The sequence below is a fragment of the Mustelus asterias genome, chromosome 21 (assembly GCF_964213995.1).
Source record: "Mustelus asterias chromosome 21, sMusAst1.hap1.1, whole genome shotgun sequence".
Taxonomy (NCBI): Eukaryota; Metazoa; Chordata; class Chondrichthyes; order Carcharhiniformes; family Triakidae; genus Mustelus; species Mustelus asterias.
In genome coordinates this window covers 79,273,224-79,345,312 of record NC_135821.1, presented here as the reverse complement: position 1 = coordinate 79,345,312, position 72,089 = coordinate 79,273,224, and the positions used below count along the sequence as shown (strand labels likewise).

Below are 72,089 nucleotides of genomic sequence, written 5' to 3'. Positions count from 1 at the left end.
AGGTGCTTCAAATATAACACGGCACGGTGGCACAATGGCTAGTACAGCTCCAGGGACCCGGGTTCAATTCCGGCCTCAGGTCACTGTCTGTGTGGAGTTTGCACGTTCTCCTCATCTCTGTGTGGGTTTCCTCCAGGTGCTCTGGTTTCCTCCCACAGTCCAAAGATGTGGAGATTAAGTGGATTGGCCAAGCTAAATTGCCCCTTAGTGTCACAAGATATGAAGGTTAGGTGGATTAGCCATGGTAAATATGTGGAGGCACGGAAATAGGGCAGGGGAGAGTGCCTGGGTAAGATACTCTGTCAGAGAGTCAATACAGACTCAATGGGCTGAATGGCCTCTTTTGCACTGTTGGGATTCGATGAACATTATAAAAATAAAAATGGATTCGAGCTGCGGAAGGCAATATTTAGGCCATTTGGCCAAAGGCTTGGGCAAAGAGATTGGTTTTAAATACTGCCAGGAAGGAGGGAAATAAGGCAGAAAGGCAGTGTGAGGGAATTCCAGAGCTCAGAGCCTTGACAACTGAAGGTGCGGCCACCAATGGTAGAGCAATTGAAATTGGGAATGCACAAGAGCCAGAACTGGAGGAGCACAGATACCTTGGAGGGTGTGGGGCTGGAGAAGATTACAGAGATAGGAAGGTGTGAGGCCATGGAGGAATTTGAAAGAAGGATTAGAATGTTATAACCCAGACACTGTTTTACTGGGAGCCAGTGTAGCTCAGCGAACGCAGGAGTGATAGAGGAACAGAACCTCCTGCGAGTTAAGACACAGTCAGTAAAGGTTTGGATGATCGCAAGGTGATGTCGGGTAGAATGTGGGTGACCAACAAGAAATGTGTCAGAGTAGTCAAGTCTAGACATAAGAAAGACATGAATGAGGGTTTCAGTGTTGTACACACCACTGCTTTTGTAAAACTCATCAAAACCAGGCCAGCCTTTTAAAAGGGAGAAAGATGACCACTCCCAACTCACGGACGCTGACCACACACACTGACCGGAACATGGACACTAACCACAAACAATGACCATGGACATTGACCACGGAGACTAAATCATATTTTCTCTACCACACTGTCAGAGCGCAAAGTACTATCTCACACCCTGCAACATTGCAATAACATGCACAAGCAATTAAAAACAGCAAAGCACCATGGAAACACAGTGACATCACAGGATTTAGATATCACCCAGACAAAGTTAAAATAGAAATGAAGTTTGATCTAAATTTACACTATTCTTCTTCAAGCACCATGTTTTGCAATGCCACCTATCATAGCTCGAACCAACTTTCACGGTTCTCAATAACTGCCAACATTTTGATGTTGTTCTCAAATCTTTTACCAGTTCTACTTCTTAAACTGTCAGTGTATTTCCTCCTTTGGCTCCCTCTCGCTCTAATGACCTCAGTTTTCCCAGTCACCACCAGATATTTTCGTTTCTCTCCCCTAAGTACATGCGCAAACAAGTGTCTGCTGCTGATCATGGGCAAAAAATCTTCTATTTTTCTCAAGACTTCCTCATTTATTGTTTGCTTTCCAACTGATTCCCATCATAAGTCTCAGAAACTATGGACTAAATTCTCCGACCTTGTCCGTGACTGGGATTCTCCAGGTCCGCTGATGTGAATGGAGATTTGGCAGAGTGCCAAATTCTCCATTCTCGTTGGCAGTGGGGTGTGAATGGCCGGAGAATTCTAGCCTACATCTCTGTTGCCTTTAGCTTATCTTCCATTTATTTGCTTAAACTCCAACTTTTGCATCCATTTAGGAATGTTGTCCAGATGTACCAATTTAATCATCACACTCTGTTTTATATCAAGATGTTCTTATTTCTAAAGAGGGCTGACATTTTTACAAATATTACACTATAATTTCATCAAATTGATGGAAAGTGTTGCTGCTGTTAATGCTTTCCTTTATCTGTAAATAATGGAAACAGGGTAGGTCATTCCCCTGTAACATGCACTGAAATAAAGCAAACACCCCCACTGTTCAAATCACAAGATCTGGTAAGTGTAACAAGCAGTCGCTCAATGTCTGGAAGGAAATCCACTGCTGCAAAAACAAAGATCTTGCTGAAACAGAACAAATCAAAGCCTGTGAATTGTACATGTTCATGTCTAAAGCACTTAAATGTATTAATATTTGAGAATTTTGGACACTAGTTGTGGTATGTACAGCACTTTGCTTTATCGCAGAATGCAGAATGTTAATTTTTCTTGCCACTTTTATATGCCTCCATAATGCCATAAATCACGAGCAAAATACTGCAGATGCTGGAAAGCTGAAATAAAGACAGAAAATGCTAGAAATATTCAGCATGTGAAGCAGCGTCGATGAAGAGAGTAAACTTTGCTTTATGTGTCTGGATTATGTTGCTTTCTTCACAGATACTGTCTGACCTGCTGATTATTTCATAAGAACATCAGAACTAGGAGTAGGAGTAGGCCATTCAGCCCCTTGAGCCTGCTCTGCCATTCAATACGATCATGGCTGATCTTGTCTTGGCCTCAACTCCACTTTCCTGCACATTCTCCATAACCTTTCAACCCCATTACTAAATAAAAATCTATCTATCTCTTCCTTAAATTTACTCAAGTCCTGGCATCCACCACGCTCCGGGGTAGCGAATTCCACAGATTCACGACCCTTTGAGGGAAGCCATTTCTCCATATCTCCGTTTTAAATCTGCTACCCCTTATCTTAAAACTATGGTCTCTTGTTCTAGATTGCCCCACAAGAGGAAACATGATCTCCACATTTACTTTGTCAATACCATTTATCATCTTGTATACCTCAATTATATTTCCCCTCATTCTTCTAAATTCCAGAGAGTATGGGCCATAAGACAAACCCCTCATCTCTGGAATCAATCTGGTGAACCTCTTCTGAACTGCGTCCACTGCCACTACATCCGTCCTCAAATAAGGGGACCAAAACTGTACGCAGTGCTCCAGGTGTGGCCTCACCAATGCCTTGTATAGTTGCAGCAGCACTTATGTAATGACTCAGGAAGCCTGACTGGAAAGGAACATAGTTTATTTACAGAATGCAAAGTAAAACACATAGTGGTCCCTGCCTCGGACTATAATTCAGCAGGCCCAGGCCTGGCCCTTCCTTATAAGAGGTCCAGGTAATGAGTTCCAGTTGGGCAGGCCACTGCCTGTTACTCAACGAGCCCCATAGGGAGATCAATAAATGATTCCCATGGGCCTCGTGAGGGTTATCACAACTTCCTTTAGTTATAAATGCCAAACTTCCATTTGCTTTTCTTATCACGTGCTGTGGCTGCATACTAGTTTTCTGAGACTCATGCACAAGGGCACCCAGATCCCTCTGCACCAGAGCACCCCAAAGTCGCTCTCCATTTAGATAATAAATTGCCTTTCCATTTTTCCAATGAAAATGGATAACTTCATTCTTATCCACGTTAAACTCCATCTGCCACATTTTGGCCCATTCATCTAACCCAGCTATATCCATTTATAAATTTCTTATTTCCTCATTGCAACTTATCATCCCACCTATTTTAGTGTCATCTGCAAATTTGGCTACAGTACCTTCTATCTCTGTGTCCAAGTCATTCATTCAGATTGTAAATAGCTGGGGCCCCAAGAACCGAATCCTGTGGCACGCCACTAATTATATCTTGCTAATCAGAAAAAGACCCATTTATCCCGACTCTCTGCCTTCTGTCAGTTAGCCAGTCATCTATCCAAGCTAATAAATTCCCCCTAACCCCATGTGTATTAACCATTCTGTGTGGCACCTTATCAAACCCCTTCCTGAAGTCCATCTATATTACATCTACAGGATCCCCATTATCTACTTGGCTTGTTACATCTTCAAAGAACTCGAGTAAATTAGTCAAATGTACTTTACCTTTCATAAACCATGCTGACTCTGATGGATTGTGTTTTGACTTTTCAAATGTCCTGGCATTACTTTTTTAATAATGGATTTTAACAATTTACCAAAAACAAATGTTAAACTAACTAATCAGTAGTTTCCTACATTTTGCCTCCCTCCCTTTTTGAATAATGGCATTACATTTGCATTTTTCCAATCCACTGGAACCTTTCCCACATCCAGGGAATTTTGGAATATTAAAACAAATGGATCCACTATCTGCACTGCCGCTTCCTTTAATACCCTAGGATGTCGTCCATCATGCCCTGGGGATTGTCTGCCCTCAATCCCAATAGTTTGTTGAGTACGATTTCCCTATTCATGATGATTACCATAGAAAATTACAGCTCAGAAACAGGCCTTTTGGCCCTTCTTGTCTGCGCCGAACCATTTTTTACCTCGTCCCACTGACCTGCACTTGGACCATATCCCTCCACACCCCTCTCATCCATGAACCTGTCCAAGTTTTTCTTAAATGCTAAAAGTGATCCCGCATTTACCACTTTATCCGGCAGCTCATTCCACACTCCCACCACTCTCTGCATGAAGAAGCCCCCCACCCCCCCTAATATTCCCTTTAAACTTTTCTCCTTTCACCCTTAACCCATGCCCTCGGGTTTTTTTCTCCCCTAGCCTCAGTGGAAAAAGCCTGCTTACATTCACTCTATCAATACCCATCAAAATCTTATACATCTCTATCAAATCTCCCTTCGTTCTTCTAAGCTCCAGGGAATAAAGTCCCAACCTATTCAATCTTTCTCTGTAACTCAGCTTCTCAAGTCCCGGCAATATCCTTGTGAATCTTCTCTGCACTCTTTCAACCTTATTTACATCCTTCCTGTAACTAGGTGACCAAAACTGTACACAAAACTCTAAATTCAAAACTCCTTATATAACCTTACCATAACACTCCAACTTTTATACTCGATACTCCGATTTATAAAGGCCAGTGTACCAAAGCCACTCTTTACGACCCTATCCACCTGTGACGTCACTTTTAGGGAATTCTGTACCTGTATTCCCAGATCCCTCTGTTCAACTGCACTCTTCAGAGTCCTACCATTTACCCTGTACGTTCTACTTTGGTTTGTCCTTCCAATGTGCAGTATCTCACACTTGTCTGCGTTAAATTCCATTTGCCATTTTTCAGCCCATTTTTCTAGTTGGTCCAAATCCCTCTGCAAGCTTTGAAAACCTTCCTCACTGTCCACTACACCTCCAATCTTTGTATCATCAGCAAATTTGCTGATCCAATTTACCACATTATCATCCAGATCATTGATATATTTGACAAACACCGATCCCTGCGGCACAACACTAGTCACAGGCCTCCACTCAGAGAAGCAATCCTCCACAACCACTCTCTGGCTTCTTCCATTGAGCCAGTGTCTAATCCAATTTACTACCTCTCCATGTATACCCAGCGACTGAACCTTCCTAACTAACCTCCCATGAGGGACCTTGTCAAAGGAAACAGTCAACAATTGTTTGATGATTTCCAGTATTTTCAATTTCTATCCAATAAATCGTTCCTTGGTTGAGAAGCTAGACAATGTCCAGAAGTCCACATCCTGTCCACCGATGCTGCCAACTATGTGATGCCTGAATTGGCACGCTAGTGGAGATCAACTCATTTATAAGAATTTGCTTGTGATTATTGAACCCATTCCTAAACACCTCCACCTGATGCCTCTAGTGGATACTTTTGGAATTATAGACATCTATCCGCCCATAACATATTACTTTAGCAATACATTCTGCCACGCTCAAATGTTTAAATGATTTCATGGGGCCATTAAGGAACCACAAATCATTTGTTATTTCAAAATATTGTGTGATTCATCTCCAAGAATGGCGTACAGTAGTATCGTGGTTATGTTACAGAGTTAGTATCCATAACTGGACTGATGAACTCCAGATATTGTTGAAAGGCCACCATAGCAGCTGAAGTATTTAAATCCAGTTATTTGAATAAATTTTGGAATAAAAAATAGTCTCAGTAATGGTGATCATGAAATTACTGGATTGTCATAATAATCCATTTCCTTTAAGGGCATGGAGCTAGCAATGATTGTTGTAAAAATCCATCTGGTTCACTAATGTCCTTTAGGGAAGGATATCTGCCGTCCTTACCTGGTCTGGCCCACATGTGACTCCAGAGCCACAGCAATGTGGTAACTCCTAACTGAACTCTGAAATTCAGCAAGCCATTTAGTTGTACCTCAAGAGCAATAGGGATGGGCAGTAAATACTGACTTATCAATGACACTCATATCCTGTGAATAATCTAGTTATATTTTAATTCTAATACAGAAATGCTATTGGGGACATCAAAATATTGCATCAGATTCGAAATAAATTTGAAAAATGTAATTTTTGCAATTTAAATTTAATTGATAAGAAGTCTGAGTGACCTCCTTGAACAGTGAACATTCTAATAGACTCAGATATAAAATTGTAACAATCATATGCAGTGCTGGTCTAAGAAGATTGTTTATGGCCAGAATTCTCCAGCCGCTCACGCCTCACTGACACTGCCAGCAAGAATGGAGAATTTGGCACTCAGCCAAATCTCCATTCACTGCAGCAGGACCAGAGAATCCCAGCTGCAGGAGAGGTCAGAGAATCCGGCCCAATATCGTAGTACAGAAGGAGGCCATTCAACCCATTGAGAGTCTGCACTAAATCTCCAACAGAGCATCTTACTCAGACCCACCCCCTGCTCTATCCCCATAGCCCCACACACCTATCCCGCTAATCCACCTGTACATCTTTGGAATGTGGGAGGAAACCGGAGCTCCCGGAGGAAACACACACAGTCACGGGGAGAACTTGTAAACTCCACACAAACAGTCACCCAAGGCTGGAATTGAACCCGGGTCCCTGGCACTATCAGACAACAGTGCTATAATGCCTCGCTATCAAAGTTTGTCTCACAAGAGAGTCTTATTAGGCTGATTGCTTCACTTATAGGTAACACTTACAAGTGAAGCTTATAAGTGTGCTCAGAAGGTTCTGCTGATAGGGGTGAGATAAAATGGAGTGGGAAGAGGCCAAGTGGAGCATAAACAACAGCGTTGACCAATGAGTCTCGATGGACCGTTTCTGAGCTGTAAATTCTATGTAATTCAGAGGAATTAGGAATTGCAAATCCACAAGTTTAAAAGAACATTGTGTTCACGAGAAGGTATTTGGCAAATCTGATATCATGAGGATGTGCAGAATCAGAGGATCGAGCGAGGAATTTATAACATCATATTACACGTCTGTAATCAATTTGTCAAAATCTTGGAATGTGGACAGTGCTTTAATAAGAACACAATAAATAGAAGCAGGAATAGGCACTCAACTCCTCCAGTCTGCTCTCCCATTCAATAAGATTATGGCTGATCTTCTACCATAACTTCACTTCCCCAGTCTACCTTTAATTCCTTGATTCCCTTTTTTGCCCCAAAACCTATTGATCTCAGCATTGACATTATTCAACAGCTGAGTATCTTTGAGGTAGAGAATTCCAACAAATCACAACTCTATAGCTGAAGAAATTTCTTCTCACCTCCACCCATAAATGTCCAGCTCTTTATCCTCAAAAAAATGACTCTGAGTTCTGGACTCTCCAGCCAGTGGTAAACACCTCTCAGCATCTACCTTGTCAATACCTCATGAATCGCTAACCTCTAAGAAGAAAAGGGAAAATATTAGAAGCTATTATTAAAGATGTTGCAGCAGGCACTTGGAAAATTTCAGGGTAATCAGGCAGAGTCAACATGGCTTTGTGAAAGGGAAATCATGTTTCACCAATATATTGGAGTTCTTTTAGAGAAGTAATACCTACTGTGGATAAAGGGGAACCAGTGGATGTACTGGACTTAGACTTCCAGAAGACATTTGATAATGTGCCACATCAAAGGTTATTGTGGGAAATAAAAGCACATGGTGTGATAACACAAAGATAGAACATAGAACAGTACAGCACAGTACAGGCCCTTCGGCCCTCGATGTTGTGCCGAGCTTAGTCTGAAACCAAGATCAAGCTATCTCACTCCCTATCATCCTGGTGTGCTCCATGTGCCTATCCAATAACCGGTTGAAAGTTCCTAAAGTGTCCGACTCCACTAAGACAGCAGGCAGTCCATTCCACATCCCACCCACTCTCTGAGTAAAGAACCTACGTCGGACATCCCTCCTATATCTCCCACCATGAACTTTATAGCTATGCCCCCGAGTAACAGCTACATCCACCCGAGGAAATAGTCTCTGAAAGTCCACTCTATCTATCCCCCTCATCATCTTATAAACCTCTATTAAGTTGCCTCTCATCCTCCTCCGCTCTAAAGAGAAAAGCCCTAGCTCCCTCAACCTTTCCTCATAAGACTTGCCCTCCAAACCAGGCAGCATCCTGGTAAATCTCCTCTGCACTCTTTCCAGCGCTTCCACATCCTTCTTATAGTGAGGTGACCAGAACTGCACACAATATTCCAAATGTGGTCTCACCAAGGTCCTGTACAGCTGCAGCATAACCCCACGGCTCTTAAACTCAAACCTCCTGTTAATAAACGCTAACACACTACAGGCCTTCTTCATGGCTCTATCCACTTGAGTGGCAACCTTCAGAGATCTGTGGATATGAACCCCAAGATCTCTCTGTTCCTCCACATTCCTCAGAACCCTGCCGTTGACCCTGTAATCCGCATTCAAATTTGTCCTACCAAAATGAATCACCTCGCACTTATCAGGGTTAAACTCCATCTGCCATTTTTCAGCCCAGCCCTGCATCCTATCTATGTCTCTTTGCAGCCTACACCAGCCCTCCACCTCATCCACTACTCCACCAATCTTGGTGTCATCAGCAAATTTACTGACCCACCCTTCAGCCACCACCTCGAAGTCATTTATAAAAATCACAAATAGCAGAGGACCCAGCACTGATCCCTGTGGTACACCGCTGATAACTGGTCTCCAGTCTGAAAATTTTCCATCACCACCACCCTCTGTCTTCTATGAGATAGCCAGTTACTTATCCAATTGGCCAAATTTCCCTCAATCCCACACCTCCTTACTTTCTTCATGAGCCAACCATGGGGAACCTTATCAAATGCCTTACTAAAATCCATGTATACGACATCAACTGCTCTACCTACATCTACACACTTAGTTACCTCCTCAAAGAATTCAATCAAATTTGTGAGGCAAGACTTACCCTTCACGAATCCGTTTTGACTATCCCAGATGAAGCTGCATCTTTCCAAATGGTCATAAATCCTATCCCTCAGGACCTTTTCCATTAATTTACCGACCACCGAAGTAAGACTAACCGGCCTATAATTACCAGGGTCATTCCTATTTCCTTTCTTGAACAGAGGAACAACATTCGCCACTCTCCAGTCCTCAGGCATATCCCCGTGGATAGTGAGGACCCAAAGATCAAAGCCAAAGGCTCTGCAATCTCATCCCTTGCCTCCCAAAGAATCCTAGGATATATCCCATCTGACCCAGGGGACTTATCGACCCTCAGGTTTTTCAAAATTGCTAATACATCTTCCCTCAGAACATCTACCTCCTCCAGCCTATCAGCCTGTATCACACTCTCATCCTCGAAAACATGGCCCCTCTCCTTGGTGAACACTGAAGAAAAGTATTCATTCATCGCCTCTCCTATCTCTTCTGACTCCATGCACAAGTTCCTTGACTGTCCCTCACCTCACCCTGGTCATTATTTTATTTCTCACATAAGAGTAAAAAGCCTTGGGGTTTTCCTTGATCCGACCCGCCAAGGACTTCTCATGCCCCCTCCTAGCTCTCCTAAGCCCTTTTTTTAGCTCTTTCCTTGCTACCTTGTAACCCTCAAGCGACCCAGCTGAACCTTGTTTTCTCATCCTTATATATTCTTCCTTTTTCCTCTTGACAAGACATTCAACCTCTTTTGTGAACCATGGTTCCCTCACTCGGCCATTTCCTCCCTGCCTGACAGGGACATACCTATCAAGGACACGCAGTATTTGTTCCTTGAACAAGCTCCACTTTTCATTTGTGCCTTTCCCTGACAGTTTCTGTTCCCATCTTATGCTCCCTAATTCTGCCTAATCGCATCATAATTACCCCTCCCCTAATTATAAACCTTGCCCTCCCACATGGCCCTATCCCTCTCCATTGCAATAATGAAAGACACCGAATTGTGGTCACTATCTCCAAAGTGCTCTCCCACAAACAAATCTAACACTTGGCCCGGTTCATTACCCAGTACCAAGTCCAATGTGGCCTCACCTCTTGTCGGCCTATCTACATATTGTGTCAGGAAACCCTCCTGCACACACTGTACAAAAACTGCCCCATCCAAACTATTCGAACGATAAAGTTTCCAATCAATATTTGGAAAGTTAAAGTCACCCATGACAACTACCCTGTGCCCTCCATACCTATCCATAATCAGCTTTGCAATTTCTTCCTCCACATCTCTATTACTATTTGGGGGCCTATAGAAAACTCCTAACAACGTGACCGCTCCTTTCCTATTTCTAACTTCAGCCCATATTACCTCAGTAGGCAGATCCCCTCGAACTGCCTTTCTGCAGCCATTAAACTATCCTTGATTAACAATGCTACTCCTCCACCTCTTTTACCACCTTCCCTACTCTTAATGAAACATCTATACCCTGGAACTTCCAACAACCATTCCTGTCCCTGTTCTAACCATGTCTCCATAATGGCCACAACATCGTAGTCCCAAGTTCACCTACCTTGTTCCGGATGCTCCTTGCATTGAAGTAGACACATTTCAACCCACCTTCCTGTCTACTGGTACCCACCCTTGACCTTGATACCTTCCCCAATACCTCACTACCCTCAACACTGACTTCCGGACTACAACTCCTTTTCCCACCCCCCTGACAAATTAGTTTAAACCCCCCTGAAGAGCCGTAGCCAATTTCCCTCCCAGGATATTGGTGCCCCTCTTGTTCAGGTGCAAACCATCCTGTTTGTACAGGTCCCACCTTCCCCAGAATGTGCTCCAATTATCTATCTAACTGAAACCCTCCCTCCTACACCATCCCTGAAGCCACGTGTTTATCTGCACTCTCTCCCTGTTCCTCAACTCGCTAGCACGTGGCACCAACAACAAACCAGAGGTGACAACATGGTTTGTCCTGGCTCTCAGCTTCCACCCTTGCTCCCTAAGTTCCTGTTTTAAATCCCCGTCCCTTCTCTTACCTATGTCGTTGGTACCGATGTGTACCACAACTTGTGACTGTTCCCCCTCCCCCTTAAGGATCCTAAAAACACGGTCTGAGACGTCACGGACCCTGGCACCCGGGAGGCAACATACCATCTGTGAGTCTCTTTCGCTGCCCCAGAACCTCCTATCTGTCCCTCTAACTATCGAGTCCCCAATAACTATTGCTCTCCTGCTCTTCCCCCTTCCCTTCTGAGCCACAGGGATGGACTCAGTGCTGGAGATCTGGTCACCGTGGCTTACCACTGGTAGGTCGTCCCACTCAACAGTATCCAAAGCGGTATACTTGTCGCCGAGGGGAACGACCACAGGGGATCCCTATACTGACTGCTTCCTCCCAGCCCCTCTCACCGTCACCCATCTATCTTCATTCTTCAGAGTAACTACATCCCTGAAACTTCTATCTATGACCACCTCTGCCTCCCGAATGATCCGAAGTTCATCCAGCTCCAGCTCCAGTTCCCTAACGCGGTTTTTGAGGAGCTGTAGATGGGTGCACTTCCCACAAGTGAAATCAGCAGGGACACTGACGGCGTCCCTCACCTCAAACATTCTGCAGGAGGAACATTGCACTGCCTTCCCTGCCATCTCCGCCCAACTTATATACAGGTAAAAATAAAACACTTAACCAGCAACCACTGCGACCCGCACTATAAAAGCAAACTACAAACCTTCCCAGAACTCCCCACGGCCGACTTCCGGTTTCCCGCTGCTCTGAAAAAAAAGTAAGTTAGTTTTATACTCACAGTTACGCTCAGCTCCGTCCTGGAAAATAGCTAGGAAAATAAGATGAGAAGAGGACACAAGGGACTATGAAGGGATATGGATAGGTTTTGTGAATGGGCAAATTACCTTCCTTCCATCATAAGGTCAGAAGTGGAGATATTCGCTGATGATTGCACAACTCCTCAGATACTGAAGCAGTTCAAGTCCAAATGCAGCAAAACCTGTCAGGCTTGGGCTTTTAAAAAATTTATTCATAGGACATGGACATTGCTGGTTGGCCAGCAGTTATTGCCATCCCTTGTTGCCCTTGAGAAGGTGGTGGTGAGCTGCCTTCTTGAATCGCTGCAGTCCATGTGCTGTGGGTTGACCCACAAACCCGTTAGGGAGGGAATTCCAGGATTTTGACCCAACAACTGCGTAGGAACGGTGATATATTTCCAACTCAACAAGTGACTTGGAGGGAACTTGCAGGTGGTCGTGTTCCCAAGTATCTGCTGCCCTTGTCCTTCTGACAAGTGGCAAGTAGCATTTGTGTCACACACATGGCAGGCAATGATGATCTCCAACGTCAAGAGAGGATTTACCTATCATTCCTTGACATTGAATGGTCATTACCATCACTGAACCCGCTACTGTCAACATCCTGGGGGTTACTATTGACCAGAAACTGAACTGGCCCAGCCAAATAAATATGCTGACTACAAGAGCAGGTCAGTGGCTAGGAATCCTGCAGCGAGTAACTCAACTCTTGACTCCCCAAAGCCTGTCCACCATCTACAAGGCACAAGTCAGGGACCCGGGTTCAATTCAGGTCTCGGGTCACTGTCTGTGTGGAGTTTGCACATTTTTCCTGTGTTTGTATGGGTTTCCTCCATATGCTCTGGTTTCCTTCCACACTCCAAAGATGTGCGGGTTAGGTTGATTGGCCTTGCTCAATTGCCCCTTAGTATCGGGGGATTAGCATTGTAAATATGTGGGGATACAGGTTCGTGCCTGGGTGGGATTGTTGTTGGTATAGACCCAATGGGCAGAATGGCCTCCTTCTATACTGTCAGGATTCTATGAAGTTAGGAGTTTGATGGAATACTGCCCACTTGCTTGGATGAGTGCAGCTCCAACAACATTCACAAAGCTCAATATCATCCAGGACAAAACAGCTCACTTGATTGCTACCCCTTCCAGAAGTATTCAATCCCTCCACCACTGATGAACAGGGGGAACAGTGTGTACCATCTACAACCTGCACTGCAGGAACTCATCAAGGCTCCTTAGGCAGCACCTTCCAAACTCCTACTCCTAATTTATATCCTTGGATGTAATGTTGCATGTTTCAATGAGATCACATCTTATTCTTCTCAACTTCAGAGAATATGATCCAATTCTACTCAATCATTTCTCACGGGTGCCAAAACGCCCATCCCAGAAATAGTGTTGCCCTTGGCTGTGAGCTATTATCTTTGTCTCTGAGTCAGAAGGCTGTGAGTTTAGTCTTCAGTGCATAGCATTATCTAGGTTGAGAAGTTAGAGCTTCAGTGCAGTACTGAGGGAGGGCTGCATTGTTGGAGATGCTATAGTTTGGATGAAATGTTACACTGAAAATTTGACAAGTAGTAGTTTAGGGACATCCTGTGGTTGTTGAGGATTTTTTAATGTAATGCTATTCTAAAGCACAGTGTCAGAGTGTTGTTGATTACAATGTTAAGCTTCATTCATTTAAAGTTTATTTATTAGTCACAAGTAAGGCTTTCATTAACACTGCAATGAAGTTAATGTGAAATTCCTCTAGTCGCCACATTCCAGCACCTGTCAATGCACCCTAACCAGCACATCTTTCAGACTGTGGGAGGAAACCAGAGCACCCGGGGAAACCCATGCAGACACAAGGAGAACATAAAAACTTTGCACAGACAGTGACCCAAGCCAGGAATCGAACCCGGGTCCCTGGTGCTGTGAGGCTAACCACTGTGCCACCCCACAATTATATTAAGGTAAACTGGTGATGGGTATTTCAACACATATACATAGACGAGAGTGACATTTTCATTTAATTAGATAAATTTTCTTTTTTTTGCCACAGTACCCCTTTAAGGGGCTATCACTTTGTGAATTTGTTAATGTTATAAATGTATTGTTTATTTTAAAGAGCATCTAAATGGGGGATAGCTGGGACACTGAGTGTGCATGAGGAGTACGGACACTGAACAAAATCAATAAACTCTCTCAGTAAGGAAATATTCCGTGTCTGAGTTTTGACTTCACCAACCCGCACAGGTCCAGTTAACACGGAGCAGGCTCGGAGGGCTGAACTTGCCGGCTTCTGCTATAATTCTTATGTGATAACAAGCATGTAAAACACATATGTTTTGGTTTGTTATTTTTGACAGTTTTATTAGAAAATGTTATTATGTTCCTCAAGATATAGCACACAGTGTTCAACACTATCAGCTGTGTGCATCTCCGTGATATATGACGGCAGGGTATGATTACAATCGATATTTATATGAGGATACATCAGAATTAGTAGCAGAGTGTGGGCCATTCAACCTCTCAAACTGACTGTGATCTCAACTCCACATTCCGTCCTACTCCCAATAACCCTTTATTCCCCTGGGTTAGTCAAGAATCTATCTGCCTCTGCTGAAAAATATTCAATGACCCTGCCTCCATTGCTCTCAGGGAAAAGAGTTCCAAAGCCTCATGGCCCTCTGAGATATTCTCCTTATCTCCATCATAAATTGGGGATCTCTTGTTTAAAAATAAAGGCTCTCTCGTATAAGTCGGAGATGATGAGAATATTTTTCTTAATTTTAAATCATGTCCCATTGTTCTAGTTTCTCCCACAAAAGGGGCACATCCGTACAGTGTCCAGCCTGTCAATTCCCCTCTGGACCTTAAGATCATTACTTATTCTTCTAAACGCCAATGGATACAGATCCAGCCTATCCAATCTTTCCTCATAAATAAGCACCCCCCAACCCCGACCCAGGTACCAGTCAAGTTAACCTTTCTCTGAGCTTCTTCTAATGAATTTATATCCTTTCTTAAATAAGGAGACCAACACTGTACAAAGTACTCCAGATGTAGTCTCACCCTGTACAACTGTAGCAAAACATCCCTTAATTTATATTCTCCTCTTGCAATAAACAACAACATTTCATTTGCCTCACTAATCACTTGCGGTTGCATATTAACCTTTTGTGATTCATATACCATCCAGATCCCTCTGTACCCCAGTATTCTGCAATCTCTCTCCATCCCTCTGTACCCCAGCGTCCTGCAATCTCTCCCTCTGCACCCCAGCATTCTGCAATCTCTCTCCATCCCTCTGTACCCCAGCGTCCTGCAATCTCTCCCTCTGTACCCCAGCATTCTGCAATCTCTCTCCCTTTAACCAATATACTGTTTTTTCTATTCCTCCTGTGGACAACTTCAGATTATACCCCTTCTGCCAATTTTCTGCCTACTCACTTCACCTATCTATATCGCTTTACAGATTCCTGACATGCTCTTCACAACTTACTTTTCCAACTATCTTTGTATCATCAGCAACTTTTGCAAGCATATATTTGGTCCCTTCATCCAAGTAATTGGTATAAATTGTCAATAGTTGAGAACCCAACACTGAATTCTGTGGCATTCCACTTTCAAATCTTGCCAACCCAACAATTACCTATTCGTGGTGACTCTCTACTCCCTGTTAGCTAGCTCACCCTCCGTCCATACTAATATTTTATTCCTACACCACAGGACTATAATACATAGGACTACCATAGGACTACCAAGTTCATAAAGTGTAGCAGAAATTAATATCCAACTATACATGAAATCAAATGCCCCACTTGGCCAATTGTGTATATCATCGATTCATTGAATCATAGAATCCCTACAGTGCAGAAGGAGGCCTCATATGGTAAAGCTACTTCTGCACAACTTAATACATTATGCGCAGCATGATGGTTATGGGTGGCACAGTGGCATACTGGTTAGCACTGCTACCTCACAGCGCCAGGGATCCAGGTACGATTCTGGCCTCAGGTCTGTGTGGAGTCTGTACGTTCTCCCTGTGTCTGCGTGGGTTTCCTCTGGATGCTCCAGTTTCCTCCCACAAGATGTGCATTGGCCATGCTAAATTCTCCCTCAGTGCACCCGAACAGGTGCCAGAGTGTGTGGTGAATAGGGGATTTTCACAGTAACTTCATTGCAGTGTTGAGAACATAAGAACATAAGAAATAGGAGCAGGAGTAGGCCATCTAGCCCCTCGAGCCTGCCCCGCCATTCAATAAGATCATGGCTGATCTGAAGTGGATCAGTTCCACTTATCCGCCTGATCCCTATAACCCCTAATTCCCTTACCGATCAGGAATCCATATATCCGTGATTTAAACATATTCAATGAGGTAGCCTCCACCACTTCAGTGGGCAGAGAATTCCAGAGATTCACCACCCTCTGAGAGAAGAAGTTCCTCCTCAACTCTGACCCCCCTTTATTTTGAGGCTGTGCCCTCTAGTTCTAGTTTCCTTTCTAAGTGGAAAGAATCTCTCCACCTCTACCCTATCCAGCCCCTTCATTATCTTATAGGTCTCTATTAGATCCCCCCTCAGCCTTCTAAATTCCAACGAGTACAAACCCAATCTGCTCAGTCTCTCCTCATAATCAACACCCCTCATCTCTGGTATCAACCTGGTGAACCTTCTCTGCACTCCCTCCAAGGCCAATATATCCTTCCGCAAATAAGGGGACCAATACTGCACACAGTATTCCAGCTGTGGCCTCACCAATGCCCTGTACAGATGCAGCAAGACATCTCTGCTTTTATATTCTATCGTAAGAAGTCTCACAACACCAGGTTAAAGTCCAACAGGTTTATTTGGTAGCAAATACCATAAGCTTTCGGAGCACAGCTCCTTCATCAGATGGGGTGGATATCTGTTCTCCAACAGTGCACAGACACAGAAATCAAGTTACAGAATACTAATTAGAATGCAAATCTCTACAGCCAGCCAGGTCTTAAAGGTACAGATAATGTGGGTGGAGGGAGCATTCAACACAGGTTAAAGAGATGTGTATTGTCTCCAGACAGAACAGCTAGTGAGATTCTACAAGCCCAGGAGGCAAGCTGTGGGGGTTACTGATAATGTGACATAAGTCCAACATCCCGGTTTAGGCCGTCCTCATGTGTGCGGAACTTGGCTATCAGTTTCTGCTCAGCGACTCTGTGCTGTCGTGTTCTATCCCCCTTGCGATATAAGTAAGCCTACTTGTGAAACTAATAAAGAAACGTTTTTTTGTACTTTTCCAATTCAATCAAATCAAATCCAATTCAGAGTCTCAACAAGTTGAGACATTTCCGATCCAGGCTGACAAGACAGGGCGAGCGACCAAATCACCCTGTCCTGGGCCTGAGCTACATGGGCCAAGCTGATTGGAGAAGGGAAAGCAATACCTGCTTTTAAAAATTGCTTCATATGAAACATATGAAGCTTCAGTGTAACCTAATGACCTCAACCAAGTGCAGCATCCAATCCATACTACACTTGATCTTAGCCAAAAGGCCGAGAAGCGATAAGTAACTGGAGGAGTTTGTTTTCTGCCTCACTTTCCTTCTTTCTGACACTTCTTAAAACCTAGCTTTTTGACCAACCTTTTGGTCATCTGACCTTAAATCATCTCCGTCTAAGTTTCGGTTTAAAACGCTGCAGTGAAACTCGCTTTACTTTCATTAAAAGTGCATTATCTGACTCAGTGAGCGCCATCAAACCCGAGCAACATGGTTCCGAATTTCTACACGTGCTATATCACAAACTGCTGTTCCACACCAGTCACTCCCATAGCTGCTGTGAGCACATTTCACACAGAGAAACCCAGCGCCTCTCTCTGCTGGATAAGAGTATTGCCACATTGAGTTCATTAGAATTCCCCCTCGCACACATTAAAATACAGAGGACATGAATTTTTAAAAATCAACATTTCAAGCAAAACAATCGCTCCAAATGCCAGCAGTGGAACTTAAATACTTTCTTATTCTGAAGGCCGATCAAAGTTGCCAATCACAAAGCACGAGGGAATGAGATTTTAAAATAAAAATAATCTAAAATAAGCACAGGCAAGATGTTGTTCCGCCTGACCTGCCCTGAGCAGCAATGTTGAGGTTGATTCTCCCCTGGGTACCTGCAGCTTTGTGTTTAGTGTCAGTGGGGCGAGTGGGGCTGCAGTTCCTGGGTTTAAAGGGATCTGGAAATCTCAATTTGGAAAGGGGAGGTGGGGGTGATAATCCCAAACTCAGATCCCACCTCCCCTTTCCAAATTGAGAATTCCAGATCCCTTTAAACCCAGAAACTGCAGCCCCACTCGCCCCACTGACACTAAACACAAATCGTGGGCGGCACGGTGGCACAGTGAACATAGAACATAGAACATAGAACATTACAGCGCAGAACAGGCCCTTCGGCCCACGATGTTGCACCGACCAGTTAAAAAAAAAACTGTGACCCTCCAACCTAAACCAATTTCTTTTCGTCCATGAACCTATCTACGGATCTCTTAAACGCCCCCAAACTAGGCGCATTTACTACTGATGCTGGCAGGGCATTCCAATCCCTCACCACCCTCTGGGTAAAGAACCTACCCCTGACATCGGTTCTATAACTACCCCCCCTCAATTTAAAGCCATGCCCCCTCGTGCTGGATTTCTCCATCAGAGGAAAAAGGCTATCACTATCCACCCTATCTAAACCTCTAATCATCTTATATGTTTCAATAAGATCCCCTCTTAGCCGCCGCCTTTCCAGCGAAAACAATCCCAAATCCCTCAGCCTCTCCTCATAGGATCTCCCCTCCATACCAGGCAACATCCTGGTAAACCTCCTCTGCACCCTCTCCAAAGCCTCCACATCCTTCCTGTAATGTGGGGACCAGAACTGCACACAGTACTCCAAGTGCGGCCGCACCAGAGTTGTGTACAGTTGCAACATAACGCTACGACTCCTAAATTCAATCCCCCTACCAATAAACGCCAAGACACCATATGCCTTCTTAACAACCTTATCTACTTGATTCCCAACTTTCAGGGATCTATGCACACATACACCTAGATCCCTCTGCTCCTCCACACTATTCAAAGTCCTCCCGTTAGCCCTATACTCAACACATCTGTTATTCCTACCAAAGTGAATTACCTCACACTTCTCCGCATTAAACTCCATCCGCCACCTCTCGGCCCAACTTTGCAACCTGTCTAAGTCTTCCTGCAAACTACGACACCCTTCCTCACTGTCTACCACACCACCGACTTTGGTGTCATCAGCAAATTTGCTAATCCACCCAACTATACCCTCATCCAGATCATTAATAAATATTACAAACAGCAGTGGCCCCAAAACAGATCCCTGAGGTACACCACTTGTAACCGCACTCCATGATGAATATTTACTATCAACCACCACCCTCTGTTTCCTATCCGCTAGCCAATTCCTGATCCAATTTCCTAGATCACCCCCAATCCCATACATCTGCATTTTCTGCAGAAGCCTACCATGGTGAACCTTATCAAACGCCTTACTAAAATCCATATATACCACGTCCACTGCCTTGCCCCCATCCACCTCCTTGGTCACTTTCTCAAAAAACTCAATAAGGTTAGTAAGGCACGACCTACCTGCCACAAAACCATGCTGACTATCACCTATCAATTCATTACTCTCCAAATAACTATAAATCCTATCCCTTATAATTTTTTCCAACATCTTGCCGACAACAGAAGTGAGACTCACCGGTCTATAATTCCCGGGGAAGTCTCTGTTCCCCTTCTTAAACAATGGGACAACATTCGCTAACCTCCAATCTTCTGGTACTATACCAGAGGCCAACGACGACCTGAAGATCAGAGCCAGAGGCTCTGCAATCACTTCTCTTGCCTCCCAGAGAATCCTTGGATAAATCCCATCCGGACCAGGGGATTTATCTATTTTCAGACCCTCCAGAATATCCTGCACATCCTCCTTATCAACTGTAATACTGTCTATTCTACTCCCTTGCAACCCAGTGTCCTCCTCAGCTATATTCATGTCCCCTTGCGTGAACACCGAAGAGAAATATTGGTTCAATGCTTCACCAATCTCCTCCGGTTCCACACATAACTTCCCTCTGCCATCTATAACTGGCCCTAAACTTGCCCTAACCAACCTTCTGTTCTTGACATACCTATAGAACTTCACACCTCCAGGGACCTGGGTTCGATTCCCGGCTTGGGTCACTGTCTGTGTGGAGTTTGCACATTCTCCTCGTGCCTGCGTGGGTTTCCTCCCAGGTGCTCCGGTTTCCTCCCACATTCCAAAGATGTGCGGGTTAGGTTGATTGGCCATGCTTAAATTGCCCCTTAGTGTCCTGAGATGTGTAGGTTAGAGGGGTTAGTGGGTAAAATATGTAGGGATTTGGGGGTAGGGCCTGGGTGGGATTGTGGTCGGTGCAGACTCGATGGGCCGAATGGCCTCTTCCTGCACTGTAGGGTTTCTATGAAATTCCAGCTCCTAAAACAAACTGATTCCTCTCGCATGTAAGAGACACTTTTTGGGGTGGGGGGGGGGGAATTGTGCACATCTGCTCTTAAAATGTTTGAGATTGCATCTTAAAAATATCTCGAGGGACAAAAAAAACAGAATTGAATGATATAAAACGCCCAAAGTTGCACTTTTCCTTCTCAAACTCTGCTGTAGCCCAGAATGTGGATTAAAAACAGACGCTTACTGAGCTGGAGTGTGTGTGTGAGGACAAGACTGATAAAGAAATACTGTGTAATTGATTGATGCGGCCAGCAAATCACTTTAAATATCCCTCTGGATCCGCCCATTCTTTATCAAGAGGGAGAGGTTCCTGTAAACCGTTAATTCTATCAGTAAAGCTAAAAGAAGCACATAACACGCAGACCACTTCCGTGCCATTAATACAGACATTTCACATTTCTGCACGTTATTTACAGAGCAAGCTGCCAAATTAGGTAATTATTCAATAGTTCTTTGTTACGTTATATTTAAATGAGGTGTAATATACAGTGCATTCCTTTTCCGACCCCTCAGATGCTGCTGCTGCTTTTTGTTGCGGAGATGGGGAGTGCTCGCTAGCTGTGAATGTGCTTGCTCCCTGGAGCAATGGAGCTCTCCGAGTTAATCGAAACTTCCAAAGTTGACCATGTCCTGCTCTCTCGCCCTTTCGTGCAGCCGGTGAAAGGGACCCTGTGTGTTAGCAGCCATCACCTCCTGCTCTCCTCCCGAGCTGGAGACAAAGAGGAACTCTGGCTGCTGATCAGGAACATCGATGCCATCGAAAAGAGGTCAGTTTGTTCCAACTGCTGAAGAGTCCGCCTGGAGTTAAATCTGTAATGTCAGACTCAAATAATCCGGGGAGATATTGAACTGTCTAAAAACAAACCCCTTCCTCTTGTGACTTCGGCTCATTTCTAAAAATGTCAATAAGGGCGAAAGTCAAACGCAAAAGTTTAAAGTCTTCCCGGATACGAATACGGAACCTGTCAGAAAAGATGCCTGGTTTTATCTCACAACTTTATTTTAGCTGACTAGGAAATGCATCATTCTGACTTCCTGCAGCATACGCTGTTATTCTGAAGACATTTCTGTTGCCTGTTTTTATAGGATTTGCAAATATCTCCAGGGGTTTTTGCATTTTAGAAATCTGCATTTAGAGTTTAATAGAATTGGAACTTGGCCCCAAGTTATAAACTATCTTCAAAGGTCCAGATGTTGACATAAACCACTGGGATAGTTTATAAATGTGATCTAAACCGCACAGCTATATACTAGCGAACATGCTGTCAGAACTTTTCATTAAACTGTGTACTTTCTGCCTGTTTGTTCCTATGGGCTGGTTTACTCCAGTTGGTGGCTTCCCCCATTAGAATTCCTATTTCCATTTAGTTGCTTCCTATTTTTGTTTTGATTTCCAACCAGCGATATCACCTTGCAGTCAATCCACTGCTTTATTGTACAACTTCGCATCATCTAACATGTGAAAGAGTAGTTATATCAAGATTCTTTTTTCACAAAACACAGCCATACGCATTGTCCTTCTCACAGGAGGGTAAAGTGTTCTATAGAAGAATAACACGCTGTAGTTAACTTGGTTGATGTGTATACAAAGGGATTATAAAACATTTAGGAAAATTCACAAGTTGTAGAAATTAAAAATGAAGGGAACCTGTTGAAAATGTTTAAAACTAATTACAGTTAAAAAAAATTCAGTAAAATGTGCAGAGATCAAAATCTAAAACCTAGCCTGATTCACAGGAAGTACAGTATAGACTTTCTGATATTTGATATACCATCTGGTGTTGCTCCTGCTGCTTGTGCTGTTTTGCACTAACTGATTCTGTCCCTTGGTATTCAAAAGGTGACATGAAATCTCAGCACCGTGCTTTGTGTCACTCTCAACTCTGATGTAGATAAGTCCAGACAAGATTACAGCTCAAATGGAAAGCAGACCAGCCAATGATAACCCAGCATTGTGCATTTCATACAGTCCTTGGACAAGCCAGCCAGTGGATTGGTGCTTGGTAACTTAAACATCATTTAAACTGATGATGTAAGCCACTTCCCCAACACGGGGAGACAGTGTCAGAGTACAGTCTGTACATTGCTGTATATCTGACAGCAATGTTAGAAAATAAAATATCAGGGCCAAACTATATCGATTCTATATTTCTGATTGTCCTCTCTCCACCTGGATGATATTTTAGGATAATTCAGATGGCAGTTTTAGGAATTTTGGAGTTTAGTGATTCCTATCCCGACCAGGATTCTCAACTCTGTCCCGTGTTATAGAAATTCCATAGATCCCTGTAACATAACACAATTATAACACAATTACTTTGCAAAATATTATTATACAATTAAACACATTTATTATTTTTATTCTATTTAATGTGCAACTAGTGAGTGAGTGTACAGTGTTCATGATTGGTGGGGCTTTGTCTGCAATCCCATACCAACACCCACAGCAATTTTCCACTTGAACTGGAGGGTGTCTGTTTACCTCCACTCTGAAGATGATTGCCTTTGTAAACAGCCCATGGTTAGACCCAGTGCATCCTTGCCATTGACTGGCTGAAGGTTGACACTATTTTTGCCAAGATAGAGTTTAGTTAGCACAGGCCTGACAACTTCAGTAATCAGTTTAATTTCATATGTGCTGTATGGAGGGAGGGGGTGTAGAGCTTCACAGCCTGGTGCCTTTGGCTGCTGCTATCACTCGCTGCTCCACCCCCCCCCCCCCCCCCCAAGCTGTTGAGCTGTTGCTCAAATCAAATTGGCCTAATTCCCATGTGTCTGACTTTATCTTTGTGTCGAATGTATTTCCTCTGTGTGTTGTATTTGTCAGTTCACATTTTGCAGAGAACTGTTTAATGTGAAAAGAAGAAGTCATCGACACAATCATCTATATTTAGATATTCAGTGAGATCAGAGTGATCAGGAATTGTGTAGCCTGAAATGAAGTAGGAAACAACCAAATCACAAGTAAGTTAAGGCTAATATTTTGTAGTGAATACTAAAAACATACAAAATGTTCTATTTACGGTTATGATGTCATCTTGCTTTAAAACAAATCTGGTTTGCAATGCTAAGGTAAAACCAAATTACTGTGGATGCTGGAACCTGAAACAAAACAGCAAATGCTGGAAAATCTCAGCGGGTCTGGCAGCATCTTTGGAGGGAGAAATGGAGTTAAGGTTTCGAGTTGGTGTGACTCTTCTTCAGAAGTCGAAATGCTCTCCACCGATGCTGCCAGGCTGCTGCATTTTTCCAGCATTTTCTGTTTTTGTTCCTAGTTTGTACTGGTTGTTATAAGTTTCAGTTATGTAAACTATACGTTAATGATGGATAGTTTACAACCATTATTAATGACTTAGAGGAGGGGGCTGAAGGGTGGATCAGTAAATTTGCCGATGACACCAAGATTGGTGGAGTAGTGGATGAGGTGGAGGGCTGTTGTAGGCTGCAAAGAGACATAGATAGGATGCAAAGCTGGGTTGAAAAATGGCAAATGGAGTTTAACCCTGATAAATGTGAGGTGATTCATTTTGGTAGGACTAATTTAAATGTGGATTACAGGGTCAAAGGTAGGGTTCTGAAGACTGTGGAGGAACAGAGAGATCTTGGGGTCCATATCCACAGATCTCTAAAGGTTGCCACTCATGTGGATAGAGCTGTGAAGAAGGCCTATCGTGTATTAGCTTTTATCAACAGGGGGTTGGAGTTTAAGAGTCGTGGGGTTATGCTGCAACTGTACAGGACCTTGGTGAGACCACATTTGGAATATTGTGTGCAGTTCTGGTCACCTCACTATAAGAAGGATGTGGAAGCGCTGGAAAGAGTGCAGAGGAGATTTACCAGGATGCTGCCTCGTTTGGAGGGTAGGTCTTATGAGGAAAGGTTGAGGGAGCTAGGGCTGTTCTCTCTGGAGCGGAGGAGGCTGAGGGGAGACTTAATAGAGGTTTATAAAATGATGAAGGGGATAGATAGAGTGAACGTTCAAAGACTATTTCCTCGGGTGGATGGAGCTATTACAAAGGGGCATAACTATAGGGTTCATGGTGGGAGATATAGGAAGGATATCAGAGGTAGGTTCTTTATGCAGGGAGTGGTTGGGGTGTGGAATGGACTGCCTGCAGTGATAGTGGAGTCAGACACTTTAGGAACATTTAAGCGGTTATTGGATAGGCACATGGAGCACACCAAGATGATAGGGAGTGGGATAGCTTGATCTTGGTTTCAGATAAAGCTCGGCACAACATCGAGGGCCGAAGGACCTGTTCTGTGCTGTACTGTTCTATGTTCTATTATTGTGGAGGTGCAGGTGCAGAAATACGATTTTAATTACTGTAGTTGTGAGTCAGCGCAACATTCTAACAAGGAGGGATAGTTTTCAAACTTTACAGTGAGAGTGTTTTTTATTCATTGTTTTTCTCTGGATTTTGCTCGGCTGTTGTTTTCTGAGGGAATATATCACAGACACAAGAATGGTCAACAAACATCTCACTGATGTTGAAAGAGTAAATTATTCTTTTTGACTCAGAGTGGCTGACACCCTCTCCACCACCTTTCATCAACCTTAGCTCATCCGAAACCCCGTTCCTCATTTTCTAATGCACATGAGGGCCCACGTGGCCTGAGTACTTACCCAGGTCCATCAATGCTGGCCCTTTCATCCTCATGTTTAATTCTCTTCATGGCCTCACCATTGGCTGCTTTGGTAATCTCCAGATCTACACCTTCCCCTAGAACTTTGCTTTCCTTCATCTCTTGCTGCAGGTGATAGGGTGGACAGTTGTCCGGTCTTGTACCAGGCAGTCTCAGTTTCAGCCAGCTGGTCACTGTCCGATATTAGATAGATTCACATCGGCACTTTGACCTTTAGTCGGTTTACGTCAGGCCCTGAAAAGTGCCCAGTCTACCTCGGATTACCCTGGATGAGTAAGGTCTCTCAAACGTTTGAGCAACAAGTGAAGCTAGCTGTTTCACACTGTTACAGTGCAGCAGCAACATGACTGATATTAGTCACTAACAGAATGCTGCCGTCAAGCCAACAATACATTTTGCCGAGCACATAAATGAGTAACGTGGTAAATGAATTTCCGAGCCGGTGTGATGCTGGGTAAGCCGTATGTCCCAAACATTGGCGGATTGTATCAAACAGTCACGGTTACAACAGGCAAAGTATAGACCTCCCCTCCCCAACCAGCCCTTGTTTGCAAAATGCAAAATACAATGTCCAAAATTAGATGTGATTCCTTAACTGGACAACATTTGCTAAATAATCTTCATTGTGTTTAAAAATTACATGACAGCCAATTTAATTTTGTCAGTTGTGCTCATAGTTTGTCACATTTGCATGTACTGAAGGCTACATATATTAATGCACAGGGTCCTGTTCATTGCAGTCAGAAAGAACATGTACATACATTGCTCCTGTTTAAGCTAAACAAAAAATGTGATAGCCGTTCGCTGGTTCATAACACAAGGCAATGCCTTGACCAATCAGAGTCAAGCTGCCTGGCTTATATTTTAAACAACACATGGCAGTTAACTGTCAGTCATGATCAACTGGTGCATTCTTCATGCCAACCCCTCTACTAATCTGGGTCCACCTGCCAACCAATCAGTATCCTCTTCTCATACAGTATAACATTGTTGTTTCCCCTGACATTGGGATCTTTGTGATTGCCCTAATAAGTGCAAGACAAAAAACTTTGACACAATGGCTTTTTTCAGCTATCCTCTGCTCTTCTTTGAGACATGGCATGAAATCATTTACATCCACCTGCAACGGCAGAAAGGCTTTGGATAAAGTCTTGTCAAGCCATTTTAGAATACTGTAAAATTGGAGGTAATAAAAAATCTTTGATTTTTTTGCCTCTAATTGTTTATGGATTTAGTGATTAAGAAACACAAGAAAAATGGCCACTGAAAGAACAATCAATATTTACATGAGCTGTTTTTCAGTAATAGTTCCAACCCGTTGATGACTGAGGCTTTTCTGCAGACTGTTTGTGGAAGAGCTGCCTGTCTATTGTGTTGTGACTCGGAATGATCACTCTCCCATGGATAGGTCATTAATAGCGGACATTATCTGCAGTCTCTCTGCCATTGCAGGTGAATGTAAATCACCTCATGCCATATCTCTAAGAAGAGCAGGGGATAGCTGGAAAAAGACATTCACCAGAATCTTGCTGCTGTTCACGCTGGCAGGATCTTACGGCCCTGCTGATAGCGCACCCCCGCTGCGGGTTTCCCGATGGCAAGAGGTGCGTTCAGTGGGAAACCCCGTTGACAACGGTGGGACCATAAGATCCTGCGGGCAGCGAGTGATGCACGGCCTCCCACCTCTGCGAAACATACTGCAAAGAGGGAGAGAAATCCGTCCAGGAAGACTGTAAACTATTGTCTTTTGGAAGTGACCTTGAATATATAACGGTCAAAGCTAAAATTCTGCTCCCCATCAATTCTTGAACGAGAGTAATTCACTGCTCCAGTTTGACCTGCCTTTACCTGCTGTTAATATTTATAGAATGTGCACCTCAGGAACAGCTCTGAACAGCTTTGGATTCACAACAAATGTTCACATCTAAACCTTGCCCTCGGTGACACCATTGTGTTGTCGGGTGAGCGAAGATTTTCTTCATTCATTTATGGGATGTGGGCGTCGCTGGTTAGAGCAGCATTTATTGCCCATCCCTAGTTGCCCTTGTATTAGAATACTTGTCCAATCAAATAGCTTCAATTGATTTGCAGCAAATTGAGGACAGTCCAGGGTGAGAAAGTTTTTAAAAAGTTAAGAGAAAAAGCAAGAAGAAAACAAAAATAATTGGTATTGACAAAAGGAAGTTATAGAACCATACAATCCTACAGTGCAAAAGGAGGCCATTCAGACTATTGAGTCTGTACCGACCACAATCCCACCCGGCCCTATCTCCATAATCCCATGCATTTACCCTACCTAGTCCCCCTTGACACTGAGGGGCAATTTAGCATGGCCAATCCACCTAACCCACACATCTTTGGTCTGTGGGAGGAAATTCACATAGACACGGGGAGAACGTGCAAACTCCACACAGACAGTGACCCAAGCTGGGAATCGAACCCGGGTCCCTGGCGCTGTGAGGCAGCCGTGCTAACCACTGTGCCACTGTATTGCCCATGTTATATAGGTTTACAAGCTAAAGGTATATTTCATGTTCAATTTTTATGCAATTTGTTAATCTCTATTTCACATATTCCTCAGTAACAAGTGCTTGAGTAACAACTGATAACATTTCCAAAGGCCCATTCAGGAGGATAAGGCAAGTGCTTTTTAAAAAAATGAAGATCAAATTTCTGCTCCATTTCCACTCCAAACAGATGTCTTTGAACAGGAAATGCTTTATGTTCTGTGAAAGTTGAATTAACTGTTAACCAGTTCAGAAAAAGTTGTTGGCCTCATTGACAATGAACTGGAAGGAGATGAAAGAGAACCACTGTTATCTGCAAAGGCAGGTCAGACATTTACTGTGAGGTGTACAGTTTATAGAAAAGCGAGGCAATAATGAAACCAAAGATCATCTTAAAACAATCCTGGCTTTCCTTAGTCTTGTAGGTTTGCAAAAGCCACATATGTAACATCTGTTGTGGGTGGTCTGTTGCTTCAAAACCATTTCACAATTTGCAGAATTGTCCTGTGAGAGTGTGGCATTCTTGATGTCTGCATTTTTCTCTTCTGCAGCTGACAATGCAACCCCAGCAACACATTCTGATAATCATTTATGATTGTAGCTAAAAGCACTGGGAAGAAGAGAGCGAAACCAGTTCAGCTTTATATATTAGTGTGCTGAGTAAATTGGGCCTCTGAGATCTGGAGTTTAAATCAGAGGCAAACTCATTGAATCCTACAAAGCTCTGAAGGGGTTTGATTGGTGGACACTGTGAGATGTTTCTGCTGGTTGAGGAATCTAAAACACGGGGGCACAGCCTCGGGAAAGGGGCCGATTATTTCGGACTGAGATGAGGAGAAATTTCTTCACTCAAAGGGTTGTGAATCTATGTGATTCTCTCCCCCAGAATGGTGTGGATGCTCGATTGTTGAATATATTTAAGGCTGCGAGAGACGGAATTTTGGTCTCTCTCAGGGAGTAAGGGATATGGAGAGCAGGCGGGAATGTGGAGTTGAAGCCCAAGATCAGCCATGATCGTATTGAATGGCGGAACAGGCTCAATGGGCCGAATGGTCTACTCCTACTTTTTTTTCTTCCGCTCTTGTTTGTTAAAAAGAAAAATCAGAATTATATCGAAAGCAGATTGGTCAGATGTCAGTGCCTTATCATTTAAAGAAACAGTGCAACAAACACAGAGAGAACACAGGAAATAAAGCAGGAGTAAGGCACTCAGGTTCTCACAGCTGCTCCACCATTCAATAAGATTACAGATGGTTTTCCATCACAATGCCACCTTTCTGCACTATCCTCATTATCCTTAATTCATTGAGTACCCAGAAATCAGTCAACTTCATGTTTCGAATATATTCAATAACTGAACATCCACAGCTTTCTGGGATAGAGAATTCTAAAACTTCACAACCTTCTGAGTGAAGAAACAATTGTTCCTGTTTGTGCCCCCATCCTCAACATTTTGGTTTGGATTTTCGCAGAGTCATGGAGATTCCATGAAGCTTTCAAAATGATGGGTGGCACCCAAATGTGGAAGTCTCGCGGTGAAGCATGATTCACCTGTGAGGAAAACTGTGCAAAATGCAGACTCCATTTTGGCTGATGCAGTGTGGGAGTCACAAATTCATGGAGGAGACATAAAGTGTCTTGAAGGGCAGCTACGTTCTATTTTACTGTCATGATGTGATGTTATTTAAAACCACAGCCCATTAAAAATGAAATGCAAAAATAGGCTGCACATAGAAACATAGAAAAACTACAGCACAAACAAGCCCTTCGGCCCACAAGTTGTGCCGAACACATCCCTACCTTCTAGACCTACCTATAACCCTCCACCCTATTAAGCTCCATGTACTCATCCAGGAATCTCTTAAAAGACCCTATTGAGTTCGCCTCCACCACCCCTGATGGCAGCCGATTCCACTCGCCCACCACCCTCTGTGTGAAAAATTTACCCCTAACATTTCCCCTGTACCTACCCCCCAGCACCTTAAACCTGTGTCCTCTCGTAGCAGCCATTTCCACCCTGGGAAAAAGCCTCTGAGAGTCCACCCGATCTATGCCTCTCAACATCTTATACACCTCTATTAGGTCTCCTCTCATCCTTCGTCTCTCCAAGGAGAAAAGCCCGAGCTCCCTCAGCCTATCCTCATAAGGCATGCCACTCAATCCAGGCAACATCCTTGGAAATCTCCTCTGCACCCTTTCAATCTTTTCCACATCCTTCCTGTAATGAGGCGACCAGAACTGAGCACAGTACTCCAAGTGGGGTCTGACGAGGGTCTTATATAGCTGCATCATTATCCCCGGACTCCGAAACTCAATCCCTCAATTGATAAAGGCCAGCACACCATACGCCTTCTTAACCACCTCCTCCACCTGCGGGGCCGATTTTAGAGTCCTATGGACCCGGACCCCAAGGTCCTTCTGATCCTCTACCGTACTAAGAGTCTTTCCCTTTATATTGTACTCCTTCATTCCATTTGTCCTACCAAAATGGACCGCGACGCATTTATCTGGGTTGAAGTCCATCTGCCACTTGTCCGCCCAGTCTTGCATCCTATCTATGTCCCTCTGTAACTTCTGACATCCCTCCAGACTATCCACAACCCCACCAACCTTCGTGTTGTCGGCAAACTTACCAACCCATCCCTCCACTTCCTCATCCAGGTCATTTATGAAAATGACAAGCAGCAAGGGTCCCAGAACAGATCCCTGGGGCACACCACTGGTGACCGACCTCCATTTAGAAAAAGACCCATCTATACCCACTCTCTGCCTCCTTTGGGCAAGCCAGTTCTGGATCCACCGGGCAGCAGCCCCTTGGATCCCATGCCCTCTCACTTTTTCTAGAAGCCTTGCATGGGGGACCTTATCAAACGCCTTGCTAAAATCCATATAAACCACATCTACCGCCTTCCCTTCGTCAATGTGTTTAGTCACATTTTCGAAGAACTCCACCAGGCTCGTAAGGCACGATCTGCCCTTGACAAAGCCATGCTGAGTATTCTTGAGCATACTAAGCCTCTCATGTCAGTGAGAGTTTAAAAAATCGTCTAACAATTTTAATAGCAATTTTTTGACATTTTCTTACGGAATCTTTATAAATGCTTGGCTGATTTCCAAAGATGCAATTATCTCAGCAAGGGGATTTTGAGTTCCCAGTTTGTTTGACAGCTCAACAATGTTATTAAAGGATTAATTGACTTTGTTGAAGGTCTGAATAGAAGAATTTGTTTTTATAAGAGATTCTGCATTCGAGATTTGAATAAACACTTTGAAACCCTATTATAAAAAGGATATTATTAAACTAGAAAGAGTGCAGAAAAGATTTACTAGGATGCTACCGGGATTTGATGGTTTGGGTTACAAGGAGAGGCTGGATAGGCTGGGACTTTTTCCTCTGGAGTGTAGGAGGCTGGGGAGTGATCTTATAGAGGTCTATAAAATAATGAGGGGCACAGATCAGCTAGATAATCAATATCTTTTCCCAAAGGTAGGGGAATCTAAAACTAGAGGGCATAGGTTTAAGGTGAGAGGGGAGAGATACAAAAGGATCCAGAGGGGTAATTTTTTCACACAGAGCGTGGTGAGTGTCTGGAACAAGCTGCCAGAGGTAGTAGTAGAGGTGGGTACAATTTTGTCGTTTAAATAGCATTTAGATAGTTACATGGATAAGATGGGTATGGAGGGATATGGGCCAAATGCGGGCAATTGGGATTAGCTTAGGGATTTTAAAAAAAGGGTGGCATGGACAAGTTGGGCCGAAGGGCCTGTTTCCATGCTGTAAACCTCTATGACTCTATAATAGGCTTTGATGACAGGGAATGTGTTTTACTATCAAATCTGTACAGTTAAATCTGTATTAGATTTTTAGAACATTATTTATTTAATCTCTACATGGCGTTTGAGGTTTCTGCAGATTAGATACTGGGCAAATTGACATGAGTTGGCATGGGGGTATGAAGGGCTTTGGGGATGGCTGGAGGAGGGAGTCTGAGGGGTGAGGGTTGGAAGCTAAAACCTTATAGAACTGAGGCAGACTTTCCAACCAGCCCACCTCAGCACCTGGTGATCCCTGTGGCCACCTGTGCTCTGCTCTGGGGTCAGTGGGTTTGACTCCATTCAACATCACCATTCCCTGCACCCCTGAAGCAGAACCCATGATATCTGGGGAGCTTTTCCCTGAGACGGACATTGCAAGCTGGGAAATTTCTTGCAAATTTCTTGCACACAGCTTGAGCTGTGGAAGTGAAAATTGGGTGGGATGAATGTGACTGGAAGTGAGTGATTGCAACAGCTATCCCTACATCAGACTTTTGAATGGACCTACCTCGCATTAAGTTGATCTTTCTCTACACCCCAACTATGACTGTAACACTACATTCTGCACTCTCTTCTTTCCTTCTCTATGAATGGTATGCTTAGTCTGTATAGCGCACAAGAAACAATACTTTTCACTGTATACTAATACATATGACAATAATAAATCAAATCATTTTCTTTCCATTCGCTTTTCTCCCAGTAGCTGTGTAATCATCCGCTGTGTAATGATCCATTGAATTCCTTTGCTGTCAGGTAGGTGGGAAATGTCCTGTAGCTGAAATGAGGGGAGGCTGCTGATTTCTTTGATGTCACCAGTGGCATGATGACACAGTGGCACAGTGTTTGGCATTGCTGCCTCCCAGCACCAGGGACCCCGGTTCAATTTCGCCTTGGGTCAACTTCAGTCTGTGTAGAGTTTGCACATTCTCCCCATGTCTGCGTGGGTTTCCTCTGGGTGCTCCAGTTTCCTCCCACACTCCAAAGATGTGCAGGTCAGGTGGATTGGTCATGGTAAATGTGTGGGGTTATGGAGATAGAGCAGGGGAGAGTACCTGGGTAAGTTACTCTTTCGGAGAGTTGGTGCAGAATCGATGGGCTGAATGGCCTCCTTTTGCACTATAGGGATTCTATGATCCTGTGTTACAGGAGATGAGGGAAATTGCTTGAGGTTCCTTCAGAGATGATTCAAAGCCCCCTAGATATTCCCTCCCCCATTACAGAACCACCCAATGGTGTTCACATTTTTAGAGTGTTTAATTGTCCAAAAACCTCTGACTTCCATCCAGCAGCTGACCTCTCACAAAGTTATGAAAAGAAGATAACCTGAAATCTTATTTGTCGCTTTCTCCAAATAACATTATTATTATTAGCAGGGAAAAAAAAATTACACCAAAGCAAGATGTAACATGGGTTAGTATAGGAGTCAAATGGGGCATCATTCTCTTATTGTTGATGCTGCCAGTAATACTAATTTTCAAAAAGATTTATTTTATTTTCTTTAGTCATAGCAACACAGGAAAATCCAGGACAAGAATAGATTCTGAAATCCATTTGGTGTGTTCCAAAGCTAATATTCCTCCATCATCTGCTCCATTAAATATCCATTTAGTTGCCAGTTGAATTTTTCCACATTAGTCTGTGCTTCCCCAGCCACCAGTTGCCTGTTTACAGTACTCTCCGCACATAGTGATATCTGAAGTATCTGTGCGTCTTCTCCCTTCAAAGCCTGACCAACAGGGACTTATGTATCAATCACTGTATCAAATGATGCAGAACTATCTGCCGAGTTGCAGAAACTCCTGTTTCAGGAAATCTGTCCACTCTCTGCGGTGATATCAATAAAATTCCCAACGATGAGAATTCTTTAAAGGGTATAAGTGATTTTTTTTCAGTTTGTTGACTTTTCACGGGGCTAATATCTAAAGCACAAACTCACCACAAACTGAGCATAAAAATGGAAAGAAAATTGCAAGCAATAGAAGTACAGTTGCAGTGGTCTTCTGGAATTTGCGTTTGATATATTTTCAATATCTAAAAGAGCTCTTTATGCCATACCAGCTCTCCACTGCTGCAAGAGGAGCTTTATCCCTCCGAGCTCCAGACTTAACCTTTGCACGTGCAACAGAACTCTCGATGAGGAACAAGGCCATGTGTGCACTGAATTCTGTAGTTAAAGATTACACATACACACTCATATAAATACAGAACTATGATATTGACACTGAGATGTTTGGTTGCATAGAAAGGTTCAAGGTAGAACCTTGTTTCAATAATGATTTGACCCTTTCAATAATTAACTCATGATTAAACATTGTGAAAAGTTAAGACAGGATTGTGTGTTTTTTAAAGTTTACATTATATGAATGAATCCTCACTTTGGACCCAGAGGTATTTGAAACTATTGCATAACAAATAACATAACATAACATAAGTACATTGGCCATGCTAAATTCTCCCTCAGTGTGTCCAAACTTCAATGCAGTATTAATGTAAGCCTATTTGTGACACTAATAGCAACATTAACAATAATCTAATTCCAGTTCTGTTGAACAAATTTTCTCTTTCAACAGCTTATTTACCTGCTGTATGTGGTTAAGATCTAAATTCACATAATTAACAATGATCTGTATTTAACCCACAGGAGCTAACCTGACTTTGTCGATAACATGATTAGAGGAAGCAGGATTTGTTAAATCAGAATTTGATATTTAACAAATGCTTCTTTCTGACACTAATATCTCCTATGTTTGTCTTTTTTCTCTCTCTCTGTTTTTTCAATCAGTGTGCAGAACCTAAGTGGACTCCAAAGCATCAAATTTGTAAATGAGGAGAACGGGGACAGGTCTGGTATTTAATTGCTGTCAGCTGCTTCTTTCATGTTAGGCTACAAAGCGTTTGTGCTTTTGCAGAAGACATTTGTCCTGAGTGACTTCGAAAGAAATTGTTTACTTTTCTTGCTCCATGGAACAGAAACTTTAATGGTGTAAATGGTCTTATTTTCTGCAAGGATTTGTTTTAAAGAAATGCTTCAGTTATTGCTAATGCTGTGTTGCAAAGCTAATGTTTGTGCGTTTTCTGCATCTGTTATACTCAATGTGACTGTAAAGGACCTTGGAAAGGATGAGGCCATTCAGTCCCTGAGGCCAGTTATGTTGTCGGTCAGATTCTGGCTGATCTGGATCTTAACTCCATCTGTCGGCTTTTGTCTTGGAACTCTTAATGCCCTTACCCAAGAGTGATCTAGCAATCTCAGTTTTTTGGAGGAGAGATTCCAGATTCCCACTCCCTGTTGTGTGAGGCAGTGTTTCCTGGCATCATCCTCAATGTCCTTTACAGTTTCCTGAGCTATTAAATAAGGAAATAGTTTCCCATCGCTGAACCACAAAAGAAATGAAGATATAAAAGTTCTTGTAATAATACCCACTCTGTTTTTATATTATCATAGAGGGCATAGGTTTAAGGTGAGAGGGGAGAGATACAAAAGTGTCCAGAGGAGCAATTTTTTCACACAGAGGGTGGTGAGTGTCTGGATACAAGCTGCCAGAGGTAGTAGTAGAGGCGGGTACAATTTTATCTTTTAAAAAACATTTAGATAGTTACATGGGTACGATGGGTATAGAGGGATATGGGCCAAATGCGACCAATTGGGATTAGCTTAGGGGTTTTTAAAAAAAGGGCGGCATGGACAAGTTGGGCCGAAGGGTCTGTTTCCATGCTGTAAAACTCTATGACTCTATGACTCTATTTCATCCATTTAACTGAGGTAATGGGAGTCTGACCATTTCTTTGTCTATGGTGACAGCCATTGGATGGATTCATGTTGCTCTGGTACTTTATAGGCCCGTGCCTTCCACACAAGCACTTCCATTTTCTGAGTTTACATAGAAATCTGTTTTCTCTTTATCTACCAGTTAATGTCACGGTGAGACTGATTTTGACACGGGTTCTAAGCACTTCTTGCCAGCTGTAACAGTAACATCCATTGGATTGTCACCATTCTCAATGCATCACTCTAGCTACTGGAGAGCAGTCGCCTTTCTCAGATTTGTATGAGCTCAAAATCATGTGTACATATGGTACATGGCACGCAGAACCTGTCAGCTCAGAATACCTGTGGTCTTGCACTGGGAAAGGGGCTGTGTATATGTGTGCATCGTACTTTTCTGTGCTTTGTGGAAGCGGGTATTTACCTGGGCACTGAAAGGGTTTCCAAATGAAAAGTCAGCAAACACCAAACATTATTCTTGTTCATGTAGAAAGCCCTGAAGCTGATTGGTCCAGGCTGCAACCCAAATCAGCTCCGGTCCACATCACTCTAGAACATTTTGCAATGAATTTGTAATCAGTAAAGTTAGCGATGAGGAATATAACATTATTGTATCAGGCATGGTTAGACAGGGCATAAACATTCTCTCTGCCATGCCATGGTAATGCTTAATGTGCCATTTTAATGTGATTGTGGCATCTCAGTCTTGTTGTTAAATAAAGCCTCCCAGTGATACAAAACTTCGACTGATTCATTTGTAAATACCAAAAGATTACAGTAAATATTCTGTTACATTCTAAGTATATATATTTTGTACAAGCCAATAAAACATACTTTTATTAATCAAATAGCAGTTACTAAAATCAGTCACAATTATCATTTTCCACACTAGAAATTATGATTAAAAGCTACAACTAGATGGGGTGTCAATGGTTCTACTTTTACACTCCTTTTAGAGAAGTTGCTAAGCTTCACACCCTTATCTGTACAGACTGCTATCTCACAAATACTTGCCCCTGCTATTCTTCTCTTTAATTCAGTGTGGAAATGAATATTTCAATGTATTGTTAATGTTAAAGAAGTTTTTAGCACTTTAAGAATAGACAGGGATCTTTGCAGTAAAACTGGAGGCCATTGTGCATTGTGCCATTGTAAATTACACAACGTGAGGCGAGAACATGCAACCAAAATATCCCACCCCAATGGTCCTGTTCCTGGAAATCAGGAAAATATCTGAATTTGTTTCTGTTTGAATCACATATCTGCATTCTGCAAAGCGTTTAAACAGCACAAAACATTTTCTTTCTTTTCCAGATCTGCAGGGTCTTCAGGGATAATAACTATTAAATGTAAAGATTTGTGTGTTATGTCCCTGGAGATACCAGGAATGGAGGAATGCTTGAACATTGCAAAGTCTCTTGAGGTAATGCATTGAGTGCAAAAGTATCTGTAGAAATCCCTATTCCACTTCTCGAAGGATTAAGGAAAGAAAAGATTGGGGGAGGAATTCGGCTGCTGAATGGATTTTCTCAAATAAATTGACTGGGCAAATCTTGCAGCTTGGGAATAACAGAAACTCAGTTTCTATCCATCAATTAGATAACATAGAATCATAGAATCCCAAAGTGCAGAAGAGGTCATTCGGCCCATCAAGTTTGCACCAACTCTCTTACAGAGCATCCCACCAAGTCCCCTTCCCTCCTCTATCCCCATATCTCCATCTATTTAGCATGGCCAATCCCCCTAACCCACACATCTGTGAACTGTAGGAGGAAACTGGAGCACCCGGAGGAAACCCACGCAGACACGGGAAGAACGTGCAAACTCCACACAGACAGTGACCCAAGCCGGGAATCGAACCCAGGTCCCTGGAGCTGTGAGGCAACAGTGCTAACCACTGTGCCACATGGGAAGTATGGGCAAAGGTTGGAATACTGACATTGTGTATCCAACTGGGTTTGATGCCCCCAAGTAGCATATCACAAAAGATCATAGGTCACAATTTTGCATTTATTAATTTTAATTCCGGAGAAACGTTCTTTTCAAGTATCTCAATCTTCTGGAAGCCATGGGATTGTGAAGCCATCCTTTTTTTTTTGCCTCTGAGATCAAAATGTGAAGTCACTCTAACCCAAAGGAATGGAAACGCCCTTTTGCTGATGGTTACCATGACAACCAGCACTAACACCAAAAACCATATCCCGCAACATCATGCTTCATGTGCAACGCCTGTGACAGAACCTCCCTCTCAATGACTGACCTTCACACAGATCAGCAAAGTCCACCAAACAAAGAGCCCCCCCCACCTAAACACATTGCTTGTTGCCTCTTTGTCATCTCTCACAGGTGGACGGATGTTAACACACGGTGGTTCAGTGTGATAAATTTGAGTAATAAGTCCCAGTTCAGATGACAAAACTGCCAACTAATTCTGGAATCAGAAGTACAGGTGGACAGTGTACCATAAATAACTCAAAGCCCTTCGCAAAGCATCGTGACTAGGGTTTAATATTCAGGCATAGAACAGCCAGGGAATGATTCACCTTACAAGGTAGGAAATGTTATATCTTGAGGTTAGGTGCTCACTGCGAGTAACGTGTGTGTCCGCACAAACACAATCGCAGGTCAGAGAAGGCCCACTAATGAAAAATATTCATTCTCCGCACTGATATCCTTCACTGTGAAGTGTGTGAAAATTAAGAGAGTAGTCATGGTAAATTAAGTCAGGTTTCATAATGGTTGTTATTTCCAATCCTTACAGCTAAATGATAAGTCACAAATCACTTCAAATGAATGCTAAACTTTCAGTGCACAGTGAAATGCAATGTGAATGGTCCATCACAGTCAGTAAGGTCACTGGAAAATAATACATTTCATCGTTTCCCAAGCAGGACATTAACACAATCTAAGACACCAATAAACTGGGGCTGAGATTCCATCATACAGAAGGTAAATGATTCACAGTTAATATGCATGTGGTCAATAAATACGATCTTCAGGCTGGATTTTGATTGCCTGGGAGGTTGGGCAGACCAATTTTCTTGATTTTATTTTCTCTCCCTGTTGGTTATGTTTCTTTTCTCGATGGTTTTTGCTTCTCCTGGGATGGATACGGGTGATAAGGTCACAGATATTTCACCATTCTGAATGTGGGGCTGGGGTGATGGATGGGAAGGTCTTTTCTTACCCATCGATTGTCTATGTTGGATAAGTGGTGGGATGAACAAGATAGCTTCATTTGTTTTTAATAATACTTCAAAAAATATGAACAGATCGTAACACATTTCTAATTGCAAGAGAATCCCGGCACTTTCCTTTATTGCAAATCTTTTCATATCCCAATTTTATTCCTACCTCGAAAGGCAAATCTGCTGTGTCATTCTGATACAATCTTAAAATCTTGAGACATTTTTATTGGTGTTTCTGGTACATTTCTTTGATCCAATTTTCATTTGCTGCGATTTTGCTTTTTAGGCTTTGTCGTCTCTGGAATCTACAAGTCACATGTACCCCTTCTTCTATCGACCAATGCAACTGAACCTTCAGGAAGGTTGGGACTTATTTACTCCCGAAGAACAGTTTACCAAGCTGTCTACACATGTTAGTTTATTCTAGTACCTTCAACCAATTAAAATGTTTAAAGAAAAAAGTGTAAAGATTATTCATATTTAAATATGTTTCATTAATATTTTCCTACTTTATTCTCTCAAACTTCTCTCCACTTTTGTTCTGGGAGTGAAGGGCAGAGATGAACATGACCAATGGAACGTGACCAATGGAACATGGCCAATGGAACATGACCAATGGAACATGACCAATGGAACATGACCAATGGAACATGGCCAATGGAACATGACCAATGGAACATGACCAATGGAACATGGCCAATGGAACATGGCCAATGCATGATCCAAATAGTTGTATCTCCCACACAGCAAGACATGTGTATCCAGCTCATTAACACCACTTGGTTATCAAACCTGCAGCCACTGACTGGTGAAAGGAATGATTGAAACGCTGTGTTGCTTTCAATGCTGGAGATAAATCTTTCAAACATGATTGTTCTTTGGCAGCTCAGACTCAATGTTTCTGAAGGCCACGCAATCATTATGTTTGTCTTTTAAAAATTGTGATTGCAAAGCCACCAAAGTAAAAGGCCAAATGAGGATGGCTTTTCTCCCAGGAACCTTTGGCAGGTGGCTGACATCCATTGTGATTTGCAGACACCCTACATTGATGGCAAATTACTGAATTGGAGAATTCATGTCCATTTTAACCTAGTTTCCAGGATTGGAAAGTGTTCTGTTCCCCCTTTCATAGACCAGCCATTTACAGACTCGGCTGTATCTGTGCCTGCCTTAAAGTGTTACCTCCAAGTTGGCTGCGAGGAGGCGCAAGATGCATCCTTCTGCAATGGGGGTGCCTTTCCCAAGATATCCCACCTAAGATGGAAAACTTTCCACGTCAGCAAGAACTTACAACCAATCACTTCATCTGCCAGTGCCCCAGTCTCAATATATCCATTCATTTTCAGTGCAACAGTTCCTATTCTGTTCAATAATTAACGAAACATTGTCTGTTTACTATTTTTTCTCTCGTAGACTGATAATTGGAGGCTTAGCTATGTGAACAAAGACTTTGCTGTGTGCCCAACCTATCCAGATGCTGTGATTGTTCACAAATCTATTGACGATGCAGCACTAAAGACTATAGCTGGCTTTCGACAAGGTGGTCGCTTTCCAGTCTTCAGTTATTACCACAAAAAGACCGGGATGGTAAGAAACTGATTCGGGGGGGGGGAGGGATCCTGAGTAGTGGGGCTGAAAGTGAGGGATGCATGGATGGGGACTGCAATGCACGGCATTGCAGAGGTGGGGTGGAGCAGGGTTTGAAATGTGTATACTTCAATGCCAGGAGTATTCGCAATAAAGTGGGTGAACTTGCAGCGTGGATCAGTACCTGGGACTTCGATGTTGTGGCTATTTCAGAGACATGGATAGAGCAGGGGCAGGAATGGATGCTGCAGGTCCCGGGGTTCAAATGTTTTAGTCGAAGTAGGGAAGGAGGTAGAAGAGGGGGAGGGGTAGCATTATTGGTCAGAGATTGTATCACAGTGTCAGAGAGGAGGTTTGATGAGGACTTATCTGTTGAGGTAGTATGGGCGGAGATTAGAAATAGGAGAGGAGAGGTCACCCTGTTGGGAGTCTTTTATAGACCTCCGAAAAGTTCTAGAGAGGTTGAGGAAAGGATTGCGGAGTCAATCCTGCTTAGGAGTGAAAGTAATAGGGCAATTGTTATGGGGGATTTTAACTTGACTAATATTGACTGGAATTGTTATAGCTCTAGCTCGTTAGAGGGGTCAGTTTTTGTTCAAAGCGTGCAGGAAGGTTTTTTGACTCAGTATGTAGACAGGCCAACTAGAGGTGAGGCTATATTGGATCTGGTGCTGGGAAATGAGCCAGACCAGGTGCTAGACTTGGAAGTTGGTGTGCATTTTGGTGATAGTGACCACAATTCGGTTACGTTCACCTTAGTGATGGAAAGGGATAGGCATGAACCTCGGGCCAGTGGTTTTAGCTGGGGTAAGGGTAATTATGAGGCTATTAGGAGAGAATTAGGAAACATAGGTTGGACTAGGAGTTTACAGGGACTGGGAACGTCCGACATGTGGAGTTTTTTCAAGGAGCAGCTACTGCGAGTCTGTGATAGGTATGTCCCTGTCAGGCAAGGAGGAATTGGTAGGGCTAGGGAACCGTGGTGCACCAAAAAAGTTTCTTTGTTGGTTAAAAAGAAAAAGGAGGCTTATGTTCGGATGAGACGTGAGCACTCGGGTAGTGCACTAGAAAGCTTTAGATTGGCTAAGAGGGAGTTGAAGAGCGAGCTTAGAAGGGCTAAAAGGGGACATGAGAAGACTTTGGCGGATAGGGTTAAAGAGAATCCTAAGGCGTTCTATAGGTATGTCAAGAACAGAAGGTTGGTTAGGGCAAGTTTAGGGCCAGTTATAGATGGCAGAGGGAAGTTATGTGTGGAACCGGAGGAGATTGGTGAAGCATTGAACCAATATTTCTCTTCGGTGTTCACGCAAGGGGACATGAATATAGCTGAGGAGGACACTGGGTTGCAGGGGAGTAGAATAGACAGTATTACAGTTGATAAGGAGGATGTGCAGGATATTCTGGAGGGTCTGAAAATAGATAAATCCCCTGGTCCGGATGGGATTTATCCAAGGATTCTCTGGGAGGCAAGAGAAGTGATTGCAGAACCTCTGGCTCTGATCTTCAGGTCGTCGTTGGCCTCTGGTATAGTACCAGAAGATTGGAGGTTAGCGAATGTTGTCCCATTGTTTAAGAAGGGGAACAGAGGCTTCCCCGGGAATTATAGACCGGTGAGTCTCACTTCTGTTGTCGGCAAGATGTTGGAAAAAATTATAAGGGATAGGATTTATAGTTATTTGGAGAGTAATGAATTGATAGGTGATAGTCAGCATGGTTTTGTGGCAGGTAGGTCGTGCCTTACTAACCTTATTGAGTTTTTTGAGAAAGTGACCAAGGAGGTGGATGGGGGCAAGGCAGTGGACGTGGTATATATGGATTTTAGTAAGGCGTTTGATAAGGTTCACCATGGTAGGCTTCTGCAGAAAATGCAGATGTATGGGATTGGGGGTGATCTAGGAAATTGGATCAGGAATTGGCTAGCGGATAGGAAACAGAGGGTGGTGGTTGATAGTAAATATTCATCATGGAGTGCGGTTACAAGTGGTGTACCTCAGGGATCTGTTTTGGGGCCACTGCTGTTTGTAATATTTATTAATGATCTGGATGAGGGTATAGTTGGGTGGATTAGCAAATTTGCTGATGACACCAAAGTCGGTGGTGTGGTAGACAGTGAGGAAGGGTGTCGTAGTTTGCAGGAAGACTTAGACAGGTTGCAAAGTTGGGCCGAGAGGTGGCGGATGGAGTTTAATGCGGAGAAGTGTGAGGTAATTCACTTTGGTAGGAATAACAGATGTGTTGAGTATAGGGCTAACGGGAGGACTTTGAATAGTGTGGAGGAGCAGAGGGATCTAGGTGTATGTGTGCATAGATCCCTGAAAGTTGGGAATCAAGTAGATAAGGTTGTTAAGAAGGCATATGGTGTCTTGGCGTTTATTGGTAGGGGGATTGAATTTAGGAGTCGTAGCGTTATGTTGCAACTGTACACAACTCTGGTGCGGCCGCACTTGGAGTACTGTGTGCAGTTCTGGTCCCCACATTACAGGAAGGATGTGGAGGCTTTGGAGAGGGTGCAGAGGAGGTTTACCAGGATGTTGCCTGGTATGGAGGGGAGATCCTATGAGGAGAGGCTGAGGGATTTGGGATTGTTTTCGCTGGAAAGGCGGCGGCTAAGAGGGGATCTTATTGAAACATATAAGATGATTAGAGGTTTAGATAGGGTGGATAGTGATAGCCTTTTTCCTCTGATGGAGAAATCCAGCACGAGGGGGCATGGCTTTAAATTGAGGGGGGGTAGTTATAGAACCGATGTCAGGGGTAGGTTCTTTACCCAGAGGGTGGTGAGGGATTGGAATGCCCTGCCAGCATCAGTTGTAAATGCGCCTAGTTTGGGGGCGTTTAAGAGATCCGTAGATAGGTTCATGGACGAAAAGAAATTGGTTTAGGTTGGAGGGTCACAGTTTTTTTTTTAACTGGTCGGTGCAACATCGTGGGCCGAAGGGCCTGTTCTGCGCTGTAATGTTCTATGTTCTATGTTCTATGAAACCGTATTCCGTTACCATTTACAATGTGGCAGTTCAAGACCTTGATTATTGCAGTTAGAGTGTCAAATATCTTTGAAACTGTCCCCTGCCATAACTGTTCCGCTGTACTCAGCACTGACACCAGTAGAAAGAAATCAATCTTTTAAAAGAAAATCCTGAATGCTCTACATCTTTCAAACAACAAATGAGGAAAAGGAGTTGATTTAATTTAGTCTGAAATGATATTCACAAGTATTTCACACTCTGCTGTTCTGGAGGATGAGACCTCCAGCTGGATAATTTTGTAAACCTGTCCACCAAATCTAAACTGCTCAGAGTGCAACTCGATTCGTCCAGAATCCACTTGCTGCTATCTTCTTGTTTTTGCTTCCAAAGTGAATAACCTCACATTTATCCAAATTATACTGCATCTGCCATTGATTATCCCACTCACCCAACCTGTCCAGATCATGTTGAAGGATCTCTGCATCCTCGTCACAGTTCAATCTCCCACCCAACTTTGAGATGTTACATTTTGTTCCCTCATCCAAATCATTAATATATATTGTGAATAGCTGGGGTCCCAGCACCAATCCCTGTGGTACCCCACTAGTTACTGCCTGCCAATTTGAAAAGGACCCATTAATTCCTACGCTTTGTTTCCTCTCTGCCAACCAGTTTTCTATCCATCTTAATACACTTCCCCCAATCCCATGCACTTTAATTTTGCACGATAATCTCTTCTGCGGGACTTTGTCAAACGCTTTCTGAAAGTCTAAATATACCATATCGACTGGCTTCCCCTTGTCAACTCTACTAGTTACATCTTCAAAGAATTCCAACAGATTTGTCAAGCATGATTTCCCCTTCATAAATCCATGCTGACTCTGTCTGATCCTGCCACTGCTTTCTAAATGCTCCGCTATGTTATCTTTGAATTCTGGGGCTATCCTGGAACAATGAGAAATTTTAGCAGACAAAGGCAGGACCCAGCAATGTGTTTTAAGTGGTCCAGCCAAATCTGGGGGTAGATGGCTAAATCAGTTGTTCACCATATCTTTTCAAATCTGCATCTCTTTTTTATTCATTTGTGGGACAATGGCGTCGCTGGCTGGCCAGCATTTATTGCCTATCCCTACTTGCCCAAGGGCAGTTGAGAGTCAACCACGTTGCTGTGGATCTGGAGTCACATGTAGACCAGACCAGGTAGGGACAGCAGATTTCCTTCCCTCAAGGACATTAGTGAACCAGATGGGTTTTTCCGCCAATCAACAATGGTTTCATGGTCATCAGTAGATTCTTAATTCCAGATATTTTTTATTGAATTCAAATTACACCATCTGCCGTGGCGGGATTCGAACCCACGTCCCAAGAACATTAGCTGAGTTTCTGGATTAATAGTCCAGCGATAATACCACTCGGCCATCACCTCCCCTCAATCAGAAAAACCCTACAGAGCTGTGTAATAATGAACAAATGCAGATTCCATGAGAGAGGAATTTTTTTTCATTCATTCATGGGACATGGGTGTCGCTGGCTGACCAGCATTTATTGTCCATCCCTAGTTGCCCTTGGAGGGCAGTTGAGAGTGAACCAAATTGCTGCGGCTCTAGAGTCACATGTAGGCCAGACCAGGTAAGGACGGGTAATATCTTCCAATAGACCAGTAGGAAATGTGTTTGGTTGTGTGTTTTATTTTCCAGTCCAGTTGGCACAGTGAATTGGACTCTGATTTCATTGGTGCTGTTTTTGCAGCTTTGGACTGATCTGAAGATATTGTTAACTATAGGTAATAATGCGAAGCAGCCAGCCACTGACTGGGGCCAATGGAAAGAGATGTAAAGAGGATGAACATTTCCTGGCTGCTGTTCTTCAGCCTGATAAGAAGGGTTATATCATTGATACGCGGTCAATACAGGCCGCACATCAGGCTAAGGTGAAGGGTGGTGGCTTTGAATCTAAAACTAACTACCACAACTGGAAAAGACTGCACAGATCCATGGAGAGGTAAGGAAATGAACACCACAACAAAACAGATATTCTTCAAGGCAGGGAGTGCGAAAACAATCGGAATTACAATGCCATTTTTCAGTGAATTCATGTCCATTAGGAGTAAGATTAAAATGGTAAAAGTTGTTTTTTTCTCTGTGTGACCATTAACAATTGTAACAATCAGGAGCGGGTTGATGCTCTCATTCTGCCCGCGCTGAATGTCTGTCCGTGATTTCCTCATCTCCCTCCTCAAATCTACTCTGTTCATCGGTGAGATCACTGCAAAGTGACATCATCACCTTCATATAATTTTTTTTCATTCATGGGAGATGGGCATCGCTGGCTGGCCAGCATTTATTGCCCATCCCTAGTTGCCCTTGAGAAGGTGGTGGTGAGCTGCCTTCTTGAATCGCTGCACTCCACGTGCTGTGGGTTGACCCACAATGCCGTTAGGGAGGGAATTCCAGGATTTTCATCCAATGACAGTGAAGGAACGGCGATATATTTCCAAGTCAGGATGGTGAGTGGCTTGGAGGGGAACTTACAGGTGATGGTGTTCCCATGTATCTGCTACCCTTGTCCTTGTAGATGGAAGTGGTTGTAGGTTTGGAAGGTGCTGTCTAAGGATCTTTGGTGAGTTGCTGCAGTGCATCTTGTAGATAGTACACACTGCTGCTACTGAGCGTCGGTGGTGGAGGGAATGGATGTTTGTAGATGTGGTGCCAATCAAGCGGGGCTGCTTTGTCCTGGATGGTGTCGAGCTTCTTGAGTGTTGTTGAAACTGCACTCATCCAGGCAAGAGGGGAGTATTATGTCAAATAGAATAGATTCCCTACAGTGCAGAATGAGACCATTCAGCCCATTGGGCGGGATTTTCCAGCCACACTCGCCCCAAGACCAGAAATTCCCGCCTGAGGTGAACGGACCTTTGCATGGTCTGCCAAATTTCTTTGGCAGGCGGGATGGGAAAATTCCACCCATTGGGTTTGCACCAATGCTCTGAAAAAGCATCTCAACCAGGCCCAAGTCCCACCCTATCCCTGTAACCCAACAGATTTAGCTGATAGAAAGATTTCAATTTATGTAGCACCTTTTATGACCTCAGCTCATCCCAACATGTTAAACAGCAAAGAAAATACTTTAAAAGCACAGTAGCTGTAGAAAACACAGCAGCCAATTGGCACACAGTAATATCCTACAGACAGCCGATAACTCTGTTATTGTGATGCTGTTTGAGGGATAAATATCCAGGGGAGAGCTCCCCTTTGGAATAGTGCAATGGCATCTTTCACGTACACCATAAAAAACAGATAGAATCCAATGTGTCCTGCACCATGGAGTGCGTGTGCTGCACCATGGAGTGCGTGTCCTGCACCATGGAGTGCGTGTCCTGCACCATGGAGTGTGTGTCCTGCACCATGGAGTGCGTGTCCTGCACCATGGAGTGCGTGTCCTGCACCATGGAGTGCGTGTCCTGCACCATGGAGTGTGTGTCTTGCATCATGGAGTGTGTGTCTTGCATCATGGAGTGTGTGTCCTGCACCATGGAGTGCGTGTCCTGCACCATGGAGTGCGTGTCCTGCACCATGGAGTGCGTGTCCTGCACCATGGAGTGCGTGTCCTGCACCATGGAGCGTGTGTCCTGCACCATGGAGTGTGTGTCCTGCACCATGGAGTGTGTGTCTTGCATCATGGAGTGTGTGTCTTGCATCATGGAGTGCGTGTCCTGCACCATGGAGTGCGTGTCCTGCACCATGGAGTGCGTGTCCTGCACCATGGAGTGCGTGTCCTGCACCATGGAGTGCGTGTCCCTTGCACCATGGAGTGCGTGTCCTGCTCTATGGAGTGAGTGTCCTGCACCATGGAGTGCGTGTCCTGCACCATGGAGTGTGTGTCCTGCACCATGGAGTGCGTGTCATGCATCATGGAGTGCGTGTCCTGCACCATGGAGTGCGTGTCCTGCACCATGGAGTGCGTGTCCTGTACCATGGAGTGCGTGTCCTGCACCATGGAGTGCGTGTCCTGCACCATGGAGTGCGTGTCCTGCACCATGGAGTGCGTGTCTTGCATCATGGAGTGCGTGTCCTGCACCATGGAGTGCGTGTCCTGCACCATGGAGTGTGTGTCCTGCACCATGGAGTGCGTGTCCTGCACCATGGAGTGCGTGTCCTGCACCATGGAGTGCGTGTCCTGCACCACGGAGTGCGTGTCCTGCACCATGGAGTGCGTGTCCTGCACCATGGAGTGCGTGTCCTGCACCATGGAGTGCGTGTCCTGCACCATGGAGTGCGTGTCCTGCACCATGGAGTGTGTGTCCTGCACCATGGAGTGCGTGTCCTGCACCACGGAGTGCGTGTCCTGTACCATGGAGTGCGTGTCCTGCACCATGGAGTGCGTGTCCTGCACCACGGAGTGTGTGTGCTGCAGCTGTGCAGGACAGAAGTCTCGGACCAAGGTCTCTATGGTGACCGTCACTCTACCAGTGTTGACCTTGTTGCGTTGGAGTGTCGGCACAATCACCTCTGATATCAGGCAGATGGACTCCTTCATACAGCCTTCCATTCCGAGGAGACTACCATCCCTTCCTGATACACTGTGGAACCCACCGACACCCATTTTCACCTGCAAAATAACACCAGTGAGTTTGTCACACACTGTCCCTGCAAACTAGCCTATAGAACTGTAACGATGATAAAACAGAACGGCAGAGTGTTTGTTGTTGAATTATTTTCAATGAATTACTAGATGGAATGAGGAAAGGTTGAGGGAGCTAGGGCTTTTCTCTTTAGAGCAGAGGAGGATGAGAGGCGACTTAATAGAGGTTTATAAGATGATGGGGGGGATAGATAGAGTGGATGTTCAAAGACTATTTCCTCGGGTGGATGTAGCTGTTACTAGGGGGCATAGCTATAGGGTTCGTGGTGGGAGATATAGGAGGGATGTCCCAGGTAGGTTCTTTACCCAGAGAGTGGTTGGGGTGTGGAATGGACTGCCTGCTGTGATAGTGAAGTCGGACACTTTAGGAACTTTCAAGCGGTTATTGGATAGGCACATGGAGCACACCAGCATGATAGGGAGTGGGATAGCTTGATCTTGGTTTCGGAAAAGGTTCGGCACAACATCGTGGGCTGAAGGGCCTGTACACTTCTATGTTCTATGTTCTATGTACTGTCAACAGAACGAAACTTTTTCTAATTAGCGTCAATGCATTTCCTTTATTGCAGAGGCAGAGTCCTGCAGGAAAGCCTGGTGAAGTTAGTTGATGCTTGCAATGACCAATCCAATAGCATTGACAGGTGGCTCAGTAAACTGGAGGCTTCCAAATGGCTGACCCATGTTAAAACTGTCCTGACAACAGCTTGTCTGGCTGTACAGTGCGTCGACAGGTAATGGACTCAAACCTTTGTTGCTTTTTAAACAACAGAATCTCCATGGAGATTTTTATTCCCCAACCTTCCTTCTGTCCTTGGACATCTTCCCTGAACATCTTTCATACCCCAGCAGACATCTCAGTCACGTGGCTCTTCTCTCCTGTGTGGAGGTAGATTATCCCCAACCTATTCAACTCAGTCATTGCAGTCAAACCCAATCTTTCTGGTTAAAAGCAAATTACTGCGGATGCTGGAATCTAAAACCAACAGAGAAAATGCTGGAAAAACTCAGCGGGTCTGGCAGCATCTGTAAGGAGAGAAAAGAGCCAATGTTTCGAGTCCAGATGATCTTTTGTCAAAGCTAAAAGGCAGAGAAAGTGGGAGATATTTATACAGCAGGGTGAGAGAATGAAAGGTGAGTCATAGCCACAGAAACCAGGGGAAAAGACTGCTAATAGCTGTCCACAGAGAGAATAAAGGGTGTGAATGGCCAAACGGCAGAGAAGCTGTAAACTGTGACAGATGAAAATGTGGGGGGGGAGGGGGGGGGGGGGCGGTGGGGGGGGGGGGGGGGGGGCGGAAATGGGACAGAGGTAGAATGTAGAAAAGGGGAAGTAGGGGGAGAAAAGGTAAGGGAAGGGAGATGAAGTAGGGGGAAAGAGTGGTGGGGGGGTGGGGAAGAAAAAGAAGAAAGACAATAAAGAAATAAAAGGTAGAGAACAGTAAAAAATTAAATAAAATAGAATGAAAACAGAAAGGTTGAGGTGGGGTAGAGCAAATCATCCGAAGTTGTTGAATTCGATGTTGAGACCGGAAGGCTGTAACGTGCCGAGCTGGAAGATGAGATGCTGTTCCTCCAGTTTGTGTTGAGCTTCACGGGAACATTGCAGCAGGCCAAGGACAGACAGGTGGGCATGGGAGCAGGATCGTGTGTTAAAATAGCAAGCAATCTTCCTGGTGTTCATAAGAACACACTTCCAAGCATGGTCACCTGGTAGAAATCAGGAAGAATATCTCGTTAAAAACTCCTCCCACAAACATTGAGACAGTTACACTGACCTAACTACCATCACAGCAAAAATTGGCGAATTCAGAATCTCTTCTGGTAACTTTATTACAATATTGGGACTTGATAGCTTTGCTTGTTTATATTGAACATCAGATTATTTGTATTTCTGTAGAAGTGAAGCACAATTGCACACTTTTGGGAACATAATAATAATTGGGACTTTGAAATAATGTTCTAAATAAATGACATCGGTCAGGCTAATATATCTGATACAGAACAGAGGATGCTGGAAAAATCCAGCAAGTCAGGCAGCATCTCTAGGGAGAGAAAACAGAGTTAATGTTTCGAGTTCATTTGGCTCTCAAGCTTGTGTCAAGCAGATCATGAGAACCGGATCAGGAATGCAATGAGATAGTGAAGTCCAGAGATAACAAAGCAAGGATGAGGGTTTCTGCAGCAGAGCAGCAGAGACAGCGAGAGACAATGTTACTGAGGTGGAAAGAGGCAGTCTGAGTGATGGCAGAAATATATAATTCGGAGCTCATAAGGGAGTCAAGGGTTAGAAAGTTCCGGTTCAGCCTCCCAGTAGCCAGGGAGACGGATGGAATCAGTAACTCGGCAACTGAGTTTGTGGTGGGGTCCAAATGGCTGCAATCTCCCCAAGATTTAAACAGGTGCTCGTAACTTTAGCCTGCTAATACCTAAAGATTGCCTGCATCGCAACATGGACCACACTTCAAAATTAAATTCATTGGCCACAAAAACCTTCCAAACGATTCTTTCAGTTAATGTTGTCTTTTTTTTTGTTTTGGACAAAGAATTTGGATTTTAGCAAAGAATTTGATTACGTCAACACCAAATATCAAGTTAGTTTAAAGGGTTTGAAATGTGTATACTTCAATGCCAGGAGTATTCGCAATAAAGTGGGTGAACTTGCAGCGTGGATCAGTACCTGGGACTTCGATGTTGTGGCTATTTCAGAGACATGGATAGAGCAGGGGCAGGAATGGATGCTGCAGGTCCCGGGGTTCAAATGTTTTAGTCGAAGTAGGGAAGGAGGTAGAAGAGGGGGAGGGGTAGCATTATTGGTCAGAGATTGTATCACAGTGTCAGAGAGGAGGTTTGATGAGGACTTATCTGTTGAGGTAGTATGGGCGGAGATTAGAAATAGGAGAGGAGAGGTCACCCTGTTGGGAGTCTTTTATAGATCTCCTAAAAGTTCTAGAGAGGTTGAGGAAAGGATTGCGGAGTCAATCCTGCTTAGGAGTGAAAGTAATAGGGCAATTGTTATGGGGGATTTTAACTTGACTAATATTGACTGGAATTGTTATAGCTCTAGCTCGTTAGAGGGGTCAGTTTTTGTTCAAAGCGTGCAGGAAGGTTTTTTGACTCAGTATGTAGACAGGCCAACTAGAGGTGAGGCTATATTGGATCTGGTGCTGGGAAATGAGCCAGACCAGGTGCTAGACTTGGAAGTTGGTGTGCATTTTGGTGATAGTGACCACAATTCGGTTACGTTCACCTTAGTGATGGAAAGGGATAGGCATGAACCTCGGGCCAGTGGTTTTAGCTGGGGGAAGGGTAATTATGAGGCTATTAGGAGAGAATTAGGAAACATAGGTTGGACTAGGAGATTACAGGGACTGGGAACGTCCGACATGTGGAGTTTTTTCAAGGAGCAGCTACTGCGAGTCTGTGATAGGTATGTCCCTGTCAGGCAAGGAGGAATTGGTAGGGCTAGGGAACCGTGGTGCACCAAAAAAGTTTCTTTGTTGGTTAAAAAGAAAAAGGAGGCTTATGTTCGGATGAGACGTGAGCACTCGGGTAGTGCACTAGAAAGCTTTAGATTGGCTAAGAGGGAGTTGAAGAGCGAGCTTAGAAGGGCTAAAAGGGGACATGAGAAGACTTTGGCGGATAGGGTTAAAGAGAATCCTAAGGCGTTCTATAGGTATGTCAAGAACAGAAGGTTGGTTAGGGCAAGTTTAGGGCCAGTTATAGATGGCAGAGGGAAGTTATGTGTGGAACCGGAGGAGATTGGTGAAGCATTGAACCAATATTTCTCTTCGGTGTTCACGCAAGGGGACATGAATATAGCTGAGGAGGACACTGGGTTGCAAGGGAGTAGAATAGACAGTATTACAGTTGATAAGGAGGATGTGCAGGATATTCTGGAGGGTCTGAAAATAGATAAATCCCCTGGTCCGGATGGGATTTATCCAAGGATTCTCTGGGAGGCAAGAGAAGTGATTGCAGAGCCTCTGGCTCTGATCTTCAGGTTGTCGTTGGCCTCTGGTATAGTACCAGAAGATTGGAGGTTAGCGAATGTTGTCCCATTGTTTAAGAAGGGGAACAGAGACTTCCCCGGGAATTATAGACCGGTGAGTCTCACTTCTGTTGTCGGCAAGATGTTGGAAAAAATTATAAGGGATAGGATTTATAGTTATTTGGAGAGTAATGAATTGATAGGTGATAGTCAGCATGGTTTTGTGGCAGGTAGGTCGTGCCTTACTAACCTTATTGAGTTTTTTGAGAAAGTGACCAAGGAGGTGGATGGGGGCAAGGCAGTGGACGTGGTATATATGGATTTTAGTAAGGCGTTTGATAAGGTTCACCATGGTAGGCTTCTGCAGAAAATGCAGATGTATGGGATTGGGGGTGATCTAGGAAATTGGATCAGGAATTGGCTAGCGGATAGGAAACAGAGGGTGGTGGTTGATAGTAAATATTCATCATGGAGTGCGGTTACAAGTGGTGTACCTCAGGGATCTGTTTTGGGGCCACTGCTGTTTGTAATATTTATTAATGATCTGGATGAGGGTATAGTTGGGTGGATTAGCAAATTTGCTGATGACACCAAAGTCGGTGGTGTGGTAGACAGTGAGGAAGGGTGTCGTAGTTTGCAGGAAGACTTAGACAGGTTGCAAAGTTGGGCCGAGAGGTGGCGGATGGAGTTTAATGCGGAGAAGTGTGAGGTAATTCACTTTGGTAGGAATAACAGATGTGTTGAGTATAGGGCTAACGGGAGGACTTTGAATAGTGTGGAGGAGCAGAGAGATCTAGGTGTATGTGTGCATAGATCCCTGAAAGTTGGGAATCAAGTAGATAAGGTTGTTAAGAAGGCATATGGTGTCTTGGCGTTTATTGGTAGGGGGATTGAATTTAGGAGTCGTAGCGTTATGTTGCAACTGTACACAACTCTGGTGCGGCCGCACTTGGAGTACTGTGTGCAGTTCTGGTCCCCACATTACAGGAAGGATGTGGAGGCTTTGGAGAGGGTGCAGAGGAGGTTTACCAGGATGTTGCCTGGTATGGAGGGGAGATCCTATGAGGAGAGGCTGAGGGATTTGGGATTGTTTTCGCTGGAAAGGCGGCGGCTAAGAGGGGATCTTATTGAAACATATAAGATGATTAGAGGTTTAGATAGGGTGGATAGTGATAGCCTTTTTCCTCTGATGGAGAAATCCAGCACGAGGGGGCATGGCTTTAAATTGAGGGGGGGTAGTTATAGAACCGATGTCAGGGGTAGGTTCTTTACCCAGAGGGTGGTGAGGGATTGGAATGCCCTGCCAGCATCAGTAGTAAATGCGCCTAGTTTGGGGGCGTTTAAGAGATCCGTAGATAGGTTCATGGACGAAAAGAAATTGGTTTAGGTTGGAGGGTCACAGTTTTTTTTTTTAACTGGTCGGTGCAACATCGTGGGCCGAAGGGCCTGTTCTGCGCTGTAATGTTCTATGTTCTATGTTCTAACTGCAGCTAAATCTGAAAAATACAGGTCTGCATAATTGAATCGATGAGAATTCTGCTGTTACTCTGTACAGGGAAGAAGCATCTGTCCTGATCCATGGTTCCGAGGGGAGAGACACAACACTACAGCTCACATCTCTGGCACAAATCATCTTGGACCCAGACTGCAGGACCATTGGTGGTTTTCAAGCACTTATTGAACGGGAATGGTTACAGGTATGTAAAATCAGAAAAAGACATGATGAAGAAAAATTGGTCCTTCCTAGTCCTCTCTTTACACAGACCATGTGCAGTCCATCTTATCGGGGACTATATCCAGCCTATCTGAAGCCTGCATGAACGCCTGCCACTCCAGAACACTCATCCTCACATCTTTGAGATAACAGTGGTATCTGGTAATTCACCCCAACCTCCTGCTGTCTCCATGCTGCCCCACCCCGGCTCAGCAGCAGGCTTTGATCCACAAAGTATTTGATCCCTCGGGCTGTAACTATCTCATAGAAATCATAGAAACCATAGAAACCCTACAGTGCAGAAAGAGGCCACCTGGCCCATCGAGTCTGCACCGACCACAATCCCACCCAGGCCCTACACTATCCCTACACATTTACCCGCTAATCCCTCTAACCTACGCATCCCAGGACACTAAGGGGCAATTTTTAGCATGGCCAATCAACCTAACCCGCACATCTTTGGACTGTGGGGGGAAACCGGAGCACCCGGAGGAAACCCATGCAGACACGAGGAGAATGTGCAAACTCCACACAGACAGTGACCCAAGGCGGGAATCGAACCTAGGTTCCTGGAGCTGTGAAGCAGCAGTGCTAACCACTGTGCCACCGTGCCGCCCTCTCTGGAATCTCAAGAGGTTGAGGGATCTACCTTGAACAGTGAAAACAGGCAGCCCCATGGCTCTGTGCAGAGGGCCGTGTGGGACTCAGCCACCCTTGGCTGGAAGGTGTAGGTGCTCCCAGGCCACTCAGTGGCTTGTGTATCATAATTGGCAAAGCATTGCTGGGCTAGTGGAATTCAATAGATTGCTCTTTGAAAGAGCAAGCAGACACTTGATGAGCCGAATGGCCTCTTTCTGCACGGAGGATTTTATCTCCAGAATCTTTCCACCATTCACACTGGCGGGTTTTTCCCATTCCGCCGCAATGGACGGAGATTTGGCAGGCTGTCAAATTGTCCGACCTCGTTCCAGTGGGAGTGTGGTGTGAACGGGCAGTGAGATCGCATCCTATGATTCTAGAATCACAACTTCTGATTGCTATCTGGTGATCCCTCTGGAATTGTACAATGCAGAGAGACAGGATGATGCTCAGCTGTGATGCTTCACATGGTTGAATGGCCTGCTCGCATTCATTCTCCAGGCTCACAGAATGAAGAAATCTTTTTGAGAAGCAATGTTAATGCTAATTCTCTTTTACTGATCCTGAAGTTTTCTCTGTTCTGCTATGTTTGAAGATATGAATGGACAGTGTTACTCACCCTGGAGCATTCAGTCACATTTGGATTTTCTTTTTCCTCAGGCGGGCCATCCTTTCCAGCTTCGCTGTGCCACTTCAGCTTATTCCCATGCCAAGCTGAAGCAAGAGGCACCAATCTTCCTCATCTTCCTGGACTGCTGCTGGCAGATGAGTTGCCAATTCCCCTGCTCATTCCAGTTTAATGAGCACTTCCTCATCACCCTGTTTGAACATGCATACGCCTCCTGCTTTGGGACTTTCCTGTGTAATAATGAAAAGGAACGGTAATGTACGAGAAAATCATTTCACCAAACTCCACCGAACGCAAAGGTCATTGTCAGTGAATCACTGCCAACTCCTTTCCGATTGGTGTCTGAGTAACTATATTCTCAGCACTGAGCTTCTATAGGTCAATGTTTCCTGCCTGTTTTAAAATGCTTCTAAACTGTTAAATGTTTTGAAGACAGAGATGGATAGGTTCTTGATTAATAAGGGGATCAGGGATTATGGGGGAAAAGCAGGAGAATGGGGATGAGAAAAAAATCAGCCATGATTGAATGGTGGAGCAGACTCGATGGGCCGAGTGGCCTAATTCTGCTCCTATGTCTTATTATAAGGACCATAAGATCATAGAACATAGGAGCAGAAGTAGGCCACTCGGCCCACTGAGTCTGCTCTGCCATTAAATGAGATCATGACTGATCTGATAATCCTCAACTCCACTTCCCCGCCTTATCTCCCAACCCCTCGATTCCCTTACTGATGAACAATCTATCTATCTCAACATCGAACACACTTAACCTCTACAGCCCTCTGTGGCAAAGAGTTCCATAGATTCACTACCCTCTAAAAGAAGAAATTCTTCCTCATCTCTGTCTCAAATGGGTGACTCCTTACTCTGCAATGAAGCTCTCTGGTTCTAGATTCTCCCACAAGGGGGAACAACCTCTCAGCATCACGGCGAATTATAAAATTCATGTGGCATGAATAAAATAAATCCTAATGGGCAATGGATTACCAAATATACCCACCTTTACCCAATCAACCTGCCCCGTGCTTCCCAGTGGCAGCAGTTCCCTGCTTTCCCAGAATTTAGTAAGAGTTTTAACAACACCAGATTAAAGTCCAACAGGTTTATTTGGTAGCAAATGCCATTAGCTTTCGGAGCCCTGCTCCTTCGTCAGATGGAGTGGATATCTCCACTCCATCTGACGAAGGAGCAGGGCTCCGAAAGCTAATGGCATTTGCTACCAAATAAACCTGTTGGACTTTAACCTGGTGTTGTTAAAACTCTTACTGTGTTTACCCTAGTCCAACACCGGCATCTCCACATCATGATTCCCAGAATTTAGCCCATTAAAAATGTCAAAGGATTGTAAAGGTGGGAAACACCAAGATTGACGTCAAGCCTACCCACACAATAGGAACGGGGCGGGTAGGAGGTTCAATATTTTGGGGGGGTCGGGGTATAATGTTACATTCCGGCTCCACCCACTTAACTAACATTAGATCAATCATGGAATGTTTGACTGTTCCTGCGGGGGTGGGTGGACCTATATTACCTAGAAAAATCCTGCCCCAGTGATTGAGCGCAACTGAAAAATCTGTGAGGCCAAAATATCCGACAGCAAATCTTGGCAAAAAGCAGGAGTCAACAAGTATCAACATTTTACTTTCCTGGGGTGGGGGAGGGTGGTGGGGCGTGGGGGGGGGGGGAGGGGGGCAGTGGGGGGGGGGGGAGGGCGGTGGGGGGGGCGGTCAGTGGGGGGCGGTGAGCGGGTGGGGGAGGGCAGGGGGGGAGGAGGGCAGTGGGGGTGGGGGAGGGCAGTGGGGGGGCGGGAGAAATGGAATTGCACCACTGATTTTTGCAATAAATCCCTGGCCTCCTCATCCACAGCCTGACCGCTTTCTCCCAGTGGCAACCTCTTCATTCAAGCCCCCTCCCCAGCGCCAGACTACAGGGACAGGTTCGTTGTGAGCCCAGTGTCCTCAGATCACTGATCATCAGCTCTGAGGTCCATCCTTCTGAGTTTGAGATGATCCTGCATTTTTTCCAAATAAAACCAAGGGGTTTAAATGGCCCGGACCTCACTGAACTCCCTCAGAGACATCTGTACCCTAACCAATGGAGACTAACTCTCTTGCTAAAATAACCAGTGACATGGAGGTGATCATTTTGTTTCTATTTCAATTCTGCTTCCTCTTTGGCTCTGGAAAAGGCCGTGGTTTCAGCCAAGCCCACTTACACACAGCGCAGATATGTGAAATTCTATTCATGCGCAATAAATGACTTCCCTAACTTTAGTATAGACCAACCAACCATCAAAAAAATCCAGTTCAGCAGAAGTTAAGACATAGCTACCAGTATTCTTTCAAAATCCAGTGAGTGGGGGAAGAATCAGAATTTGTCCTTGGTTGCACTCGTGTACAATATCAACGCTCTATATGACATGACCTTGATTCCAGATTTCCTAAATGTGCAGACTGAGTAACTTCCTTACACAGGAATATATCGATTAGCCAAGATTTTACTATCTGGACTCTTGAATAACTATCAGTATTTCTGCGGGAGCAGTAAGTTCAGAGATTAATGGGACTCTACCAGAGAGAAAGAAACCTTAAAAAGTTCAAAATAAGGTTTATTTAAAACACAAATTGGAAGGAGATTTGGGAACTCGCAATGATTTGTTATTTTCCATGACCCACACTGACCTCCATTAAGGTCACTAATTCCATTTAATAAAAGCATCTTGTCTCTGAAACGAGCTGGTTCTCTGGTGGGAGAAGTAATTCTTAGCTGCTTTTCACTCTAAGCTCCTTGTGTACCCTCCTTCCTCCAGTCATTCAATGACACATCAGAGGAAGTTGCTTCCCACAGTGTAACTCAGATTGCTCCTTTCGCTATGACTGAGAAAGCAGATTTCGATTTCACCATCTTAAAAATGAAAGAGGAAAATGGTACCTTTGTTGTTGCCTCCTATTGGAGACTGTGGTAAACCACTGTTGGCTTATTACCTGTATATGTGACATGCCTGGACACGTCCCTGCCGGCCCCACCCGAGACTCCTCCCCCACCCCCCCCGGTCCAGGTATAAAGGCGACTGCTCCCCACCCCCCACCTCAGTCTGGACCAGTTCATCGGCATGGGTGTGCTCCAAGTCTTTTGCTAATAAAAGCCTATTTGTTCTTGCATACAAACTAGTCTTTGCTCGATTGATGGTGCATCAGAGACAGACAAGTAAAATTGTCCAATTCAAAGAAGGATGTTGGTTGTGGGGAATTGGAACTGGATTGTATCAGAGAAAACACAGGTGGTCACTATCATTGCAGCTTGATACACGCCATTTTAATGTGATTTGGCAATTACGTTACGTAGAAGAAGCTTGACTGTGTCTCTTCCACATATCGTAAGACACTTTTATATTGATATTGAGCTGCTGGCGACAAGCCTGTGCTATTCCCACCACCGGCAACACCTGTCTGTACAAATGGTGTAAATTCTGTGGCCAGATTTTGCTGAAATGAATAATGTTGCTTTTGCAATGCATCCTGGTATCCAGTACCAACACCTGCAGTAATTCTGTGGGCAAAAGAAATTAAAAGCTAAATGTGCACAAACAATTCTAACTTGCATGTGACAAGATGGCTCATTCCAGTAAAATCCTGTCCGATCTCTGAGCTGACCTTCTGGAGATGACTTTTCCTAAGTCCCAGGATTGATAATCAGAGACGTGTACAGCTTCCTATTGACTCCCCATTAGGTCCCGATAAAAACATGAGGACACTCAGAGATCCAAGGACTTTGTCTGAACCTCCCTATCATCGAACCTCGCATCAATATAAACAATTATTTGCTCCTTGAGTCTCTTCCTGCATTTTAAAAATTCCAGTGTGTGTAACACAAAACTGAGTTATTGCTTAGAAAGGAATTTAATTCTAATCAATGTGTAAAAAGGAAGATTTACTTTGTGACAATTCATGTTATCTGGTATAAAAGCTAGCATATCATTACCTAATGGTCAAAGGTAAATTAGCCGATTAGTCTGAGGCCTGATTTATAAATTGCCATTCGATTACAACTCACATAAAAGGAGGCTTCAAGCGAATCAGCGACAGTCACCGTCTCAGACTTCCATTCGGGGTCACTGTAATTATTCAGTACCGTTACCATTGTATCCTGGCTCTTGCCACTTATCATAGTTATTCTGCATCTACAGTGCAGAAGGAGGCCATTTGGCCCATCAAGTCTGCACTGACCACAATCCCACCCAGGCCCATCCCCGAAACCCCACATATTTACCCTTCTAATCCCCTGACACTAAGGGGCAATTTAGCCTGGCCAATCAACCTAACCTGCATATCTTTAGACTGTGGGAGAAAACTGGAGCACCCGGAGGAAACCCACACAGACACGTGGCGAATGTGCAAACTCCACACAGACAGTGACCCAAGCCAAGAATTGAATCCTGGTCCCTGGCGCTGTAAGGCAGCAGTGCTACCCACTGTGCCACCCATGCCACTTGTTCCATTTGCAAATGGAAAGAGAGCAAAACACATTTGTTGTATCAAATTTTTCCCCAATCCACAAGTTTGCAACAATTGGCAGAAAATATAAAGAAACAGCACAAACTCTATAAAGTACATTCACTTTTGGAATATTTTCCTTTTTTGTTTGTAGGTTTACTCTGAATGTGAAGAGACAAACAATTTCCATTTGGGCTCGGATAAATAGTCCTTCTGAGCGAAAACAATACGTTAATCCTCTGTATGAAAGAAACAGCCTCACCATATGGCCATCAGTCGCTCCACAAAGCTTGCAACTTTGGCAAGGTATGTCTGATTTAAATATTCACTTATGACGGCAAATTGCGTAACCTGTGCCCCCTTTTTGCCTGCTTTCCCTGGCCCACCCATCAGCTGGTGCATCAGGGGACATGAAACAGATTGTAGGTGAGGCTTCACACCAGATCCCAGCTACCCTCACTGGTGGCAGAGAACCAACACTTACCCTGTGACCACCATCAGTAAAAAAAACCATAGGATCTGCTCGTGATCACATTGCTGTTTGTGGGATCTTGCTGTGCACAAATTGGCTGCTGTGTTTCCTACATTACAACACTGACTACACTCCAAAATATTTTATTAACGGTAAAGTACTTGAGTCATCTTGAAGTTGTAAAAGATTCTTTACAAGTACTTTCTTTCTCTCTTTCTCTCTCTCTCTCTCTCGCTCTATGCTTCTCCATCTGCCTTTACCTCTCTTTCTCTCCATCTCTTGTTCTCTCCTCTGCCAATGTCACTGTGGTTGAGAAGTTTATGAGCAGATTTTGATGTTGACATTCCCCCATGAGGGAACAGATATGACTAATGCTCAGTTCTTTGCCACACAAATAACACCTGAAATGTTGGAAAACACAATTACCAAATTTTACTCAGTTAAGGAGTTGAGGTTCTGGGAGAATCAAGGAGAATTATAGTGGTGCAGCTTGGAAACCTCAGCAATGCCCCCCCCCCCCCCCCCCCCCCGCCAACAGGGATTTAGAGAAAGATGAGAAAATAAGAGACTGAGGGAAACGTAACTAAATTCAAAGGAAAGTTGCTAGCTGTTTGGTGAGTATCTGTGAAGTGGGTAAGTTCTATTCAATCCCAAAGGTTTAAAATAATACACAAATTAGTGGTAAAGTTAATAAAATATGTTTAAAAGCACCCATAAATAATTGAATGATATCATAAAGTAATTGTTTAAAATGCAAAAGGATTGTGGGCCGGATGATGTGTCGCGGCTGCAGTATGTGGGAACTCCTGGGTAACATTGTGATCCGAGACAAGTACATTACAGTAAATATCCGCGGCTTGAGGAGGCTTGGCTCGGAGTCATCGAGCTGGAGGCTGAGCTGCAGACACTGTGACATTTCAAGGAGGGAGAGAGTTACCTGGATGCTTTGTACCAGGAGGCAGTCACACCCATTAGGAGAGGATCTTCTGATTTGTTCAGTGATCAAGGATAGGGGGTGGTGACTACAACTGAGGCAGGTAAGGGAATCCAGAGGGCAGGAGTGCAGGAGCGTCAGCCTCTGCCACTGTCCAATAGATTAGAGGTTCTCTCAGCTTGTTTGGTTGAGAGTAAGCAAACTAACCAGGTACAGGAAGCCATTCAAATGGAGGAAACAATACAAAATGGCTACTGCCTGGCCATGCCCCCCTCCCCTGGGGGCTTTACTTACCTTTACACCCCTGGTGACCTCATGACAGGTTCACGTCCAGTTGAACCTGTTGCAAACCATGTGGCGTCACGCTGTTGACGTGTTGTCAATATACGGGGGAAGGGGGTAAATATACGGTGAAGGAGCAAGTTAATAACATTGAAATATATTCAAATTCATGTAAAGTATGTTCACGCCCATTTTGGATGTGAAATGATGATGTGGCCAGCGAGGGGCAGGGAAGATCCAAAATCATGAACTCACTGGCGTGATCTGTGATTTCCAAATCTTGAACCCCACCAGAATTTGCAGGGACGGCAAAAATGGGCTCAGAATCATTCCCGATGATTTAGAAGAGGGGAGAAAAAGCAGGGAAGCTAAATTTGCAGAAGACACAAAGATTGGTAGGAAAGTATGTTGTGAAGAAGACATATGGGGCAGGATTTTACAGCCCCGCTCGTCCCGCAACTGTAAAATCCCGCCCGAGGTCAATGGATCTTTCCATTGTCCGCCCCTCGCCTGCTCCGATTCCCATGGAGGGCAGGGATGGTAAAATTCCAGCCACGGAGTTTGCAGATGGATATAAATAGGTTGAGTGAGTGGGCAAAAACTAGACAGATGGAGTATAATGTGGGGAAGGTGAAACATTGTTCACTTTAGCGGAAAGAATAAAAAAGCAGAATGTTACTTAAACGGCGAAACAACTGCAGAATTTTGAGGTGCAGAGCGATGTGGGTATTCTTATACATGAGTCACAAAATGTTCATCTGTAGGTACAGCACGTAATTAAGAAGGCGAATGGGATGCTATCCTTTATTAAGAGAGGAATTAAACATAACAGTAATTTGTTATGCTTCAGTTATCCTGGGTATTGGTGAGATGACATCTCGAATACTGTGGGCAATATCGCCCTCTTTATTTAAGGAAGGATGTAAATGTATTGGAGGTGTTCAGAGGAGGTTTACCAGATTGATTCCTGCACTGAGCGGGTTGCCTGATGAGGAAAGGTTGGACAGACTGGGATTGTTTCCACTGGGGTTTAGAAGAATGAGGGGTGACTTGATTGGAATATAAAAGATGCTGAACGGTCTCAACAAGGTGGATGTGGAGAGGATGTTTCCTCTTGTGGGTGAGCCCAGAATTCGGGGGAACTGTTCTAAAATCAGGACAGAGGATGAGGAGAATCTTTTTCTCTCAGAGGATTGTGTGACTTTGGGACTCTGCCTCAGAAGACGGTGGAGGCGGGGTCACTGAATATTTTGAGACAGAGGGAGATAGATTCTTGTTGGACAAGGCGGGGTAGATAGAAATGCGGAATTTGAAACATAAACTGATCAGCCATGATTTTATTGGATGGTGGAGCAGGCTGGAGCGGCCCAGTGACCTACTTCTGCTCCTATTTTGTATGTTTTAATAGTTTATTACAGGGGCAGATAAACTGTCTGGACCTTAGAAACACATATGATAATCACTGGACATTCAAGACACGGACATCCTTTACAGACACATTTTTGTTATGATTATGTCTCCTCCCATCCAAGCTCATTCACCAATCCCCTCCCTCCCCACTCAGCTCCCTGACCCATTTTCACAATCTCTCCTGCTGGAGTTGAGAAAAGCAGCAGCCAGGGCCAAAGCTCCAGGCCACAATTTGCCTCTTTCCTCTCTTGGCCTGACTCTTGACCTCTCCCACTGAGTCCCATTCCCAGGCTCCACCCTCGGACCTGTTCTCAGCTTCCTCTGGCCCTCCACACCGCCCCCCCCCCCCCCCCCCCGCCCCTCAGCATCAACTCCCACAACTGGGGTGGCACTAAACAGAGGATCCTGTGCAGGAAGGTGCTCTGCAGGCTGCACGTGGGAACAGCCGTTACAGGGGATGTGGTCTCTGAATCGCTAAATGACAGAAATCAGGCTGGACCAGTCAGGTTAGAGCTGAGCTGGTGGAAGCGACCAACCAAAGCTTTGCCCAATTCTGCAGAATGATCCGGATTAATGTCTCCACCTTGGTAACTGCCCCACTTAATCTGGAAAGCTTCATTTCACTTGTAAAAGAGACACATGTGAGTTGGGAAAAGTGTGACCTCCCCTGCTTATTATGTTTGAACGTTTACCCTGTAGACATCAGCCTTTGGATGAAGAATACTTCACTATATCAAACCAGGGCAGGACTTACTCAGTTAATGGTAGGGCGTTGGGGAGAGTTACAGAACAAAGAGATCTCGGGGCACATTTTCATAGCTCCTTGAAAGTGGAGTCACAGGTGGACGGAGTGGTGAAGAAGGCATTCGGCATGCTTGGTTTCATTGGTCAGAACATTGAATACAGGAGTTGGGACATCTTGTTGAAGTTGTACAAGACATTAGTAATAGAGGTGGGTACAATTCTATCTTTTAGAAAGCGTTTAGACAGTTACATGGGTAAGATGGGTATAGAGGGATATGGGCCAAATGCGGGCAATTGGGACTAGCTTAGTGGTTAAACAAAAGGGGCGGCATGGACAAGTTGGGCCGAAAGGCCTGGTTCCATGCTGTAAACTTCCATGACTCTATGATATATTGAAGAAATTATTAGAAGCTGATTCAAACGGTATATAATTTGATAAGGCTAGCTGTCAGTACAGGATAGCAATTTGAAAATTGAAATATGTGAATGTAGAAATGTCTCCCCTCAAAGGAGAGAGAAGAGAAAGCATTCGAATGATTAACTCCAAACAAATGACCGATAATGTTCAAAAATCAAACTCAAGTGAGATCTGTCATGCAAGATGGATGGGAGGATTTAAAAATGTGCATCGTGCTGCTGACAATGCAGTTTCTGAAACCACCCAAAGTGGGTGAGAGGGGAAGCAATTTTAACCAAGTCAAAACCACCGAGGATTGTTCGCAGCTGAAAAGGAGAACTTCGCTGGATAATAATATTTCCCAAATATATAGACATCATTTCGTTAGCAACTCAAAGGTTTTGTAAGCTTATCAGTTTGCAAGCTGGAGAACAAATTAATAAAAGATGATCCAAAGGGAGAAAGGATGGAATCGGCACTTTCACTTGCAACTGATTTAAAAGAAGAAGCAAGTTTAGGAAGAGTGTTTTAAATAAACTCTTTCTCCTTCATCAATCATTGGCAAAATAGCAGAAAAGAGTCTGATTGTTGCTGGAAGATAACCATTCTTATCTGTAAATTTTCAGTCTTGTTGTTACAGGACTCTCTTGAACAATAAAGTTGCTTGGTTCATATTGGGGCATTCAAAAAGGAGCTGGGGAGAGTACAGGTCCAACATGTATCCTTCAGGGTGAAAGGTAGGGGCAATAAGTTCAGGGAAGCCTGGATGTCTCGGACAATTCAGGACTGGATGAGGAAGAAGAGAAAGTCCAAAGGGGAGTAATTCAGCTGCAGCCCTAGAGGAATATAGGAAGTGCAAGAGGGAACTTAAGAAAGCAATTAGAAGAGCAAAAAGGGGACATGAGGAAGGACTTGCGAACAAGATTAGGAAGAATTCTAAGATATTCTATAAATACATTAAGGGGAAGAGGTTAACCAGGTAAAGAGTAGGGTCCATTAGGGACCAAGGGAGCACTTTGTGCGTGAAGCCACAGGACATTGTAAGGGTGTTCAATGAATTATTTTCATTGGTCTTCATTCAGGACAAGGTGAACATAGATACAGAATTCAGTAAAAGGGACAGTGAGGAGCTTGAGCAGTTTAACATAGGAAAGTATTGGTGGCTCTGTCAGGTGTAAAAATAGACAAATCCCCTGACCCGGATGAACCCGGCTGCTGTGGGAGGCGAGGCGGGAAATTGCAGGGGCTCTGACACAAGTTTTTAATTCCTCTCTGGCCACGGGGAGGTGCCGGAGGACTGGGCGTGGCTAATGTGGTCTCCCTTTTCAAGAAGGGTGGTAGAGATAAAGCAGGAAATTACAGACTGGTGAGTCTCACATCAGTGGTCAGGAAACTATTGGAGAAAATTCTGAAGGCGAGAACTAATGTCTGCTTGGAAAAACATGGATTGATTAGGGATAGTCAGCCTGGCTTTGTCAGAGGGAGGGCATGCCAACAAATGTGATAGATTCTTCAAATAAGTGATCGGGTGTATGGCTGAGGGAAGTGCAGTTGATGTAGTTTATATGGATTTTAGCAAAGCCTTTGACAAAGTCCCACATGGGAGACTGATTGAGAAGGTTGAAGCACATGGAATTCGGGGAAACTTGGTGAGATGTATCCAAAACTGGCTTCATTATAGGACACAAAGGTGGTGGTAGAAGGCTGGTTGAGTGACTGGAGGCCGGTGTCTAGTGGCGTACCACAAGGTTCAGTGCTGGGACCCTTATTCTTTGTTATATACACAAATGACAGAGATCAGAATGTGGGGGGAATGATAAGCAAGTTAGCAGATGATACCAAGATTGGTGGGGTGGTTAATAGTGAAGAAGAACATAGGTTACAGGAAGATATAGATGGGTTGGTCACATGGGCTGAACAGTGGCAGATGGTATTTAACCCTGATAAGTGAAAGGTGATGCACTTTGGAAGAAAAAAAATACCCAAGATGATGGAGTATTTAATGAACAGGACACCGGGAAGCTCAAAGAAACAGATGGATCTTGGGGTAATTATTCACAGATGCCTGAAGGCGGCAAAGCAGGTGAATGGGATAGTTAAGAAGGCATATGGGACACTTGCTTTTATCAGTCGTGGCACAGAGCATAAGAGCAAGGAGGTAATGTTGGAGCTATACAGAATGTTTGTTAGGCCACAGCTGGAGTACTGTGTGCAGTTCTGGTCACCTCACTCTCGGAAGGATGTAATAGCATGAGAGGGGTTACAGAGGAGATTCACCAGTATGTTGCCTGGGATGGAACATTTGAGCTATAAGGAGAGGCTGGATAGGCTTGGATTGTTTTCTCTAGAGCAGAAAAGGTTGAGGGGGGACACGATTGAAGTGTATAAGATTATGAGGGGTATGGACAGGGTGAATAGGAAGCAGCTGTTCCCCTTGGTTGAGGGGTCAATCATGAGGGGGCACAGTTTTAGGGGCAGGAGATTCAGAGGGGATTTGAGAAAACATTTTTTCACTCAGAGGTTGGTGGGAATCTGGAATGCACTGCCTGGAAAGGTAGTGGAGGCCGGAAACCTTGCAACCTTTACACTATACTTGGATGAGCACTTGAAACATCATAACATTCAAGGATATGGGACAAGTGCAGGTAAATGAGATTAGTGCGCCTTTAGTGGTAGTTATTGTCAGCCCAGATTGGATGGCCGAAGCTGTACAATTCTATGACTCCATGATTCAAGTCTAAAGGAAAAAGCTCTATTGTAGCAGCAGCAGCAAGTTGCAAAGAAAAGGAGAGGAATGAAGAGAAAGAAGATGAGGTAAAGAAGATTATGAAGGTGGATCTGGAAGAATGAAGAATAATGAAGTAACGTAAAGAGTGGATAGAATGGGAGAAAATGTTTCTGGAAGAAGTGAAGATGTTGGGTGAACATGAGGAAGAAGAAAATTGGTAAAAGAGGAAACCGGTGGGTAGGGAATGAGGAATCTGTGAGGGAAGGAGAAAGCGATGAAGAGGAAAGGGGAACAAAGCTGAGAGTGAAGAAAAGAAAATCTGATAAATAAAGCAGGGAGAAATTGTGAAGTGTTCACCTTGGTGTAAACGTGAATACGGAATCGGTCTAGTTCGACACCTCAATGATATTTTGTTGTTTTTATTTCAGGTTTATTCCTGAGATGGATTCGATCACCGGAGCATCAAAACGAGGCTTGGGAGCAGATTAATCACATCATGGAACACAGCAAGAGAAACGCAAATCCAACAAGTACTGAACCATCTGCTCTTAAAGAAGGCAGTGCTGGAAAGTAGGAAACTTTCAGTATTTGGTATTCAGAGACTGGTGGCGATCTGAAGGATTTTCAGAACTTCTCAGTCTCAACATTTCAAGGTCATCTCCAGCTGTGAGACTGTGGAAAAGATTCTAAAACTCGGACTGTGTACCCACAGAGGCAGACAGAGGAAACTGTTGATGATTGAGTTGGAAGGCGAGTGGGGAAATACAACTGTAGCTGAATAAACGTTTTAAAGCACAGTTTTTACTTCATTATTTGCTCCCTTAATATGAAAACTATAATAAACCAGCTGTGAATGTGTAATAGTTAACAAGCTGTGACCAGATCCCTCGCTCCTTAGCTGCTGATTATTTAGTCAGCTCACCCATATTTGTTTCCAATCTGAAACAGGTTCATGGTTAGAGCCCCAACGATACAACTTCATAAAGGGACAACCGGGGAAGCCTCTCCAGTTTTGGAACTGGATAAGCCTACACCATTTTCATGGATGCTTTTTGTTTTAAATACAGAGGTAGCATGGTTTCCGATTAAGTTGAAAAACTTTATTATAATTTTGAAGTGCTTCCCTGAAGATATTCCAAGGCAGAGTTTGTTTTTGAGTTGATAATTTCACTTTGCATTTACGCCATTATCAATGGGTTTGCTTTGGTTTATGCAAAGAAGCTCTATTAGGGACCTGCATTCAGATTGAGAGATAATGGCCAGAATTCTGCTGCTGTTCATGCCTCACCATCGCTGCCAGCAAGAATGGAGAGTTTGGCGCTCAGCAAAATGTCTGGTCACTCGCAAGGGGAGCAGAGAATCCCGGCTGTGGGCGAGGTCAGAGAATTCAGCCCAATATTTCAGTGGGCAGCTATCTAAATGATGTGGACATCTATTTTCCTCTATAGGAAGGGTGATAGACAAGGGTGAAGTGTCAGAGGCGTGGAGGCTTTGACCTTCAATAGTCATGGAATTGAATTTTAGTTAACAGAACAGATACTAATCTTACTGCGGGTTTCCTGTCTCAATAATTCACATTTTCATTGAAGGGTGGCACAGTAGCACAGTGGTTAGCATTGCTGCTTCACAGCTCCAGGGACCTGGGTTCGATTCCCAGCTTGGGTCACTGTCTGTGTGGAGTTTGCACATTCTCCTCGTGTCTGCGTGGATTTCCTCCAGGTGCTCCGGTTTCCTCCCACAGTCCAAAGATGTGCGGGTTAGGTTGATTGGCCGTGCTAAAAATTGCCCCTTAGTGTCCTGAGATGCGTAGGTTAGAGGGATTAGTGGGTAAATATGTAGGGATATGGGGTTAGGGCCTGGGTGGGATTGTGGTCGATGCAGACCCGATGGGCCAAATGGCCTCTTTCTGCACTGTAGGGTTTCTATGATTTACTCTTTCTATGATCAAGGTTCCAGCAATGCATTGCCATCCAATGCTGGTGAAGAAATACTGCAATGATATTGGGTGAGGTTGGTTCAATGGACATGTGCCTAAAAATCATCCTCCAACTCATAGCAAAACGTCACACACTGAGAAGATATTAAACGACGAAAGCGAATAGTTTTCCAGATATGTTAACAACATATTTCAGAGAGTGTTGGAGTGAAGGTTTCCTGTATTTTAATCGGTTGTTTCAGACAGTTTGAAATTTGATGGCACCAAGTAAACGTTTAACAAAATTGTTAATTGATCTGTGTTTTTACAAAGTGACCAAAAAGCTTTGTGTCCATGGGATTGAGACAAGTTTTATTTCACTTAAAATGTCAGAAAGAGTTTGTTACTTCTGCACATTAGTAAAGTTTCAAAGCATTTATATTTGTATAAAATCAAAATTTAAATAAAGTTTATTAGTACAATCCTCATTTGTAACATTGTATTTTTAACACGTTCACTTTTTGCAATGTCAAACATTTACATTTGAAGTTTTGTTTTTACTTCTTTTACACAATTCCTACAATTTAATCAATTTCAGATTTGGTCACCGATATATAACTGAACAAAGAAAAGTCCAGCACAGGAACAGGTCCTTCGGCCCTCCAAGCCCGTGCCGATCATGATGCTCTAACTAAACTGAAAAAAAACCCTTCTGCTCTTACTCGGTCCGTATCCCTCTATCCCCCCCCTATTCATGTACCCATCCAGATGCCTCTTAAATGTTGCTAATGTGCCTGCTTCCACCACCTCCTCTGGCAGCATGTTCCAGGCACCCACCGCTCTCTGCGTGAAAAACTCCCCCCACACATCTCCCTTAAACTGTCCCCCCTCATCTTGAACCTGTAATTGACACTTCCACCCTAGGAAAAAGCCTCTGACTATCCATCCTGTCTATGCCTCTCATAATGCTGTAGACCTCTATCAGGTCTCCCTTAGCCTCCCATCTTTCCAGTGAAAACAATCCCAGTTTATTCAACCTCTCCTCACAGCCAACACCCTCGAGACCAGGCAACATCCTGGTGAACCTTCTTTGCACGCTCTCCAAAACTTCCATGTCCTTCTGGTAGTGTGGTGACCAGAACTGCACACAATACGCCAAATGCGGCCTAACCAAGGTTTTATATGAACTGATATGAAATACAGTTTCCAATTAATTTGACAGGAGTAAAGTTACATGATTGCGTGTACACATACACGTGTGTAATGGGGGAGAGGGGAAAAGTTTGGAAGAGTCTCTCACCTTAAGCCTATGCCTTCGAGTTGTCAATTCCCCTTCCCTGGGAAAAAGACTATGTGCGTTCATCCTATCGATGCCCCTTATGATTTTATACACCTTAATAAGATCACCCCTCAGTCTCCTACGTTCCAAGGAATAAAGTCCTGGCCTGGCCGACCGCTCCCTATAACTCAGACCCACTAGTCCCGGCAACATCCTCGTAAATCTTCTTTGTGCTGTTTCTAGTTTGTCAATGCCTTTCTTATAACAGGGCGACCAAAACTGTACACAGTACTCCAAGTGCAGCCTCACCAATGACTTATACAACTTGTCCCAAGAGAAGCAGGAGAATCCACAGGTGAATTGTCCAATGCCCCCCGTCCCTCCACTTCCCTTCACAACAACTGGGTGTGTCTGGGAGGTCTTTGGCTTCCTCAGGAAATCCCATCCAGTGCATTTTCTGACAAGTTCCATGCCTTTCCTGGACTGAGATAACCCAACTCAAAGAGAACCCAATACTTACTCTGTGGAGACAAAGGGTCTGTTGGAGGGTTCTGTGGAAGGGGTGGGGGAGGTTTGCATGCTGGGGGGGTGTTCCGTTTTGGGGAGGGGGTTTGTATAGTGGGTGTCCATGTCTGTAGGGGAGGGCTCCATATTGTGGGGTGGGGGAAGGGGGGGGGCTGGAGGGGAGGGTGGGTGGAGCTGGCAGCTCTGGCGGGTGGCCCAATCAGTCAGTCCCTCTCTGTGACACTGGACTAAGTATCATCGATGGGGTTTGGGTATTTTTCTTGGCTGTTGGGCTCAGCCATTCCGATCAGGTAACGCTACTTTCCTGTCTCTGGGACCCATGGATTGGCTGGTTCCAACTCAGGTCTAATTGATGAGAGGTTCAGGGCTTGTGCTGTGACCACCACCTCCTGTAAGAATTCTAGTTCCGACTCATCAAACAGTTTGTTTGATCACCTCTGGTTTACCAGGGACTCCCCCTGCATGTAGGCATGGTGGCACAGTGGTTAGCACTGCTGCCTCACAGTGCCGGGGCCCAGGTTCAATTCTGGCCTCGGGTCACTGTCTGTGCAGAGTCTGCACATTCTCCCCGTGTCTGCGTGGGTTTCCTCCGGGTGCTCCGGTTTCCTCCCACACTCCAAAGATGTGCAGGTTTGGTGCATTGGCCGTGCAAAATTGTCCCTTATTGTCCCAAGATGTGTAGGTTTGATGGATTAGCCATAAGAAATGTGTGGGGTTATGGGGACCGGGTGGGAGAGAGGGCCTGGGTGGGATGCTTTGTCAGAGAGTCGGTGCAGACTCAGATGGGCTGAATGGCCTCTTCTACACTGTAGGAATCCTATGATATAATGGGTTACTCTGCTACACATTCTGTGTTGCTTAACGTAGATTCTCCTCTCTTCCTCCTTTGTTTGAGGAGGGGGGCTTGCCCTAACCTGCCCCATGTGCTTGGGGACACTCCTGCTCTCAGGTGGAGGTTCAGTTCTTGTTTTACCTCTGGCTTAACAACAGGGTGAGGAATCACCCTCACTCTTTGAGCCCAGTTTGGAAACGATTCTTCTCCACATTGAAGTTCACCATTAAGAGGTCAACAGACTCAATCGTCACTGGCCCCCTCGCTGGGGTCTCAGCCTTCCCTGGCCTAGTTGGAGTTTTTCTCTGTCCAAATTCGGAAAGTTGGGTTTCCTCCTGTTTACCCAGCAGGGGTACAGGTTTGTGTTGGGATTGAAATTGGGGTAAAACAGTTTCTTCACCAATGGGGTGTCTGCCTGGGGACCTTTCTGGGACTCCTCGTCTGAAAGTGACAATGTTTTAGACGGCCAGACCTATTCACCCAGCAGGGTGCGGTGTTCACCCAGGGTGCAGGCTTCACCCAGGGTGCAGGGTTCACCCAGCAGGGATACAGGCTCTCCTTTGTAGAGTGCTCTGCACGGAACTCGACCTTCCTGAGCTCCTGTTCTGCATCTGTGGGGATACCTTCACTCAAAGGGTTCAGGCTAGCTTTGGCTACTGCACCCTGTGGCTTTTCGGCTTGTGGAGCATCACACTCACTCTTCCCTGGCCTAGTTGGAGTTTTTCTCTGTTCCCCATTTAAATTGCTATGAAACCATTGATCAAACAGAACACTGGCTCATTAGCACCCCCTGCTGTCCTGGAATTTGTATTCCCTTAACCTGTTCTACATCTCCTGGAACATTGCCGCCTCCAAGTGGACTCCTGACGTATTCCCTTGTGGCTTTTCACCCTGGGAAGGCATCTTATGCTCTGTCCAATCCCCGTTTAGGTCATCCACGTCAGCCGAACAGATTACTGACCCAATCCTAACCTGTTCGAATTGCACAACTTCCTCATTGATCCCTTTTACTCCTACTGGCCTGTCCTTGGCCCCTCGAACTTCCAGTAACTCCAACTCTGCAGCGAGGGAGGTGCCTTTCTCACTGTCCCCCTCACTTGTCTCAGAGTTCACCTGGTCCCGATTTAATTCTCCAAAAATTGACTCGGGTTCAAATCCCAACACGGCAGATGGTGAAATTAGAATTCAATAAAAATCTGTATTTAAAAGTCTAATCACCATGAAAAGATTGTCATTGAAAAGCCATCTGGGGTTCACGAATGTCCTTAGGGAAGGAAATCTGCCGTCCTTACCCGGTCTGGCCTGCATGTGACTGCAGAGCCACAGCGATGGGGTTCTGAAAATGGAGGGCAGTTAGGGATGGGCAATAAATGCCGGCCCAGCCAGTGATGCTCATCTCCCATAAATTAATTTTATGCCTGGTTTCAATTCCGCTGGTCCCCCCTGGCCTTTCCCCACCTGGACGGACTGACTCCTGACCTTTTTAATTCGCAGGAGCCGTTCCTTAACTCCCACCCTCACTGCTTCTGTTGCCTCCTTTGGGGCCCCTGAAAGCTCTCCAG

At 44.4% G+C, this 72,089-nt stretch overlaps 1 protein-coding gene and 1 non-coding gene across 8 annotated transcripts; one reads left to right on the top strand and one right to left on the bottom strand.

Moving 5' to 3' along the window:
* Positions 1 to 17,248: 17,248 nt before the first annotated feature.
* Positions 17,249 to 17,435, bottom strand: LOC144509536 (U2 spliceosomal RNA). Its single transcript, XR_013500468.1, has one exon. It is a non-coding gene; the product is annotated as a U2 spliceosomal RNA (small nuclear RNA).
* Positions 17,436 to 20,654: 3,219 nt separating this feature from the next.
* Positions 20,655 to 68,375, top strand: LOC144509443 (myotubularin-related protein 9-like). Of its 7 annotated transcripts, none has more exons than XM_078238339.1 (12): positions 20,655 to 20,863; positions 20,943 to 21,196; positions 34,182 to 34,241; positions 36,480 to 36,588; positions 38,640 to 38,765; positions 39,767 to 39,940; positions 44,690 to 44,907; positions 48,117 to 48,278; positions 53,091 to 53,232; positions 54,549 to 54,769; positions 59,164 to 59,315; positions 66,405 to 68,375. In XM_078238339.1, exons 2-12 carry the CDS (start codon positions 20,994 to 20,996, stop codon positions 66,548 to 66,550), a joined length of 1,713 nt encoding a protein of 570 aa, XP_078094465.1. In that variant the 5' UTR covers positions 20,655 to 20,863; positions 20,943 to 20,993; the 3' UTR covers positions 66,551 to 68,375. The 7 variants fall into 7 exon arrangements, with proteins under 7 accessions (XP_078094465.1, XP_078094466.1, XP_078094469.1 ...); XM_078238340.1 differs by having other exon boundaries at positions 20,919 to 21,196; XM_078238343.1 differs by lacking the exon at positions 34,182 to 34,241 and having other exon boundaries at positions 21,084 to 21,196.
* Positions 68,376 to 72,089: the final 3,714 nt, after the last annotated feature.

What these genes read in the sequence shown, in the direction of transcription:
- LOC144509443 (XM_078238339.1), top strand. Translation starts at nt 20,994, where the DNA reads ATGTGCTTGCTCCCTGGAGCAATGGAGCTCTCCGAGTTAATCGAAACT. An exon ending in GCTGTACAGTGCGTCGACAG is followed by an intron (nt 48,279 to 53,090) that starts GTAATGGACTCA and finishes TACTCTGTACAG; the next exon opens with GGAAGAAGCATCTGTCCTGA. An exon ending in TGTAATAATGAAAAGGAACG is followed by an intron (nt 54,770 to 59,163) that starts GTAATGTACGAG and finishes TTTTGTTTGTAG; the next exon opens with GTTTACTCTGAATGTGAAGA.